The following is a 72,089-nucleotide window of genomic DNA, read 5'->3' as shown; positions in this document are numbered from 1 at the left end:
TGGCCTCCTCATTCTGCTGCCAACTCACAACTGTGTCTCTGAGCCACTCTGTGGCCTCCTCATGCTCCTGCCACCTCCACACTATGTCACCTTGCCACTCTGTGGTCTCTTCATGCTGCTGCCAACTTACAACTCTGTCTCTTGACCACTCTGTGGTCTCCTCATTCTGCTGCTGCCACCTCCACACTATGTCAACTTGCCAGTCTGTGGCCTCCTCATGCTGCTGCCAACTCACAACTCTGTCTCTGGGCCAGTATGTAGTCTCCTCATGCTGCTGCTGCTGCCACCTTCACACTATGTCACCTTGCCACTCTGTGGTCTCCTCATGCTGCTGCTGCCACCTCCATGCTATGTCACCTTGCCAGTCTGTGGCATCCTCATGCTGCTGCCAACTTACAATTCCGTCTCTGGGCCACTCTGTGGTCTCTTCATGCTGCTGCTGCCACCTCCACACTATGTCACCTTGCCACTCTGTTGCCTCCTCATGCCGCTGCCTACTCACAACTGTGTCTCTGGGCCACTCTGTGGCCTTTTCATGCTGCTGCTGCCACCTCCATGCTATGTCACCTTGCAACTCTGTGGCCTACTCATTCTGCTGCCAACTCACAACTGTGTCTCTGAGCCACTCTGTGGCCTCCTCATGCTCCTGCCACCTCCACACTATGTCACCTTGCCACTCTGTGGTCTCTTCATGCTGCTGCCAACTTACAACTCTGTCTCTTGACCACTCTGTGGTCTCCTCATTCTGCTGCTGCCACCTCCACACTATGTCAACTTGCCAGTCTGTGGCCTCCTGTCACTACCAGAGCTTTGGGACGTTCTCACAGCTCTGTTTCTCCACCCCTGTGATGATGTCACTACTAGAGCTGGGAGGCGTTCTCACTACTCTGTTTACTTCTGGTTTCTTTCACCACAGCTGTCCTTCATGTGTTTGATTTCCTTCTCTTTATATCACCCCTCCTCCTATGATAGGATGTGGATTATAGTTCTCACTTCAGTTGTGGCTCTTGCTTTGGTTTCTTCACTTGTAGCTATCAGTCCACTGGACCTGTGTTCTGCTGCAGCTAGCACTCCGGATTTTGCCAGCCTGTCCTTGGATCCGTCTTCTCTGCGGCTACAACACCTTCAGCTAAGTCTGCAGACATTGTTGTATTCCTGTTTGTTTTCTGACTGGATCTGAGGTGGTCACGGTTCCCTCCATATACTGAGTAGGGCACTGGTGGCCGTGCCCCTTCCACTATTGTAGGGGTTACAGTGGTCATTAGTCTTAGGCGCGTGGGCATGCCTCGTTCCGCCTTTTGGATCCGGGCATGTGCTTTAGCAGAATAGGGAAAGCGTTGAGGGTCGGACAGGGGTCACCCTTTATCCTCCCTAGTTCTGGGTCCAGTCAGTTGCTCTGTACTGCGAATTACTATCGTTGCTCACATACACCCGTGACATTATAATCCACCAAAACCGTTTTTTTTTTACATGGATCCGCTTTCTGACCTGGTTGACCGCATGCAGGGTCTTTCTTTGGAAGTAGCGGATCTCCGTCAATCTATGACCCAGCTTCAAGCATTGGGCCCTGCTCCGGCTCATGGAGTCTGTTGCGAGCCAAAAGTCTCACTTCCGGAGACGTTCTCCGGGGGCAGTGAGAATTTTGTTCGTTTCAGAGAGGCATGCAAACTCCATTTTTGCTTGTGTCCTCACTCTTCTGGTAATCAAGAGCAGAGGGTGAGGATTGTCATCTCCCTGCTCAGGGGTAATGCTCAGACTTGGGCTTTTTCGCTGCCATCAGGGGATCCCTCCCTTCGATCCGTGGAGGGATTTTTTGTGGCCCTGGGGCAGATTTATGATGACCCGGATCGTGTTGCTCTGGCCGAATCTAACCTACGTGTTTTATGCCAGAACAAACGGTCTGCGGAGCTTTATTGTTCTGAATTTCGGAGATGGGCAGCTGATTCGGGTTGAAATGATGCTGCACTCCGGAGTCAGTTCTGTCATGGTCTCTCGGAGAGATTAAAAGATGCGTTTGCTTTCCATGAGAGACCAACGTCCTTAGAGTCTGCCATGTCATTGGCGGTACGCCTTGACAGGCGTCTAAGAGAAAGAAACGAGACCTCTCTGTCCAGCCATTGTCAGTCTAGGGGCAGTGGTGCGGACTCATTCAGTGTGCAGGGGCCTCATCCTGTCTCGCTCCCCTCTGAGGAGGAGCCCATGCAGCTAGCTCGACTTGCCCCTGATAAAAGAGGATTTAGTCCTCAGAGTATGGTATGTTTTTGTTGTGGGGGCATAGGTCATTTGGCTAATGTTTGTCCGTCTAGGAGATTCTTGAACCGTACTAAGAGCGATAATAAGAGAAAAATCTCAAAAGGTAAATCATCAAGTTCTGCTTCATCTGCTACTTTGGGCAAAGTTGATGTAGGATTTGATGCTTTTCCTCTGACCTGCAGTTCCCGTTTTCTCCTGTCTGCCAGGGTGGCGCTAGAGAACAAAGTCATTTCTTGCGAGATTTTTGTCGATAGTGGAGCGGCCGTCAATCTTATTGACACTCAATTTGTAGCCATGCATGGTTTTCAGGTTTGCACATTAGATAAAGATATACCTGTTTTTGCTATTGACTCTGCTCCACTCTCACAGAGATCTCTGAAGGGCATTGTTCACAATATCCGGCTAGCTGTAGGTGACACTCATGTGGAGGATATATCTTGTTTTGTCCTTAACGGATTGCCGTCTCCTCTAGTTTTGGGGTTACCCTGGCTTACTAGACATAACCCCACTATTGATTGGCAAGGAAGGCAAATAAATGAGTGGAGTGATTTTTGTAGAGAGAATTGTCTCACAGCGACTTTTGCAGAGGTGTCTACTAAAACGGTGCCATCATTTCTCTCTGATTTCTCGGACGTGTTTTCCGAGAGCGGTGTTCAGGAGCTACCTCCTCACCGGGAGTTTGACTGTCCCATTAACCTCATTCCCGGCGCCAAGCTGCCAAAAGCACACCTCTACAATCTCTCACAACCGGAAAGAATCGCAATGCGAACTTACATCTCCGAGAGTCTCGAAAAGGGGCATATTCGTCCCTCAAAGTCACCTGTGGCCGCGGGTTTTTTTTTTTGTTAAAAAGAAAGATGGCTCTCTGAGACCTTGCCTAGATTTTAGGGAGCTGAACCGTATCACGATTCGCGATCCCTATCCCCTTCCTCTGATCCCGGACCTCTTCAATCAAATTGTTGGGGCCAAGGTGTTTTCCAAATTGGATTTGAGAGGCGCGTACAACCTGGTCAGGGTCAGAGAGGGGGATGAATGGAAAACGGCCTTTAAAACCCCTGACGGGCATTTCGAGAATCTCGTTATGCCTTTCGGCCTGATGAATGCTCCGGCCGTCTTTCAGCATTTTGTTAATAGTATTTTCTATCATTTAATGGGGAAATTCGTATTGGTATATCTTGATGATATTTTGATTTTTTCCCCTGATGTTCAGACCCATCAGGATCATCTTTTTCAGGTTCTGCAGATTCTGCGGGAAAATAAATTGTACGCCAAGCTGGAGAAATGTCTTTTTATGGTATCGGAGATTCAATTTTTGGGTTTTCTCCTCTCTGCTTCTGGTTTTCGCATGGATCCCGAGAAGGTCCGTGCTGTACTTGAGTGGGAGCTTCCTGAGAATCAGAAGGCATTGATGCGCTTTCTGGGTTTTGCGAACTATTACAGAAAGTTCATTTTGAATTATTCCTCTGTTGTCAAACCCCTCACTGACATGACAAAAAAGAGGGCGGATTTTTCCTCTTGGTCGGAGGAGGCGCTTGCAGCCTTTTCTAAGATTAAAGAGAATTTTGCGTCTGCTCCCGTCTTGGTGCATCCCGATGTTTCCTTACCTTTTATTGTTGAGGTGGATGCTTCCGAGGTGGGTGCGGTTTTGTCCCAGGGCCCTTCCCCTGCCAAGTGGCGACCCTGTGCCTTTTTCTCTAAAAAACTCTCCCCGGCAGAGAGAAACTATGATGTGGGAGATAGGGAGTTGTTGGCCATCAAGTTGGCTTTCGAGGAATGGCGCCATTGGTTGGAGGGGGCCAGGCACCCTATCACCGTTTTTACCGACCATAAGAATCTGGCATACTTGGAGTCGGCCAGGCGTATGAATCCGAGACAGGCCAGATGGTCTCTGTTCTTCTCCAGATTCAATTTTGTTGTTACATTCCGACCTGGGATAAAAAATGTGAAGGCTTATGCTCTCTCTCGCTGTTTTCCGGGAGGAGGAAACTCCGAGGACCCGGGTCCCATTTTGGCGGAGGGGGTAGTTGTTTCTGCTCTATATTCCGATTTGGAGGCCGAGGTCCAGGCTGCCCAGACTGAGACACCTGCCCGTTGTCCTTCTGGGAAGTTGTTCGTGCCTCCTGAGCTACGTCACAAACTCTTTAAGGAGCATCATGATACGGTTCTTGCTGGTCACCCCGGGAGTAGAGCCACGGTGGATCTCATTGCTCGGAGATTTTGGTGGCCGGCTCTTCGTAAGTCGGTGGAGGGTTTTGTGGCTGCTTGTGAGACGTGCTCTCGCGCTAAGGTCCCTCGTTCACGGCCTTCAGGTTCCCTTCTCCCGTTACCCATTCCTTCCCGTCCTTGGACACACCTGTCCATGGACTTTATCACGGATCTTCCTCGTTCCTCGGGGAAGTCGGTGATCCTGGTGGTGGTGGACCGTTTTAGCAAGATGGCTCATTTCGTACCTTTCCCTGGTTTACCCAATGCTAAAACGTTGGCGCAAGCTTTTGTCGACCATATTGTTAAATTGCACGGCATTCCCTCTGATATTGTTTCCGATAGAGGCACGCAGTTTGTGTCCAGGTTCTGGAAGGCTTTCTGTTCTCGCCTGGGGGTTCGGCTGTCCTTCTCTTCTGCTTTTCACCCGCAGTCGAATGGTCAGACTGAGCGCCTCAATCAGAATCTGGAGACATATTTGCGCTGTTTTGTTTCAGAGAACCAGGAGGATTGGTGTTCATTTCTCCCTCTTGCTGAGTTTGCTCTGAACAACCGTCGTCAGGAATCTTCTGGTGAGTCACCATTCTTTGGTGCATATGGGTTCCATCCGCAGTTTGGTACATTCTCGGGAGGGGCTCTTTCTGGTTTACCTGAGGAGGAGAGATTTTCCTCGTCTTTGTCTACCATTTGGCAAAAGATTCAGAGTAATCTTAAAAAGATGAGTGAGAGGTATAAGCGTGTGGCTGATAAGAGACGTGTGCCTGGTCCGGACCTGAATGTGGGTGATCTGGTGTGGTTGTCTACTAGAAACATTAAGTTGAAGGTTCCCTCCTGGAAATTGGGTCCCAAGTTTATTGGGCCTTATAAAATCTTGTCAGTCATCAATCCTGTTGCCTTCCGTCTTGATCTTCCACGGGTTTGGAAGATACATAATGTATTTCACAGATCTCTCTTAAAACCATATGTCCAGCCCACGGTACCCTCCTCTTTGCCTCCTCCTCCGATTTTGGTTGATGGCAATCTGGAGTTTGAGGTTTCCAGAATTGTGGACTCTCGCATGGTCCGCGGTTCTCTTCAGTACCTCGTTCATTGGAAGGGTTATGGTCCTGAGGAGAGGATGTGGGTTCCGGTGTCGGACATTAAAGCCACTCGCCTCATCAGGGCATTTCATAGGGCTCATCCTGAGAAGGTGGGTCCTGGGTGTCCGGAGTCCACCCGTAGAGGGGGGGGTACTGTCACTACCAGAGCTTTGGGACGTTCTCACAGCTCTGTTTCTCCACCCCTGTGATGATGTCACTACTAGAGCTGGGAGGCGTTCTCACTACTCTGTTTACTTCTGGTTTCTTTCACCACAGCTGTCCTTCATGTGTTTGATTTCCTTCTCTTTATATCACCCCTCCTCCTATGATAGGATGTGGATTATAGTTCTCACTTCAGTTGTGGCTCTTGCTTTGGTTTCTTCACTTGTAGCTATCAGTCCACTGGACCTGTGTTCTGCTGCAGCTAGCACTCCGGATTTTGCCAGCCTGTCCTTGGATCCGTCTTCTCTGCGGCTACAACACCTTCAGCTAAGTCTGCAGACATTGTTGTATTCCTGTTTGTTTTCTGACTGGATCTGAGGTGGCCACGGTTCCCTCCATATACTGAGTAGGGCACTGGTGGCCGTGCCCCTTCCACTATTGTAGGGGTTACAGTGGTCATTAGTCTTAGGCACGTGGGCATGCCTCGTTCCGCCTTTTGGATCCGGGCATGTGCTTTAGCAGAATAGGGAAAGCGTTGAGGGTCGGACAGGGGTCACCCTTTATCCTCCCTAGTTCTGGGTCCAGTCAGTTGCTCTGTACTGTGAATTACTATCGTTGCTCACATACACCCGTGACACCTCCTCATGCTGCTGCCAACTCACAACTCTGTCTCTGGGCCAGTATGTAGTCTCCTCATGCTGCTGCTGCTGCCACCTTCACACTATGTCACCTTGCCACTCTGTGGTCTCCTCATGCTGCTGCTGCCACCTCCATGCTATGTCACCTTGCCAGTCTGTGGCATCCTCATGCTGCTGCCAACTTACAATTCCGTCTCTGGGCCACTCTGTGGTCTTCTCAAGCTGCTTCTTCCACCTCCACACTCTGTTATTGTGCCACTCTGTGGCCTCCTCATGCTGCTGCCACCTCTACACTATGTCACCTTGCCACTCTGTGACCTCCTCATGCTGCTGCTAACTCCAAACTGTGTCTCTTGGCCACTCTTTGGAGTTATTTTGCCCTTCCTCTGACGGATCAGAGGCAGGGCAAAATAATCAGTGACGTCAACAGAAACTTACTGCTAAAACCTTCTCCACTCTGTCGTGGGGCTCTACATGTATAAGCATTTAATAGAACAGGTTCTGTAGACATCTATGTGGAATCAACTGATGATGGTGTAAATGGAGTGCGCTCTTTCACACTATAGTAGGATCTTGGGCCTCTGCACGGTTCTTTATACCTGGCACTAACATTGTCCTGTAAGGCTGAGTTCACACTTGAGTTATCTGATCTGTTTTGGCCCCTTGACTGCCCAAATAAGTGAAGTGTGCAGTGATTCTAACAGCGATGCCTGTCATGTGCGTGTCATACTGACTCACAGTATTGTTTCACTACCACAGAAGACTCCCTATGCGTGTTACTGCAAGGCACAGCATTTTACACCACTCTACAGGCTCTCTGCAGCCAGGAAATAGCTGTTTTTTAATGTGATTCACCACAAATAAATTCAGATCAAATATTTTCTGAATATTTGGAGAACAGGCCGAATCAAATTTTTTTAGTCACTATGTAAATTGGATATGAGCAACAACAATTGTGTCAGCAGTACTTTGAAAAATCAATCCACCACATGCATTGTATATCCTCTGTACAAATTACTGATGATCAGCTCACGGATGAGCCAATAATTATGAATAGTAATTCACTGCCTATATTTGGACGGTATAAAAGACGACCATACTAGTGCCGGAGATGCTGAACGTCACATGTGCAGCTCGATATCATGCGTCCTTATTCTTTTCTCTTTTTCTCTTATGAGTTACCGCATGTCCTAGCTTCTGATCAGGTATCCGCAAAAGGGACATATGGAACACGTAGAGTAGAATTGGCCTCTTTATGTTAGTTGCGGTATCTTTCAGCCTCCACGTGTACTGTTTATTTTAGGATATATACAATGTATCAACATCCTGTTATATGATACTAAGATTGAGCGGACAGGAGTTCTCCACAAAGTATCCGATGCTATTCAAGCATTCAGAGCTCAGGCTAGATGCAGATATATGAGCTCATGACTATAATATTATGTGGCTATAAGCATTGAGGTACTCTGATGCTAGACAGTGTCATAATCATCCAAGTATTGAAAAGCAGACACTGCTAGACTTACGTACAACTCTGTTTTAGGGATTAGGTCTAACAGTTTTTTCTCTGGAAAGCCAGTGTAGATGGGCTCTCCAGATAATGCACCAATATCCATAGTGTGCATTATAATAGACCCCTGTAGTCCTACACTACATCAAGAGTGCCTGAGTATGCCACTTAGGGGATATCTTATGTGAGGATACAGATCCCATTTGCCTGCCTCTGTCTATTTCATAGGATGTAGCAATCCTTTTTAGCATACTTAATAATCATAAATATTTTATACCATCCAAATATAGGCAGCAAATAATTACTGATCGTCATTTCTCCAGAGGTATTATAATTTAGTTAGCAGAACCATGTTTTCAAACGTCTCTAGTCTTCCACCTCCAATCGTCCAGTGTAAATATCTTTCCAAAACTGATCGAGGGGGTGGTGCTCTGGTAGCGCTATATACAGATGTAGTAGAGTTAACACAGATGCTTTATGAGACGTGGTATCTAAACTAAATGCGTTAAGCAAACACCTTCAATTGCTTTTCAATGGCTTTTGATTCAAGATATCACGATGAGTTAAGAAATTTGATTTAAGAGCTTGAGTGCTAACCCCGCTATATCTGTAGATGATATTGTGATCTGCAACTGATCAGGAAATGAACGGATTCACTTTACAGAGGTATGAACTCAATTACCATTTTTCTCTCCACATCATTCTGTAGAATTTTGGGACTTATTAGTATCGGTGTAAGAAACTAAATTCATTTTCGACATCTAAGGCAAAGTGCTAAGTGAGAACAGATTTATTTTACATAAAAGTTACCATCTGCCCAATTGGTCAGAGGCTGAAAAGAAGTTGCACGCTGGTGTTCATATTCAAAGAAGAGGCTATGGTATTGACAGGTGAGTTTCTGGATACTAAATATCTTAAGGCTGTCCTGAATTTGGTACAATCTAAGCAATGGATGGACTACAGTAAATGAAGGGGGAAAAGCATACAGCACAAATGGTATTACCAATTTATAGAAAGCAGGTAAGAAAATAATCAAGAGCCAACCACTGGCACTTCATCTGCAAAGATTAATAATTAGGACCAGTTAATCTAACAATTAATACTGGAGATCTCAATCTAGGTCTAAGGGTTGAATCATCAGTCAAGAAACCAAGTAACTTCCCAATTACATCTGAGAAGCTGAAAAGCTTTTACAGATGTGGGTTTTGTTCTCATCCTAAAATAATTTATTCGTCAGAGAAAAGTACAGTTGGTATTGTCAACAATGAATGAATCTGAGCGGAAGATCAATGAGCCACTCACGTATAATGAGCTATATAATAGATATATAAAAGGATGTTCCAGAATTATTGCATGCAGAATAAAATTATTAATAAAGCAAACTTGCCAGGAGTGGTGACAGGACAGTTGCTACTTTTAGGCTTCCTTCACACTGCTTTTAGCCATTTGTTTTTCATGTCAAAATATCAGTTTTCTAGCATTTTTGAAGGTTTTAATATGATTTTTAACTTGTAACACTTTAAACAGGCTTTTTAGTTCTATATTTCCTTACAGGGGTCTGGGCTTCGCTGCAGGGCAACTACCAGGCCGCTACCTTCTGTCATAGTCTCTGTGTTATTAACACTGACCCAAGAGTGGGTCAGAGTCACTGATGAGAGGCACCTAAGGGTCCGGCAAAATTGTAGTCAGGGACAGGCTGTGGTCACAATTGGCACAGTATGTGCTATAGGGTAAATGGTCTCAGATCAAGGCAGGTAGTGAAAGATCAATACCGAGGTCAGGCAGAGGTCGGGTCTTGAAAGTGGAGGGTTAGAATCCAGTAAACAGGCTGAATTTTGTACATGGGCAGACAAACAAATAACGCATACCTTTGTAGGAACTATCAAGCTAGGAACTTTTCGGGGCTGAAGGGACCTCACACACTACAAGGTAAGTAGAACAGCCTGTTTGTGCGTGTAACATGCCTAGCTGTGTTTTTTTTTTCCATTGGGTTGGAAATGTAAATGAAAGTGCTGGATATAGCATGTTGTATTCAGAAAAGAAGACTCAAAATCAGCATCTCCTAGAAATTGTGTCATTTTTTCATAATATTTTAAAATTCTGGTTCACTATAGAGTAACATCTGGATGCAGCCCCATTGTAAATTTTCACACATTTCTAAAGACTGTAAAACCTGCACGTCTGTGAGGTCATTGATTTTGAATTCTGTCTGACAGTCTGCAAAGCTGTGTGTTATGTGTCACTTCACCTCCTGATACTAATTAGATTTAAAGTCTTCCCACAATAGTTTATTACCATGAGCACATCTCTGAAATCGTTGTCAAATATATCATTCTCAACAAATGCAGCAAAGCGAACGTAAAAGGTTATATGCTGCAAGAGCAAACAGCTTCAAACTTCTGAGGGAGTCAGAACTGAAACTATTAAAAATATGTTACCAAATTATATGTACAATGTCATTAACCTTTATAATAGAGAATTGGAATGAATAAAATGTAGGGTGCCCTTTGAGAGAAGGTCCTCACAAATGAGAGCTGATTTCAGTAATATGGTCGTTATAGGTGAAAGTGTCCAGTTTTGACTCCTGAAAGATGTAGTGATCACTGATTTGTTGATCAGGAAATATCGCAGCTAAATCAGCTCTCTACTGTGAGGAATCCTTGGAAATTCCCCTCAAATCCAATCTTATATCCAATCTTGAATTAAGATGTATGTTATCCAGCTGAATTATTATATAGAAATTATCATTACCTACAAAACTACTTATTAGAGTTTTTACCAATTTAATGGGGTTATCCAATTTCACAAACAGCCCCCCATATGCCGGGCCCCTCAAAGGCAATATACTTATCCCCCTCCCTACTCCGCTCCTGGTCTCCGCACCGCCGCTGCTGTTTCCCCCTGTACATGGATGAAAACATCCATGTCCCCGTCCCCGCCTGCCATTGACTGCTCCTCCCACCAGATATTCTAGCAAATATAGCACTTTGATATCGGTATTGTATGTGTGCTAGATCCACTGCGGATCTGTTGGACTTTGAGAAATTGGTATCTATTAGACATACAATCCACTTATAAGATTGCTCAAAAGTGTGCCATGTACAATATACCTACAAAAGTGTACCACATTCAATTATAATATCACACTTTGGGCTGTCTGTGTATTGGATCCTCCTCGGATGGCCACTGAGGAAGGAGTTAGGTTGACTCCGAAAAGCATCTCACAGGCATGTTTACAGAATCAAGGACCCACTTACAAAAGTAATGAAGAGACTATCTTTTTAAAGTACACACTTACATATTGTGAAAACCCGGGCAGATTGAAACTAGCTCGCTTAATCACATGGGACGCCAAGACTGTGCGACCTATACCGTGAGACAGGTAACATCACCTGCTCTAAACACAGATATACGCGGTGAGTCTGACAACTACCACGTGGGACGCCACGGTCAACGAATAATAGCTACTAACAGTGAGTATTTGATACCAATCACTGCTAGATCTACACCGCTAGACTATAACCAGTGCAAAAATAAACAAAAGGAAAGAGCAAAGTAATGATAGTATGGTCTAACGGCAGACATTATATACTTACCTTTTGAATGCACTAAACTACAATTACTACTTGATTGCACAAACAAAATGTTGGAATTATAAATAGGAGAAGTGTGGACTATTTATATGGCAAATAGAAGTTTTATCAACTAAGGATAATCAAGCAAGATATCACTAACGATAGTGATACAGTTGTGATACATATTATGAAATCTATTGTGGGCTGTATATGTAACAGACACCAATTATATAAGTAACTGATGCTTGTTACATATAACTTCATAATCAGCAACAAGTGGATCCAATACACAGACAGCCCAAAGTGTGATATTATAATTGAATGTGATACACGTTTGTGGGTATATTGTACATGGTACATATTTGAGCAATCTTACAAGTGTATTGTATGTGTATTAGATAACAATTTTTCAAGGTCCAACAGATCCACAATGGATGTAGCACACATACAATACCGATATCAAAGTGCTATATTTGCTAGAATTATGAATTTTATTATTTGGGGGGATAATATATTTCCTTTTTTCAAGCATGTAAACTGTTGAAATTACTGTGTAATAAATATTTGTATAAAGGATACACTCTCTTTGGATGGTTTCAATTGAGGAGTGCCTGTCTTAGCTATATTTAATTCTTTACTTTGATGGGGTGAGTCAATTTGACAGAGCACCATATCCATAGCAACAAGGAGATGAGCAGCTGCAATAAATTTTAAATGTCTAAAAAAAAGTTTAAAAAATCTTTTAAAAAATATTTCATTTTAGCGGCTCACCTTCTTTTTTGCTATGGGTAAGGTGCTCTGACTATATGACTGCCAATTTTGGAAGTTATACAGAGTCCAGAACCCACCAAAATAACCCCCTTATATATGGAAAGTCCATCTCTCAAGAATAAAGATTTACGAAGTGTGGAGCACTCCATATACAACACGTGAAAGACAGTGTGAAAGTCCGGACAGCTCAGGTATAGCATGTCTTACCACTTGGGATGCCTCCATCACGTGGTATACCGGGATTTAGCCGCTGAAATATGGGTTTGACGGCCTGTGCGAGAGCTAGCAAGAGATCTTGAGGGGAGCACTGCCACCACTTGGGACGCCACTAACAGTAACAATCCATTATCTCCAAACAGTGAGTAGTGACTTCCAGCGCATTATAAATAAGTGATATAATCACTAACTATTACAGAACACCTTCGAAACTATATGTTGATACACTAACCAGCGCATCATAAATGAGTGATATAACTACAAACTAAAACAGAACACTCTTTGGAACTGTATGTTGATACATCAATCAGTGCACGGGGAATACGAATGAACTCCATAGCTATATCTAGCGTCCATTGGGACAGTTTGCCTGATTTTACTTTTTATCTTATTTTACTTTTTTGGAAAGAATATGACTTGTATTATTAATATTCTTGGTATGAATTTAATGTCAAATTGGACCCAACTAAAGGAAATATATGGTGGTTAGAAGTTATATGTGGAGTCCCCCATTGGTGGCTGTGTAGGAGGTCAAGGCAAACTGTTCACTACATACACAGCGGACTGAGGAGCATGTGTATATTTTATTATAGTATATTTTAATGCTTGATAGGAAATCGCTTTTTCTATAGTTCTACTTTTAACCTTTTTTATGTTTGTTTACATTTTGGATCAATAAATTAATATGTGAAAGGCATTAACTTGATATTTCTAGGTTAAAAATGAAGTGTGCTCAAATGAACTACATTTTTTAAAATATGTAAATTCAAACCACCTCCTCTTTTTCCATGCTTAAAAAATAAAAATAAACATCGCCATGTCCCACAATATCCATACTGTTAAAATATAAATGTATTTATCCTGTGCGGTGAACATGGTAATGGAAAGAAAATCAAAATGGCTTATGCACTGTTTTTTGTCACTTTACCTATCCCCCCCTCCCCCCCAAAAAAATTAATAAACAAACTCCAAAATGCCCCTGCGTCTTATGGGGCGAATGCTTGCAGTTTTACATCGCAAGCTGCGATGTACGAGCGAGCGGGGACTCGGAGAGGGACTGAGAGGAGGAGCTGGGGGCCGGCAATAGCGGCGGGGTGGTGCAGTCAGTGTAGTATAGCCCCGCCGGTATACTAATATAAGATGTCTTATTCAATTAATAGTTATTAAACATGCCCCCTCACTCCTAATAGTACCTTACATCCTAACAGCTTCTGTAGAATGCAGGCAGGCCGGGCGGGCAGCAGCTGCCGGCATTGTACAGAAGCTGTTAGGATGTAAGGTACTATTAGGAGTTGGGGGGCATGTTTAATAACTATTAATTGAATGAGACATCTTATATTAGTATACCGGAGTGGCGGGGGGGGGGGGGGGGGGTGTCACAGATGGGGGACATCTGTGGATGGCACAGTTATGGGCTGGGGGGGTCTGTGGATGGCACAGTTATGGGGTGGGGGGTCTGTGGGTGGCACATATATAACAGTGCCACCCACAGATCCCCCACTGTAACAGTGCCATCCACAGATCACCCCTGTAACAGTGCCATCCACAGATCCCCCTGTAACAGTGCAAGCCACAGATCCCCCCCATAACAGTGTTCGTCATCCACAGATCCCCCATAATAGTGTCCGTCATCCACAGATCCCCCAATAACCGTGTCATTCATCCACAGATCCCCCCATAACAGTGTCAGTCATCCACAGATCCCCCCATAACAGTGTCCGTCATCCACAGATCCCCTCATAACAGTGTCCGTCATCCACAGATCTCCAGTAATAGTGCCATCCACAGACCACCATTAGATCCAAACCCACCAAACAGACAGCACACCTTTTGGTTAAATTTTTTTTTTTCGTATTTTCCTCCCCAAAAACCTAGGTGCGTCTTATGGGCCGGTGCGTCTTATAGGGCGAAAAATACGGTATATACTTTTCTACATTTTCTATTATTTGAACTTCACTAAATATAAGATGCTAAGAGTAATTCTAGTCATTTGTAACAGCTTATTAAAATAATTCCAGAACTGTATATAAAACGTCCTTTACAGTTTCACAGAGAGAGCTTTTGAAGACAGATAACACTGTATTTCATAACAACTCAGTTTTTATTTCTTTTAACTTTTGCTTTTCATATTGTTTCTTGCCTATACTGTATAAATTTAGCAGTCACTGAGGAGGTCAGTGACCATATAAAAGCTTATGACTTCAGGCAACTGATTTAATGGAACTGAAGACTCTTTTAGTATACTTTAATTTCACAGAAGCCTCTGAGATACCCCATTGTATTGCATTATATGAGTAGACTATTACCAGAAGTTGCATGTTAGCTAGGTAGTTAAAGAGATCAATATTTTTGTCGAAAAGCACTGTTCCTACCCTGGAAGGAGATGGTGGTTAAAAATGAATAATAACTCTATCCAAACTTTGTGAACAGAATTTGTTATTGTGTCTACAACTGTTTCCATATGTCAATTATAATGAAACAGCATTTTAGGGTCTGTATTATGCCTGCAACACAATGCCCCCATTTTATCCAAAGATGGTACTTCTTAATGTGTGATTCTCACCTGCAGTAAAGGTGTTTACAATTTCATGTTTCATTTGATGACATAAAATCTGTTATTAAGTTTTGATAAGTGTGATCAGAAGTTGCAAAAACATTACTTTGTACAGTTGATGCATTTTAGTGGAATAGTCAGTTGAGCAACTCTCATACAACTGTAAAGTCTACTTACTGTCATGCTATCATATGTGTCACTGAAGCCTGAACAAAAGAGATATTTGGCTAGTGAGTGAAATTTCAGGATTAGCATAAAATGCAGTATAGCCTTCACAGGTGGGGTTTTCCCATCACATACAATGGGGGCATATCGCTAGGATATGCCCCTATTGTCTGATAGGTGTGGGTCCTACCTCTGGGACCTGCACCTACAACGAGAACGGAGCAGGAAAATAAATGGAGGGCGGGTGCGGCGGCGAGCGCTGGCTCGGCTATTTCCGTCTGCCCCATAGAAATGAATGGGAGCAGGGGCCGCATGTGCGTGATGCGCTCACATTCACTTGTATGGGAGCAGCAGGGAGCAGCGCTTGGTGGTTGACGGACCCCGGGAAACCTAGGGTCCTTGACCCAGAGCTCTCTCCGCTCCATTCTCCTTTTAGATGTGGGTCCCAGAGGTGGGACCCATACCTATCAGACAATGGGGGCATATCCAAGCAATATCCCCATTGTATGTGATGGGAAAACCCCTTTAATGTGACCTTTTCTAAACTTTTGAATGCACATGTCCAACTGTTCAATGTTTCAGTCCTTTTTTTGCACAACTTGCTGTTCTCTATTAAGGAGCTTAATGGCAAAATTTGCAACAGGTTTTTGATCCTTGGATTGCCAAATAAATTTCCTGGTTCAATTAGAATTAGTATTTAAACAGTCCTTCTCATCATTCTGTTCACATTTTGACATCATGAGACCAAGAGAACACCAAACAATTGATCAACAGTACCTCGCCATTGTGAGGCTTTAAGCAGGATGCTCTCAGAAAGAAGTGGTCACTGAGCTTAGAATGTCACAGAGTGTCATCAGCAGGTTGCAACAGAGATACAGAGAGATGGAAAGAATCACAAAAAAGCATAGGAGTGGACGTCCTTTGGCAACATCCCACACTGATAACTGCTTAATTCTGAACAGTGTCCTGTGGAACCGGATGATGAATGCCACACAATAGACACATTTAAGGGAGGTGAGAGAAACCCAAGTGTAACATCATATTATTTGAAACCGTTTACATCAATGTGGTCTGTGTGTTAGATGACCTGCAAGGGTACCTAACCAAACTACCAGGAACAGGTGTCAATGTCTTGCATGGGCCATGGAGCATCTATGCTGGATGAGGGACCAGTGTGCCAGTTCATTGATGAAAGTCAATTCACATTGATCAGAAATGATGGCAACGTCAAGGAGAGCGCTATGCATCAGCCACTGGTGTCACTAGACGAGCCTTTGGTGATGACAGTATTTTAGTGTGTGCTGGTGTGTCTAGTCAATACACAACTTCCCTACACTTTGTGCATGGTACAGTGGCAAGCCCATACTAGTTGAATAACATCTTTAATACAGTCATTGTGCCTCTGCATGAACAACACAGACCTAATTTAATCTTCACGGATGACAATGTGCCAGCTCATCGAGTTCACATCATTAAGGAATGGCTGGGCCACCTCAAATGGAGTGGCCTGCACTTTCTCCAGACCTTAATCCTATTGAAAACCTATGGGGTTAGTTGAGTCGCTGTGTAGAGGCTCTAACTCTGTACCCCAAAACCTTAACCCTCCTCTTATGTTAGCTTTCTGTTACTATCCATGATGTTAACGGGTCGGTTTTGACCTGTGTCTTAAATCAGCCATAAAATACCCTCTGAACAATTATTTATCATCCAATTTGTTTCTTACCTCTTGGTTACCTTGTTAGGCTTCTTTATCCTTGAAAAGATTGGTTTTAATATTTTTGGTGTGACCCCTTAGACCTTTCTTTTGAAAGCATACCTCTCATTTTCAAATTAAAAAAATGGTAAACTAAACCTCAATAGAATATTTACTTTATTTAGAGAAGCAGACAAGCAGGCACAGAGATAGGCCCCTTCCTAACTACAGCTCACAGGGTTGAGAGGTGATTGGCTGTCAGTGTTACTAAGCAGAAAGAGTGTTTATGATTTCAGTTTTGGCACTTATTAGTGTCCTATAATCCTATATTATAACTGGGTCAGAATTGACCCTAACACCATAAACGTCTTAATTTTCACCACAGTATTTTATAATTTAGTGAAAAGGATTCTTTTTCTATTACATTGTTTAAATAGAGGTTCCTGACAAAGTAAAAAAATCTTGATGCAATAAACAAATTTATGTGATACTTATAGACATTCAAAACCTGAAAACGGGTTGGTTCTGACCCTAACATAAGAGGAGGGTTAAGGACCTGCTGTTCAAGAAGAGTTGGATGCCAAGCCTCAGCAGACAAAAAGTTGACTTGTAAACAGCATGAGGTGTCATTGTCAAGGTATAATTGATGTTCAAGGCCACATGACAAGTTATTGAGACATTGACTTTTTTGTGGGGGTATACCTACTACTGTTGTTGGTCTTTGTTTCAATACATGTTTTGAGATGAGGAAACCCCCATTGCATGTTTCTACTTAAATACCCTACTTTAATGATATAATATCACTGTAGCGTGAACTTTTTATGTTTTACATAAATTTCACCCAAAAGCCAAATTTCCCTAACTTTTTGTAAGTAGTGTAAGTATTTAGACCCTTTACTCAGTACATGGTTGAAGGACCTGCAGTGATTTCATCCTCCAGTCTTCTTGGGTATGATGGCAAAAAGTTTTACACCTGGATCTGGGGATGTTCTGCCATTCTTCTTTGCAGATCCTCTCAAGGCCTGTCGAGTTGGATGGGGACCATCAATAGACAGTCATTTTCAGGTCTCTTCAGAGATGTTTGATTGGGTTGAAGTTAGGGCTCTGGCTGGGCCACTCAAGGACATTCATAGAGTTGTCCCTAATAGTGTTGAGCGCGAATATTCGAATTGCGAATTTTTTTCTCGAATATCGCAATTTCGAGATTTCGCGAATATTTAGAATATCGTTCTATATATTCGCGAAATAGAATATTCGTTTTTTTTTCTTTTTTTTTTTATTATATTTTTTTCTTTCCCACTTCCCTAAAGTTGTTCTTACCTGTCCTTTGGATTCCTGGCTTCCTGGCTGCTCCAGTCAGTGGCGCTTTCAACTTACTGCTATATTCCATATTAGCTAAATTACAATCTAATCTATATGTGTATTTTACGAAATTTCGCAATAGTCGCAATTGCGATGCGAGTAATATAACACGAAATATTCGCATGAAGATTTCAACTTAGCACTGCTATACTCCATATTCTATCCCAATATGGAATATAGCTGTGCTAAGTTAGCACTGCTATATTCCATATTAGGCTAGAATATGGAGTATAGCTGTGCTAAGTTGAAATCTTCATGCGAATATTTCGTGTTATATTAGTCGCATCGCAATTTAATAGAACGCATCGAGTAATATAACACAAAATATTCGCATGAAGATTTCAACTTAGCACTGCTATACTCCATATTCTAGCCTAATATGGAATATAGCTGTGCTAACTTAGCACAGCTATATTCCATATTAGGCTAGAATATGGAGTATAGCAGTGCTAAGTTGAAATCTTCATGCGAATATTTCGTGTTATATTAGTCGCATCGCAATTTAATAGAACGCATCGAGTAATATAACACGAAATATTCGCATGAGGATTTCAACTTAGCACTGCTATACTCCATATTCTAGCCTAATATGGAATATAGCTGTGCTAAGTTAGCACTGCTATATTCCATATTAGGCTAGAATATGGAGTATAGCTGTGCTAAGTTGAAATCTTCATGCGAATATTTCGTGTTATATTAGTCGCATCGCAATTTCGACTTTTTCAAATGTTCTTAATATTGCTCTAACTTCGTCTTTTAGAAATTTCGTAATATTCTAAGAGATGAAGTTAGAGCAATATTACGAAATTTCGTAAAATACACATATAGATTGTAATTTAGCTAATATAGTGCTATAATCCCTTTTTTTTCCTGTAATTTTTTTTGCCTCTTCTGAACTTAAGTTTTGTAAAATATGTACACTATTAAAAATTATTACTATAGCAGTATATTAGCTTAAATACAATCTATGTGTATTTTACGAAATTTCGTAATATTGCTCTAACTTCATCTTTTAGAATATTACGAATATTCTAAAAGACGAAGTTAGAGCAATATTAAGAATATTTGCAAAAGTCGAAATTGCGATGCGAGTAATATAACACGAAATAGTCGCATGAAGATTTCAATTTAGCACAGCTATATTCCATATTCTAGCCTAATATGGAATATAGCAGTGCTAACTTAACACAGCTATATTCCATATTAGGCTAGAATATGGAATATAGCAGTGCTAAGTTTAAATCTTCATGCGACTATTTCGTGTTATATTACTCGCATCGCAATTTCGACTTTTGCAAATGTTCTTAATATTGCTCTAACTTCGTCTTTTAGAATATTCGTAATATTCTAAGAGACGAAGTTAGAGCAATATTACAAAATTTCGTAATATACACATATTAGCCTAGCCATAGTCATTAGCTTAGCATAGGAACGTTGCCTTATACTATCAAGATAAATTTTCGCAATATGCGAAAAATAATTTCGCGATAATTGGAATAATTGCGAATATTCGATTTCGACGAATATAACACGAATATTCATGCGAATATTCGCGAAATATCGCGAAACCGAATATGGCACCTCCCGCTCATCACTATAATTTAATAGTGATGAGCGGGAGGTGCCATATTCGGTTTCGCGATATTTCGTGAATATTCGCATGAATATTCGTGTTATATTCGTCGAAATCGAATATTCGCAATTATTCCAATTATCGCGAAATTATTTTTCGCATATTGCGAAAATTTATCTTGATAGTATAAGGCAACGTTCCTATGCTAAGCTAATGACTATGGCTAGGCTAATATGTGTATATTACGAAATTTTGTAATATTGCTCTAACTTCGTCTCTTAGAATATTACGAATATTCTAAAAGACGAAGTTAGAGCAATATTAAGAACATTTGCAAAAGTCGAAATTGCGATGCGAGTAATATAACACGAAATAGTCGCATGAAGATTTAAACTTAGCACTGCTATATTCCATATTCTAGCCTAATATGGAATATAGCTGTGTTAAGTTAGCACTGCTATATTCCATATTAGGCTAGAATATGGAATATAGCTGTGCTAAATTGAAATCTTCATGCGACTATTTCGTGTTATATTACTCGCATCGCAATTTCGACTTTTGCAAATATTCTTAATATTGCTCTAACTTCGTCTTTTAGAATATTCGTAATATTCTAAAAGATGAAGTTAGAGCAATATTACGAAATTTCGTAAAATACACATAGATTGTATTTAAGCTAATATACTGCTATAGTAATAATTTTTAATAGTGTACATATTTTACAAAACTTAAGTTCAGAAGAGGCAAAAAAAATTACAGGAAAAAAAAGGGATTATAGCACTATATTAGCTAAATTACAATCTATATGTGTATTTTACGAAATTTCTAAAAGACGAAGTTAGAGCAATATTAAGAACATTTGAAAAAGTCGAAATTGCGATGCGACTAATATAACACGAAATATTCGCATGAAGATTTCAACTTAGCACAGCTATACTCCATATTCTAGCCTAATATGGAATATAGCAGTGCTAACTTAGCACAGCTATATTCCATATTAGGCTAGAATATGGAGTATAGCAGTGCTAAGTTGAAATCTTCATGCGAATATTTCGTGTTATATTACTCGATGCGTTCTATTAAATTGCGATGCGACTAATATAACACGAAATATTCGCATGAAGATTTCAACTTAGCACTGCTATACTCCATATTCTAGCCTAATATGGAATATAGCTGTGCTAAGTTAGCACAGCTATATTCCATATTAGGCTAGAATATGGAGTATAGCAGTGCTAAGTTGAAATCTTCATGCGAATATTTCGTGTTATATTACTCGATGCGTTCTATTAAATTGCGATGCGACTAATATAACACGAAATATTCGCATGAAGATTTCAACTTAGCACAGCTATACTCCATATTCTAGCCTAATATGGAATATAGCAGTGCTAACTTAGCACAGCTATATTCCATATTGGGATAGAATATGGAGTATAGCAGTGCTAAGTTGAAATCTTCATGCGAATATTTCGTGTTATATTACTCGCATCGCAATTGCGACTATTGCGAAATTTCGTAAAATACACATATAGATTAGATTGTAATTTAGCTAATATGGAATATAGCAGTAAGTTGAAAGCGCCACTGACTGGAGCAGCCAGGAAGCCAGGAATCCAAAGGACAGGTAAGAACAACTTTAGGGAAGTGGGAAAGAAAAAAATATAATAAAAAAAAAAAGAAAAAAAACGAATATTCTATTTCGCGAATATATAGAACGATATTCTAAATATTCGCGAAATCTCGAAATTGCGATATTCGAGAAAAAAATTCGCAATTCGAATATTCGCGCTCAACACTATAATTTAATAGTTTCTCCTACGTAATGTACGTTTACTATACCATGTATGGTGTGAAGATGGCCTTTCCCAGCATGCAAACCCCTAAATAACATTTGTGTAGATACTGAGCCAGCAGGAAATTCCAAGCACTTCCATTTCAGCTAACTATAGAAATATGAATGCCACTCTAGAATAATATACAGGTTGCACCAGTTATATGGAGGCACAAGTTCCATAAGGTATCCTGTGGCACTTTTGCCCACAGATGTTATTGCTAGGCCTGTAGATCCTGCATATTTATAGGTTGCTGAAGATTGCTTCCCTGTTTGTTCAGAGAGAAATCTGGTGACCAGGTATGCCGAGGAAGTGTTGCAATCTGGTGAAGAAATTATTGAGAAGCCCTGCCATTAGAGGCAACACATATGGCTGCTGGATGTCCTGCACATATCGCTGAGCTGTTAGTGTCCTTTGTCTCACTACTAGGAGTGACCGACTGTCATGTGATGCCTCCCCAGATCATTACACTAGCAGTTGGGGCAGTGTGTCTCTCCGCAGCAAAGGATTAAAGCACTCACCATCAGGCCTCCACTGAAACTCGACTGTCATGGGATCTCAAACTGAACCTTGATTTATCACTACAGGTATTTTGTTTACGAGACTACTGCAAACAAAGGCGACGGTGGCTGTCTGTCAATTTATCATTTAAGGGTAGGTTCACACTAGCGTTAGGGATTCCGTTATGGCTTTCGGTTATAACATGGTTATAACGCAAAATAATTGAATGCCCAGACAGAATGCAAAACGGAGGCCTTTAAAAGACATTCCGTTTGCTTTCCATCCTAATAGAAGTCTATTTGAAAGCATGATGGATCCGTATGGGTCCCATTATGCAAGATGGAAAACAAAGTCCTGTCGACAGGACTTTGATTTCCGTCTTGCATAACTCGGACCCAGACGGATCCATTTTGATTCCCATAGACTTTTATTAGGACGGAGAGCAAACAGAATGCCTTTTAAAGGCTTCCGTTTTGCATTCCGTCATAATACAAGTCTATGGGTAGAAGAGCAGATCCGTCCTTCCGTCTTATGGATTAAGTTATTTTCCGTTATAACCATGTTATAACGGAAAGCCATAACGGAGTCCCTAAGCTAGTGTGAACCCACCCTAAGGTTGTTTTATGTCAGTTTGAAGAACGGCTTTGCTTTGTGTGCCTGCTCCAAGTTTATGAACTGGTGTGCCTAAATAATATATGTGGCATGAATGTAATGTGGTTTAAACCTTTAGTAGACCAGGGGGTTGCCTGGCGTGGGTTGTGACTTTTTTGAGACTTTTTCAAAAGTTGAACATAGTAAATGAGCCATAATCCAGGTCTAATAACTTTTAGCTCTTAAATATAGACCACTGTAAAAAGTGGCGAGGATCACAAACTGTCACAAAAATGTTGAATTTGCCATGGAAATGTTGCAATTTTAAAATTTTCTTTTGATAATCACCTAGAAATGATTCAGACAAAGAGAGGGGTGTGTAATGAAGGTGTCATAATGGGAGCTGCTCATATATGTTGGAGGCTTAAATGACCCTCTCTACAGTTTGTTTGTCTAGGACATCCAGAGCCTTTTAGCTGTGTGCATATACCCTCTTGTAACCACTGCTACCAACACATCCTAACAGATAGATTAGAACAGCCTAGCTGGTGGGCAATTTGTTATTTGTGCCTATGTGGGCAATGCTCCTGTTATTTGCCCACTGGCTCCTGGTATTGCCCACATAGGCAGAGGTAGGTGAGTGTTAGGTCCCGAGCTACTTGAGAAACCTTGGCGTGGTGCTCGGGCTCAGACATGTCCTACACCGTAGGACATGTTGGCTAATCTCTCAATTTAAAAATCAGTTTGAGGGTTTAGTAAGACCGCAGAGTGCACCTGTCTTTGCTATTATTTTGTTATATTGTTATATTGATTATCACATCCACATAATTTCTATCTTGTGTAGGATGTCTATTGTGGTACTTGTGGTTCGCTGCGGTCATCCTCCACTGTATGCATTTTTGCTGGGGATCGTCATTAGCAATGGACCACAAGTGCAGGATGTTTTCCCCTGTATATATATGCACAACTGCACGTGGGTTTGAGCACTTCCTGCTTGTTTAATACCACGCCATTCTTTTCAGTTTGTATATATAGAGATGCCTGGAGGTGTATAAACTCCAATTTAAATGTGCCTGCTTTCCATCCACAGGCTACATTTAAGTGCACCTGTGAGGCCTGGGCCTTATCAGCCAGTTTTGAGTGAGACTCGCAGACTCCTCCCTCCTCCCATTGCTAGCATGGTTACATGCTGGAGGTAACTAGTGAGTTGTTTGTGAGTCGGCCTCATGCCCCTGTAATTTGCCCACTGGCTCCTGGTATTGCCCACATAGGCACAGGTAGGTGAGTGTTAGGTCCCGAGCTACTTGAGAAACCTTGGCGCGGTGCTCGGGCTCAGACATGTCCTACATCGTAGGACATGTTGGCTAATCTCTCAATTTAAAAATCTGTTTGAGGATTTAGTAAGACCGCAGAGTGCACCTGTCTTTGCTATTATTTTGTTATATTGTTCCTCAGCCTTCCCCCCCACAAGTCATGCAGAGAGGGTTGTATTATCCATCTGTGACTACAGCAGCAGCCTCACCTGCGATCACCTCCGGCAAAAGACAATACATGTAGTGGAAGGGTACGGACTGGCAGATCCCACTACCAAACCTATCCCCCAGTCCACATGAAATCCAGCCCAGAACAACATCTAGACAAAACTGTCTCAGCAAACTGCACTTTACTGAAACCACTGCAGCTTTCTGGATTTCAGTTACCTCACCCAGTTGAGGTATCTGGGTGGGATATACACGCCTTCTATCACTTATACTGTACACATCACCACTATATACACTCACCTAAAGAATTATTAGGAACACCATACTAATACGGTGTTGGACCCCCTTTTGCCTTCAGAACTGCCTTAATTCTACGTGGCATTGATTCAACAAGGTGCTGATAGCATTCTTTAGAAATGTTGGCCCATATTGATAGGATAGCATCTTGCAGTTGATGGAGATTTGAGGGATGCACATCCAGGGCACGAAGCTCCCGTTCCACCACATCCCAAAGATGCTCTATTGGGTTGAGATCTGGTGACTGTGGGGCCATTTTAGTACAGTGAACTTATTGTCCTGTTCAAGAAACCAATTTGAAATGATTTGAGCTTTGTGACATGGTGCATTATCCTGCTGGAAGTAGCCATCAGAGGACGGATACATGTTCTCATTCTGTTTACGCCAAATTCGGACTCTACCATTTGAATGTCTCAACAGAAATCGAGACTCATCAGACCAGGCAACATTTTTCAACAGTCCAATTTTGGTGAGCTCGTGCAAATTGTAGCCTCTTTTTCCTATTTGCAGTGGAGATGAGTGGTACCCGGTGGGGTCTTCTGCTGTTGTAGCCCATCCGCCTCAAGGTTGTGCGTGTTGTGGCTTCACAAATGCTTTGCTGCATACCTCGGTTGTAACGAGTGGTTATTTCAGTCAACGTTGCTCTTCTATCAGCTTGAATCAGTCGGCCCATTCTCCTCTGACCTCTAGCATCCACAAGGCATTTTTGACCACAGGACTGCCGCATACTGGATGTTTTTCCCTTTTCACACCATTCTTTGTAAACCCTAGAAATGGTTGTGCGGGAAAATCGCAGTAACTGAGCAGATTGTGAAATACTCAGACCAGCCCGTCTGGCACCAACAACCATGCCACGCTCAAAATTGCTTAAATCACCTTTCTTTCCCATTCTGACATTCAGTTTGGAGTTCAGGAGATTGTCTTGACCAGGACCACACCCCTAAATGCATTGAAGCAACTGCCATGTGATTGGTTGACTAGATAATTGCATTCATGAGAAATAGAACAGGTGTTCCTAATAATTCTTTAGGTGAGTGTATATATATATATATATATATATATATATATAGTGACACAGTGAGAGGTTTGGTCTGGTAAAAAAGGTATTTTCCTCCCAGCATGTGCTGCTGGGCTGATTTACAGCCAGGTAAGGTCAAATACCGGACCGTATTTTAAATGCCGGTCCTGGTTTTGGCAGCACCTGGCTGTCATTAAATAAGCAGCTGGGCTCAGAAGCCAGGTCTCTGTGTTGTGATCTGGGAGCCTTGTGTCTGGATGAAGGCTTGGAGCCTGTATGGCGTGAAAACAGGTTGGTGCTGCTATTAGCAAGGACTTTTTGAGGCAGAATTGCTGCATGGTGTGAATTACCACCAACACCACAAGATGACTTTTTGCTTGATTATGACTGCTTGTTATGTCACTTGAATAAAGTGTGAATAAAACACTGAACTGTTTGATCCAAAGAACTTATTGTTGCCTCTATACTGCCTCCGCTAATCCTGTCTACCAGAGCAAAACCCCACAATATATCCAGTGATGAACAGAAGTATTTGGACACCCTGCAATTTATGCAAGTTCTCCTACTTAGAAATCATGGAGGGGTCTGAAATTCACATTGTAGGTACATTCCCACTCTGAGAGACAGAATAAAAAAAATAAAAAATCAGGAAATCACATTGTATGTTTTTCACAGAATTTATTTGTCTTGCACTGCTGAACATAAGTATTTGAACACCTGAGAAACAGCAAGAATTCTATCTCTCAAAGACCTGTTACTGTGCCTTTAAAAAGTCTACCTCTACTCCACTCACTAATCTAACTTAGTAGAACCTGTCTGAGCTCTTTAAAGACACCTGTCCACCCTACAGTCAGTCAGTCACCTCGTGGGGTATCACTGATGTGGAGAAATGTGAGGAATCAACCCAGAACTAGAAAGGGAGGAGCTGGTCAATGACATGAAGAGAGCTGGGACCACATTTTCAAAGGTTACTGTTGGTAGAACACTACGCCGTCATGGTTTCAAATCATGCATTGCACGGAAGGTTCCCCTGCTCAAGTCATCACATGTCCAGGCCCGTCTGAAGTTTGCCAATGACCATCTGGATGATCCAGAGAAGGCGGTGGAATCATCATGCTTTGGGGTGCTTTTCTGCGAAGGGGACAGGACGACTGCACTATATTGAGTAGAGGATGAATGGGGCCATTTATTGTGAGATTTTGAGCAACAAACATGACAACGACTGGAAGCACACAGCCAGGATAACCAAGGAGTGGATCTGTAAGAAGCATATCAAGGTTCTGGAATGGCCTAGCCAGTCTCCAGACCTAAATCCAATAAAACATCTTTGAAGGGAGCTGAAACTCCGTGTTGCTCAGCGACAGCCCCGAAACCTGACAGATCTAGAGAAGATCTCTGTGGAGGAGTGGGCCAAAATCCCTGTTGCAGTGTGTGCAAACTTGGTCAAGAACTACAGGAAACATATGACCTCTGTAATTGCAAACAAAGGCTTCTGTACCAAATATTAACACAGATTTTCTCAGGTGTTCAAATACTTATGTTCAGCAGTGCAAGACAAATAAATTATTTAAAAATCATAAAACGTGATTTCCTTTTTTTATTTTTTTTTTATTTTGTCTCTTAGAGTGGGAATGCACCTACAATGTGAATTTCAGACCCGTCCATGATTTTTAAGTGGGAGAACTTGCTAAATCGCAGGGTGTTCAAATACTTCTGTTCCTCATTGTATATATATATATATATATATATATATACAGTTGCAAGAAAAAGTATGTGAACCCTTTGGAATGATATGGATTTCTGCACAAATCGGTCATAGAATTTGATCTGATCTTCATCTAAGTCACAACAATAGACAATCACAGTCTGTTTAAACTAATAACACACAAAGAATTAAATGTTACCATGTTTTTATTGAACACACCATGTAAACATTCACAGTGCAGGTGGAAAAAGTATGTGAACCCTTGGATTTAATAACTGGTTGAACCTCCTTTGGCAGCAATAACTTCAACCAAACGTTTCCTGTAGTTGCAGATCAGACGTGCACAATGGTCAGGAGTAATTCTTGACCATTCCTCTTTACAGAACTGTTTCAGTTCAGCAATATTCTTGGGATGTCTGGTGTGAATTGCTTTCTTGAGGTCATGCCACAGCATCTCAATCTGGTTGAGGTCAGGACTCTGACTGGGCCACTCCAGAAGGCGTATTTTCTTCTGTTTAAGCCATTCTGTTGTTGATTTACTTCTATGCTTTGGGTCGTTGTCCTATTGCAACACCCATCTTCTGTTGAGTATCAGCTGGTGGACAGATGGCCTTAAGTTCTCCTGCAAAATGTCTTGATAAACCTGGAAATTCATTTTTCCTTCGATGATAGCAATCCGTCCAGGCCCTGATGCAGCAAAGCAGTCCCAAACCATGATGCCCCCACCACCATACTTCACAGTTGGGATGAGGTTTTCATGTTGGTGTGCTATGCCTCTTTTTCTCCACACATAGTGTTGTGTGTTTCTTCCAAACAACTCAACTTTGGTTTCATCTGTCCACAGAATATTTTGCCAGTACTGCTGTGGAACATCCAGGTACTCTTGTGCAAACTGTAAACGTGCAGCAATGGTTTTTTTGGACAGCAGTGGTTTCCTCTGTGGTATCCTCCCATGAAATCCATTCCTGTTTAGTGTTTTACGTATCGTAAATTCGCTAACAGGGATGTTAGCATATGCCAGAGACTTTTGCAAGTCTTTAGCTGACACTCTAGGATTCTTTTTCACCTCATAGAGCAGTCTGCGCTGTGCTCTTGCAGTCATCTTTACAGGACGTCCACTCCTAGGGAGAGTAGCAGCAGTGCTGAACTTTCTCCATTTATAGACAATTTGTCTTACCGTGGACTGATGAACAGCAAGGCTTTTGGAGATACTTTTATAACCTTTTCCAGCTTTATGCAAGTCAACAATTCTTAATCATAGGTCTTCTGAGAGCTCTTTTGTGCGAGGCATCATTCTTCTTGTGAAAAGCAACCCTAGAACTGGTGTGTGTTTTTATAGGGCAGGGCAGCTGTAACCAATACCTCCAATCTCATCTCATTGATTGGACTCCAGTTAGCTGACACTTCACTCCAATTAGCTCTTGGAGATGTCATTAGTCTAGGGGTTCACATACTTTTTCCACCTGCACTGTGAATGTTTACATGGTGTGTTCAATAAAAACATGATAACATTTAATTCTTTGTGTGTTATTAGTTTAAGCAGACTGTGATTGTCTATTGTTGTGACTTAGATAAAGATCAGATCACATTTTATGACCAATTTGTGCAAAAATCCATATCATTCCAAAGGGTTCACATACTTTTTCTTGCAACTGTATATATATACACTCACCTAAAGAATTATTAGGAACACCTGTTCTATTTCTAATTAATGCGATTATCTAGTCAACCAATCACATGGCAGTTGCTTCAATGCATGTGGGGTTGTGGTCCTGGTCAAGACAATCTCCTGGGGGGGGCGGAGCTAGCGCCGGACGGAGATGGCTGCGTAGTTCACTGCTCTCCTAAGAGGATCGTGTGTAACACAAGCTATTATTAGCACTACAGGGTGAGAATGGTCAAAATCGGTAACCCGAAGCAAGGGGATCACTCCAGCACCTCCAAAGGCCAAGTTCCTCCTGGTGACATGGAGAAATTTCTTAAAAAGGCAGCAGCAACGGTAGCTCAGAGAGAAACCAAGATGGCGCCGACACCGCAGACTAAAGCACAGAAGCGCGCTCCAGTCCTATCGGAGGGGGAAAGCGAAGATGAGGACTCACAGGTCAGTTCAGACCTCCCTCTAACCAGGAAATATTTGGACCGGGCCCTGAGCAGGGTTATGTAACCTATCCTCTCAGAAATCACGGCGTTCAGACAGGAGGTGAGACAAATCGGGGACCGGGTGGAGGCCTTAGAGGTACATCAGACAGCGTCCCTAAATCACCATACCGCAGTATCAGACGCCTTACGTAGATGTTCTACTTACCTGAATGGGCTCCATAACACGATCGAGGATCAGGAAAACAGAGGGCGCCGCAACAACTTGAGGTTCCGTGGGATCCCTGAGACGGTCTTACCGGGGGACATACCAGCGGCCATTACAGCTATATGTGGCTCATTGCTGGGGCCCGACTTCCCTCAAGAAGTAATTATCGAACGGGCACACAGGGCCCTACGACCGAAACCCAAACCATCTGATCCACCCAGGGATGTTATCTGCAAATTCCTGAACTTCCCGGTCAAGTTTGCAATTCTAGAAGCAGCTCGCAACAGCACAGATTTATCCTACGAGGACTCTAAACTTGAGATTTATCAAGATTTGGCCCCTTCTACTCTGAAGAAACGAAGAGCTCTGAAGCCCCTGACCGACTGGCTTCGTTCCAACAAAATCATATATCGCTGGTCCTATTCTTTTGAACTCTCGTTCTCCTGTGCAGGGAAAAAAGTCTTTATTTCTTCCTTTACTGATCTGCAAGCTACTTACAGCATCCTGAACATCGACCCCTTGCCAATTGAAAATTGGGAGCTATACCAGGATCTGAGTGACCTTCCTGATCTTCCTAAAATAATCCCATTTGAGGCTCCACGTACTCCGAAATCATCCAGATCCAGGAAGAGAGGGCTGCAGTTCACTCCTAGAAGCCTTTCCCGGGATCACCAGTCTAATGTGTAGTATCCTTCTCAACATGAATGAGACTATTGTGTTACCGTTTTCCTTTTTTTTATGAGCAGAGATATACACGCCTTTTCTAATAACCTTCTGCTAATGATTATACTGCCAATGTATATATTTCTGCTTTGTAGTTTATGCAGATCCACTCTCCCTGACACTTTATAAGATCTCTGAGTCCTCTCTTTTGGTCACAAGACCACACTTCCCCCTTAAGTGTGTAGCAACTGCTACTATGCTTAGTTCTTTCTTGTCCTTTTTACTATGTTCTGTTTTATTTCTTTACCCTGTTCTTTCCCCAAGGTACGAGACACTCCTATATGCAACAAGCAATCTTTGCTGCTCCATGATCCTGCTCTCACAGTTAGAGAAGAGATCACAAGATACCCTATTGCCCTCCTGGAGGAGACACCATCGGTTTAGAGGTAACTTCACTTACAACACAATACATGGCTGATTTACATATTGCTTCTTACAACGTCAAGGGCTTTCACTCCCCTTCCAAAAGGAGTCAGGTCTTTGCCATTCTAAGAAAAGCCAAGGCCGAGGTAGTGTTCCTCCAGGAGACGCACTTTCGCTTCAATCGTTACCCTAATATGCAGTTCTCCTATTACTCAAATTGGTATCATTGTGGGGGTAATTCCTCGTCATCAAGTGGGGTTAGCATAGGGTTCCACAAAAAAATCCCATTTAAGCTTACTGACCAAGTTTTAGACCCTGAGGGAAGGTACTTGCTGATTAAAGGTTCCATAGGCCAAAAAATTTACTCCTTTATTAATATCTACGGTCCCAACTCTAACCAGTCCAAATGGATAGCAAGTTTAGCCCGATTATCAATCCTTTTAAAGAGGGGATTGTGATAATGGGAGGAGACTTGAATGTAGCCCTGTCCCCAGAACTCGACGTATCTTCACACAAATCATCCCACTCCTACAAATCTCTTAAATTGGTTAGGAAAACCCTCTGGGATCTCCACTTGATTGATTCCTGGCGCTCTCTCCACCCCAACACCCTGGACTACACTTTCTACTCTCCAGCACACGGCACATATCACCGTCTGGACTACTTTTTTCTTTCTAAGGAACATCTCCATCTATGTGGCGCAGCTTCAATAGGGTCTATCCACTTGTCTGATCACTCCCCTATATTTATTAAGATACTAGCACCTGCAAAAAATACCTCTTGTTTTAATTGGCGATTAAATGAGACCTTACTAGGTTCCCCAGATTTAGTAGACCAGATCTCCAAGCATCTTGCAGACTACTTTTCTTTGAATGAAGACACTGATATCTCCATTAACACCCTCTGGGACGCCCATAAACCGGTTATTAGGGGCCACTTTATTAATATTGGGTCCTATAGAAAAAAATTACAAGAGAAAGACATAGATGAAACCCTTAAAAAAATACAGATTCTTGAGTCTGGCCACAAATCTTCCCCTACAGATTCCCAGTTAAAAGAACTCTCTGAATACAGAGCAAAACTCAAATCCCTCCTTTCTTCTGAAACAGCCAAATACTTCATGAGTATGCAACATAAGTTTTTTGCCCACGGGGATAAGGCCACTAAATTTCTAATGAGTAGAATCAAGGGTAGGAGGTCCTCTAATTATGTACACCAGCTATCTTCTCCGGATGGTAAACCAATCTTTTCAACTGCCCTGATAGCTGGTCAATTCCGGGAATTTTATAAAAATTTATATAATCTTTCCCCCCCCAGATCCTACTGACGAGAGAAAGTCCGCTATAGGGAGCTTCTTAACATCATCTAAAGTTCCTCACCTTTCCCTGGACCAGAAAACAAAATTAGAATCCCCTTTTACCATCTTGGAACTTAAGAACGCTATGTTACAAATGCCTGCAGGAAAAAGTCCAGGTCCAGACGGGCTTCCACTCTCATATTATAAATCTTTTCAGAACCTCCTCCTTCCTCACCTTTTAAGGGTCTGCAATCAATCTTTACTGGGCTCTCCACTATCTAGGGACATGACGGAAGCACATATCTCCCTTATACCAAAAGAAGGGAAAGACACTAAACAATGCTCCAGCTACAGGCCCATATCCCTCCTAAACATAGACCTAAAGTTCCTTGCCAAGATGTTAGCCAATAGATTAGCCGTCCTTCTCCCCCTCCTTATACATGGAGATCAGGTTGGCTTCATTCGAGCCAGAGAAGGCAAAGATAACACATCCAGAGTGATCAATGTCATCAGCCATGCCAAAAGACTTTCTTCTCCTTTGCTTCTTCTTAGCACCGACGCGGAGAAAGCATTCGATAGAGTAAATTGGCATTATCTAAAATGCACTCTGCTTAGGTTTGGCCTTCCTGATCCCTTCCTACGGGCAACTTTTGCCATGTATGAACAAGCGTCAGCTAGAGTTCAAATAAATGGAAGCTTGTCTGCCCCATTTTCGATAAGTAATGGAACAAGACAAGGTTGCCCCCTCTCCCCTCTCCTATTCATCTTGGCATTAGAACCACTCCTTGCTAACATTAGGCAAGATGAAGGGATTTCGGGTCTATGTTTGGGAGGCAGGGAACAAAAAGTTGCAGCATTCGCGGACGACGTGCTTATGATGACAACCAACCCTAAAACTTCCCTTCCACGAATTCAAATTCACCTAAATAATTTTAGCTTGGCTTCGGATTTCAAGATTAATGCTGGCAAATCCTTGGTCCTATGCATGGGAATTCCTCAATCCGCAAAGAACCATTTGATGTTAGACTCACCATTTAACTGGTCTTCACCTACTATTACATATTTAGGGGTTAAACTCAGTCCCAACATTCACGACCTTTTTTCCCATAACTATATCCCCCTTAGAAAATCCATATTTGAAGCCATTGATAAATTAGCTCAATCCAATCCAACTCTCTCTTGGTTCGGTCGTAAGAACCTCCTTGCATCACTAATCCTCCCTCGACTTACTTACCTACAACAGGTATTACCAATCTCAATCCCCAAACAATACTATGAACAAATTACCAAAAAGTTTAGATCCTTTATTTGGAACAGCAAAAAGGCGAGACTGTCGTATTCCTTACTCACCAGGCCTAGACATGAAGGAGGGATTGGAATGCCAAACCCTGAAACTTATGGTAGGGCTATCCTTCTTACTCGAGTGGTGGCCTGGTTAAGACCCTCCCCTCATTCCCTGACAGCGGAAATTGAAATAGATATTTTAAAGAAATCTCCTAGGGCCCTACTCCTCGGCTCTCAAGAGGTTTTTCCAGGGCAATATTCCCACTATCCAATAATAAAAGCCACACTAGAGGCCTGGAAATGGTTCTCGTCCTCGCACTGCTCCGTCCCTTTTCCCTCTCCCCTCCTGACAGTTAGGGACATTGTTGATACAGCTCCTTCCCCCATAAGATTAGCGACCTCTCAGGGGCTTAGGTCTTCCTCACTTCATATTAATACATTGGCACTCCCCTCTGGAGAGTGGATGGATCATCAAGCAACAAACGCCCTTTTAAACCCCCATCCGTGTGATATTTTTACTATCATATATCTTAGAACCTACTTGAAACAACACGTAAATATTGGAGATCTATATCGCCCCATTGTGTGGTACGAGTCGATTATCTGTCACCAATCCGCTCCCAGGAAACTCATATCGCAAATTTATAGCAAACTCCGCTCACCTCCAATGCTAGCTAAACCATCATTTATTGGTGGTTGGGAAAGAGACCTTAATATTGTGATCCCTTTCAATAATCTACCTAAACTTCTGGGTTCTCCCCATTGCGCCTCCCGCTGCGTACGAATACAAGAAAATAGCTGCAAGATTCTCACCAGATGGTACAACACCCCAGACAAAACATCACTGTATTCGGAATCAGCCTCAGACGTTTGCTGGAGGTGCCTTGGGGAGAAGGGAACTTTTTTCCATATATGGTGGACCTGTCCTTCCATTCATAGATGGTGGACAGAGATTTTTGCTCTCGCTAATGAGATCTGTGGGACCTCTTTTCCAGCCTCCCCGCAACTAGCACTCCTATCCATCCCTCCTACTGATCTCGCGGTAAAACCACCATATTTATTTGCCCAAATGCTAATAGCTGCGCGTCTTTTGCTTCCTAAACACTGGCTACAGCCCCATGTTCCAACCATGGAAGACTGGACCCAAAAAATGGACCAAATACATAGGTTCGAGGAGCTTTCTTCATGGGAGATGCGTTCTCATGGAACCTTCCTCAAAAAGTGGCTCCCTTGGTTAGTTTTTAGAAAACTACATGAGTAAACTGACCTCGCACCCAAGGATTTCAGCTTATCGACACAAGGATTCATCCTCCGTCTTAGCTAGTCATCTCCCAGACAGTATCTTAATTTTACAGTCTTTAGACTAGATGCATATATAGTGGGAATGTAGTACATTACATAAAGAATATACCCTCCCACCTCCTGATGATACTACTTCTCTAGAGATAGTTACCGTCCTATGCCTGCATGATTGTCCTATCCCGCTCTTTAATGTATTGTTATAATCTATAACATGCTCTTCTCCCTTTCATAACTCTTTTTACCTGACTTTGTAATGTTCAAAGTGTATAGAATATGCAATTTGTCCAAATGTAGTATCTCTTGTCAAAATACTATACTAACTTTAGTATCTTGATGGGCCTGCGTGTCTCTATCTTGGTACCTTGTTACCCCTTGTTTTCTGTTGAAAAATCAATAAAAATATAAAAAAAAAAAAAGAAAAGACAATCTCCTATACTCCAAACTGAATGTCAGAATGGGAAAGAAAGGTGATTTAAGCAATTTTGAGCGTGGCATGGTTGTTGGTGCCAGACGGGCCGGTCTGAGTATTTCACAATCTGCTCAGTTACTGGTATTTTCACGCACAACCATTTCTAGGGTTTACAAAGAATGGTGTGTAAAGGGAAAAACATGCAGTATGCGGCAGTCCTGTGGGCGAAAATGCCTTTTGGATGCTAGAGGTCAGAGGAGAATGGGCCTACTGATTCAAGCTGATAGAAGAGCAACGTTGACTGAAATAACCACTCGTTACAACCGAGGTATGCAGCAAAGCATTTGTGAAGCCACAACACGCACAACCTTGAGGCGGAGGGGCTACAACAGCAGAAGACCCCACCGGGTACCACTCATCTCCACTACAAATAGGAAAAAGAGGCTACAATTTGCACGAGCTCACCAAAATTGGACCTTTGAAGACTGGAAAAATGTTGCCTGGTCTGATGAGGCAGCACCACCGGATTTGATAGTATAGTAAAAAAGGAAAAACGGGTGCAAAGTCCAAGTATGGTAACTGGTGCTTACCCACTTATAGACAGCAAGAAAATTGGACTGCACTCCAAACCGTTCTTCAGTAAAACAGTGTAAGTTTTATTCACCCATGTGGTGGCAAAAGCGACGTTTCGGCTCTTACATGAGCCTTTCTCAAGCATTGATAAAAAGTGCACAACATACATATATAAGTGTACCAATCAGACCAATAAATACATCAGCATAATTGGAACTTTACAGAAATCCGTGAAAAAATATCCAAATATTCATAAAAAGACCGTAGTCATGATGATTAATAAAGTGACAAGTGCTACAAAAGTGTCAAGTGCAAAATACAATAGAATATCATATAATATTACAGCAGATACATAATTATACACAGCTGTTCCATGTGGATCAATGATTAGTGCTAAAACTTTAATCATAAACATGTGTATAGGGAATAAGCTAATGAGTTAGTACCTGGTGGAATGATGGTGCCCACATATACTATCGTGCTGTTCAGCGCGTCCCTGGGATGTTACAGCACATGTAAGTCTGGACATGCGCTGTAACATCCCAGGGACGCGCTGAACAGCGCGATAGTATATGTGGGCACCATCATTCCACCAGGTACTAACTCATTAGCTTATTCCCTATACACATGTTTATGATTAAAGTTTTAGCACTAATCATGGATCCACATGGAACAGCTGTGTATAATTATGTATCTGCTGTAATATTATATGATATTCTATTGTATTTTGCACTTGACACTTTTGTAGCACTTGTCACTTTATTTTATGAATATTTGGATATTTTTTCACGGATTTCTGTAAAGTTCCAATTATGCTGATGTATTGATTGGTCTGATTGGTACACTTATATATGTATGTTGTGCACTTTTTATCAATGCTTGAGAAAGGCTCATGTAAGAGCCGAAACGTCGCTTTTGCCACCACATGGGTGAATAAAACTTACACCGTTTTACTGAAGAACCGTTTGGAGTGCAGTCCAATTTTCTTGCTGTATATATATATATATATATATATATATATATATATAAACTACAATTACATTCATTAGAGAATATCTAAAAATTATGAACAGGGGCACAGCAATACCTGAACTGAGTTCCTTAAGAACTCTTGGGTGTAATCCATCTGGACCCAGAGCTTGAACCATATCTACAGTTAGCCAGTTTAGTACATTACTCAATGTATTAAAACAACATTGGCAACACATACATCAGCTGTTTCTTTTATAGAGAGAGAGAGCTAAAAAGAAAACACTTAGTAGATTTGCCTTTTCCTGATCTCCAGTGATATCTCCCCTTTTAGCATTTTTTAGGGGACCTACCTGCTTTTACCTTTTTTGATCATTTATATATTCAGAGACTAACCAAGATAACTCAGAAGCAGCAGAATAGAATGTTTAAGGGGTTGTCTAATTTACAGATGCAACCAGTGTTATTTTGACAACAGCTATGACTAGAGATGAGTGAAGTATTAAAAAATACGATAAAGCTGCTTTACTAAAAAAAAATTAAATTAGCTTCGTGACAAATTACTTTGTCACAAAGCGCATTTCTTTGTAAGTAGTGGGCGCAATGACAGGGATTGTCATTGTACTCCTCATATGCAGCCTTCATAGCTGATTGTGGCATCAGTGTAAAAGTCCTCCCCTGCCTAACGGAAATGGGATGGATCCGTTATGCAGCCCATAGACTTCTATTATGACGGAATGAATAACGGAATGCCTCTAAAGGCATTCTGTTATGCATTCAGTCATAGAATTGCGTTATGGTCTGTGGTAACGGAATCCATAAAGCAATTCAACTACCAGTAAACAAATCGCAAACAAATTTCATAACTGGAAATTTGCTCATCTCTACTTCCCAATTTAGGTAATCAATATCAGATCATTAGGCGTCCAATCAGCGTACGTTGATCCATCTCCTTGTATGTCATTCATACAGTATAGTGGCACAGATGCAGGGTATGTAGCTTCATCCAATTCAAGTAAATGGGATGAAGCTGCAATACCGTGCTCCACCACTGCTAAATTGATGGCTTGTGGGTAGATGGGTTGAGATAAAAATATAAGGATAATGATCAATATGCTGACCTTGAAAAACTCTTCCAACCAGATGCTCTTAGGAACTTTAGATGTGTCTATTTGATGTCGATGCTGAACTACAGCTATCTAGTCTATCTTATTTTCCAGAATGACTCTGATCTGTCTTCCATCTAAAAAATAGTAAGTGACGGAACAAATCAAATAATTTAGCACTGACTACAAACTTATCACTAGGTGGAAGAATGTGGATAACGTTGCTGATTTTTTTACCCGAGAGGTCCATCTATCTTTGCTTCCATAAATAGAATGAGTTGATGCACTTGGGATCCAAAGCCTGTTTGACTCAACCTCTTGCCCATTTGTGTGTGAAATTAGTATTAAGCATGAATGCATTGATTGTTAACCATGATTTAATGAGTTTTTCATAGATGTCACGCTGTATTTATTGTTCAGCATTAATTCTGAATCCTTTTTTCACCTTCTATGAGATGTTCACCTTACATATGTTATTTTTTTTCCAAGAACTCCGTTGTTTCTGCTCGGCTCTAAAAATAATCTGGAAGGAAAACGCGCAGAATAGAAAACTAACTCTCAATGACATATCAATCAGTGCAAAACTAGTGCACAACACATTCATATTATAAATAGGCCTTAGCCAAGCGTTGCCTTCATTAAAAATCACACTGCATACCTTCTCTTTGCTCAACTTAATTCAGCATGGATTAGATGGATCTGTGCATTTTATATACTTGAATATTTTATTCAAAATCAAAGATCAAATGTATCAAGATAAACCCTCCATCCTTTACATTCGGATCATTAGACCACACATTGCAGTAACATAGTACATTTAATGAAGAAAAGTTAAAGTATATATGATTGCAATGTCCTTTAATGTCACTGCAAAATGAAAGGATGTGAATGTCATCAATCAACCGTTTGATGAAGTATTGCTTATTACATACAGCCTCTAAAACCAATCATTACACTATTCTGCAAGCTGCACAAAGGAATATTTAAAATGAAAGGGGATTTTATTTTTTATAATTTGCCATTTTCTTGCGATTTTCTTCCTTGGCATAAACATAGGTTGGTGAACACATCCTGAAATTAGAGCTACTGGTTTTACCATTTAAGAGAAATAAATTTTTATAAATACAAACATTTATAACCCACTTTATTCAAATTATATGTTGGAAAAAGGTGCTTCATAAGTATTGTACTCATTCTGAATTCTCATTCCCAGTGCATAGGAACAATGGAAGCTGAAAAAATTCACCTTACCTTATCCATTTGAGAGCGAAGAGGCTGCCTTGCCCACCTTGCTTGAAAATCCAGCGCAAAATTTTGTGCGGTGCATGATAATGTCATCAAGAAAATACTGCATTTTCATGCAGCTGCCACTAGGGGAGCGAAGTACAAAGATACTTCGCTCCCCTAGTGGCAGCTGCATGAAAATGCAGTATTTTCTTGATGACATTATCATGCACCGCACAAAATTTTGCGCTGGATTTTCAAGCAAGGTGGGCAAGGCAGCCTCTTCGCTCTCAAATGGATAAGGTAAGGTGAATATTTTTTTTTTACTGATCAATCCCTAAAAGGCCTTAATATTCATCTCAGATGCCATGATCAGTGATGAACGCGCATTTGGAGTGGGCGGCGCAATCACCGTTCCCCGTCACTACACATACTATGTACAAATAAATGCGCCATGTTTCATCATGAAGTTAATATATTTTTTTTAATTCACTCAACTCTAAGTATAGGCCAAATTTTATGTTCCTTTATTAATTGTTTTGTTCAGTATATTTTATGAATGAGCTTTTCCATGTACCTACAGTATGTACTGATTTATTCATTGATACTATATGTTAATTGAAATTATTAGTTTCATTAGTCTTGTAGTATACCTGTGTATGTCACATGATTTTCTTTATAAGATTATGATTGGCCATATCATCAATATCTGATCGTTGGGGGTCTGACACCCGGCACCTCACCGATCAGCTGTTTGAAGAGGAGGCGACTCTCCATCTGAGCTCCCTCTTTATTACACTGCCTGTTATCTCAGAAACGCAGTGTTATTAGAAGTATTTACTCTATACGCTTGAAAGGAGCAAATACTTGTAATTACATTATGCCGCCGTTAAAAGGGAGACAACGAGTAGTGTAATGAAGAAAAATAAATGCTCACATGGAGTGCTGCCTCCTTTTCAAACAGCAATTTGGCAGGGTTGTTGGGTGTCAGACCCCCACAGATAAGATAGTGATGGCCTAAGGATGGACTGAGGATAGGTCATCAATATAAACTGCCTACCCAACTTCTCTAAGTATAGTTGCTTATCTGCATAGCCTGAAATGCATAAGTGGCCAATCTATTGATAATATACAGTAATGGATTTTAATGGAAATTATAAAAAAAAAATCCTTCAGTATCGCGGATGCTGGAATCTTTTTAGTTTTTACAATTTACTGCATCTAAGTAAGGCTACTTTCACACTAGTGTTTTTTGCGGATCCGTCATGGATCCGCAAAAATACTTCCGTTACTATAATACAACCGCATGCATCCGTCATGAACGGATCAGGTTGTATTATATCTTCTACAGCCATGACGGATTCGTCTTGAACACCATTGAAAGTCAATGGGACACCGATCTATTTTCTATTGTGCCAGATTGTGTCAGAGAAAGCCGATCTGTCCCCATTGACTTACATTGTGTGCCAGGACCGTTTGGCTCAGCTTCGTCAGGCAGCGTTTTGGAGTCCGCCTCCAGAGCAGAATGGTGACTGAACGGAGGCAAACCGATGCATTCTGAGCGGATCCTTTTCCTTTCAGAATGCATTAGGGCAAAATTGATCCATTTTGGACAGCGTGTGAGAGCCCTGAATGGATCTCACAAACGGAAAGCCAAAACGCTAGTGTGAAAGCAGCCTCAGAGAAAAGTGAATTTCTTATAAAATCAATTTGGGTATGATCCATCCAAATCAGCCACGTGGTTCAATTTGGTTCTGAATAGAGTCTACTCTTATCAAAAATGTTTAGATTGCCTGCAAGATTCTCACTCTCACACTACCTTTGAATTTCCCAAATCTATCACAATCACTTAAAATTCGGATTTGGTAGCATCAGTTTTTTTTTTTACTCAGGTCAAATTTCTAATTTTTCAAATCAATTCACTCATATATAAACTACATACTAGTAGTCTGGTGATCTGGTTTGTTTTTTCTATCAATAGGGGTAATCTGATCCACCAAAATTAGTCTGGTGGGCTATTTAGGCAGGCATCCTATATTGTCTAACCTCTATTCTGAGTTTTTTACCTATTTGGTGATATCTCCACGTAGGCAATAGTAATTCCTGAAATTGTATTTTCAACACCTATTGCTAATGTACTACATACATGGGTCTGCTAGACCATCATTTATTGGCTTTATTGATTATGCTTATGTCGCACCCTGGTGCCATATATCAGTTTCTTCCTAATTCCCACTGCTAACTATAAGACTGTCTGACTATGATTAAAGATGATCGAATTTCTTGAAAATTCGATTTGGCTGATTCGATTTGAAAAAAAAAGCGCTTTGTGATGAATTTCTTTACCACGAAGCGCATTTTTTTGTAAGTAGTGGGTGCAATGACAAGGAGTTGTGATAGCACCTCCCCCGTCATTGTACCCCACAGATGCCGGGTTCATACATGATCGCGGTATCTGAGTGTACAAACAGTGGGAAATTAACAAAAAATGACATCAAACTTACCGTGTCCATTTGCGCGCGACGGGCCAGCCAACGCCACCTTGCTTGAAGATCTCGGCCGAAATCCCGTACGGCGCGAGATTACGTCATCACTCTGGCCGGCGTGGTGACGTAATATCATGCCGCACGGTATTTCGGCCGAGATCTTCAAGCAAGAAGGAGGCTGGCGGCCATTCGCGTGCAAATGGAGGCGGTAAGTTTGAATTTCAGGATTAATCGATTCGATGACACGAAGCACGAGGAAATTCGGCTTCCAGGCGAATCAAATAATTCCTGAAATTCGGATCAAATTCCACTTCCTGGGATTCGATTCGCTCATCTCTAACTATGATTCTAGTCCATTCTCTCTTTGATATAATTCATGGCACATTTGGAAATTCCAACTTCTCTCATTTGGTCTACAAGTGAACATTATGCAGGAAATCAACCATTGGACCTATTAGAAGTACCAAAGTTCTTAGTCCAGTTATGTCTTAGACCCAATCTAAAATAATGTGAGATGAGGGTGTTAGTTACATTTGTAAATTTGTTGTTAGTTCTTTCCCTGATATCACAGAAATTAGACTGTTAAAGAAGATTGTCACTCGAGGTGAGAATTTGCTATCTGAATTTCTTACCTCATCTTATGAAAGGTGAACCCCTGATGGAAATGCAACCAATCAACACAACTCACACATTTAAAAATCAGTGCAGCTTTTGTAACATCAGAACAGATATGTATGAACGTGAATACTGAGTAACATTATTGGTATTCATGAGAGTTGCCCTATTTTATCCTATATAAAACCTAATCTTGCCTGGGATCCAACCTTTGCCACCATTGATCAACTAGTGTCACAGCTTACAACCTGTAGACATAAGAAATTAAAGGCTTAGACATTAAGAAATCCCAGAAGAATATGGAGAATACTTATTATAAAATTCAATTGAGGGATTACATTCAGAGCCCAGTCAGCAACATTTTACTTTAATCCAACCCCAGTGTGAACACACTACAATTAAATTGGATTGTGCATCAATGGTATACATCGTATCTACATGTATATGACTCGTGTCATTGAGTAAATACATTTTAAACACACGTAGGGCAGTCTAGAGAATGGGCATTATATGGTTTCCCAATATGTAATGCCAATCCATAGTTTGGCATGGAAACTTACTCTCTACTCTGTCTACTCAGTAAACCAATCAGATTGTCATTTCATGTTGGTGGATATTTTAAAGCTTCATTAGATAGGATTGCTATGCTCCTTGTCTGAAAGCAAGAGGAAAGTCATGGATTGTGTGTGCCACTCAACAGCCTGATCCACTGAACATTGTGCAACCCCATAATCTGGGGTAAGTATCCCCTGATAAGGAAACCTTTCAGATAGCAAGGATTTACAATTTCACCTTTAACCCCTTGCTGATGGAATGATATTCCATTTTTGCGCTTTTGTTTTTTACTCCCTGCCTTCTTGGAGCCATAGCTTTTTTGTTTTTTCATTCATATAGTTGTGTGAGGACTTGTTTTTTGAAGTTGTAATTTCCAATGGCACCATTAAATTATTGCATATGATGTAGTGAGAAGCTGAAGAAAAATCCAAATGGTGGAATTGGACAATAAAAGCAATTCCGCCATAGTTTTATGGGCTTTGTTTCTGCGGCCTACACTATATGGTAAAACTGACTTGTGCTCTTCATTCTCCGGGTCATTACAATTACAACAATATCACATTTGTACATTTTTCTTGTGTTTCCATACTGAAAAAAATAAAAACCTTGAAAAATGATTTTCTTTTCATTGCCATATTTTGACCCCTATAACTTTATTTTAGTTATGTGTATGGAGCTGTTTAAGGGTTGATTTTTGCAGGGCGATCTTTATTTTTAATTAATAACATTTTGGGGTGTGCACAACTTTTTGATCACTTTTCAATATTTTATTTTTTGGGAGGTGAAGCAACCTAAAAAGGTGAATTGACCATTTTGACTTATTTTCTTCCATTTTGCCATATGGGATAAAGCATTTTATACACTGTATTTTAATAATAAGGGGGTGTTTTCACATGTGGAGATAAACAATAAAAAATAAACATCATGGGTATTTATTTTTATTTTGGGCAAAGGAGGGATTTGATTTTGATTTTTGATTTCCTTTTTTTTGGTCTCCAATTGGACCCCAGCTTGCAATTATTAGATTTCAATTTGTATAAAGTAATAGCATTATAACCATTACCATATACATAGACTGCTATATTACAATTCAGTGCTGCCACCTGCTGGCCTGAATTGTAATATACAAGCTATAAGCCTGCAACGGAATGCCTTCTCTGATCTCCACTCGGGGAGGCATTCCTGCCTGGGAAGCCCGCACTTCCGGATTTTCAGCCTCTCAGATGCCATGGTCACATTTGATCACGGCATCTGAGGAGTTGAATGTCCGCAATCCGAATTATTACCAATTGCAAACATTATGCCAGGTGTCTGCTCTGTTGGGCGCCATTTCTAAAGACCCAATGTGATGTAACAGTATGTCACATGTCGTGAAGACGTTAAAGAGACACTTCCTTAGGCCTCTTTCAGACGGGCGTTGCGGGAAAATGTGCGGGTGCGTTACGGGAACGCCCGCGATTTTTCCGCACGAGTGCAAAACATTGTAATGCGTTTTGCACTCGCGTGAGAAAAATCGCGCGTGTTTGGTACCCAAACCTGAACTTCTTCACAGAAGTTCAGGCTTGGGATCGGTGTTCTGTAGATTGTATTATTTTCCCTTATAACATGGTTATAAGGGAAAATAATAGCATTCTGAATACAGAATGCATAGTAAAACATCGCTGGAGGGGTTAAAAAATAAAATAAAAAAATTATTCAACTCACCTTAGTCCACTTGATCGCGTAGCCCGGCATCTCCTTCTGTCTTCATCTGATCTCTGTGCAGGAACAGGACCTTTGGTGACGTCATTCCGGTCATCACATGATCCATTACCATGGTAAAAGATCATGTGATGGATCATGTGATGACCGGAGTGACGTCACCACAGGTCCTATTGCTGCACAGAGATCAGATGAAGACAAAAGGAGATGCCGGGCTACGCGATCAAGTGGACTAAGGTGAGTTAAATTATTATTATTATTATTTTAACCCCTCCAGCGATGTTTTACTATGCATTCTGTATTCAGAATGCTATTATTTTCCCTTATAACCATGTTATAAGGGAAAATAATAATGATCGGGTCTCCATCCCGATCGTCTCCTAGCAACCGTGCGTGAAAATCGCACCGCATCCGCACTTGCTTGCGGATGCTTGCGATTTTCACGCAACCCCATTCATTTCTATGGGGCCTGCGTTACGTGAAAAACGCACAAAGAGGAGCATGCTGCGATTTTCACGCAACGCACAAGTGATGCGTGAAAATCACCGCTCATGTGAACAGCCCCATAGAAATGAATGGGTCGGTATTCAGTGCGGGTGCAATGCGTTCACCTCCCGCATCGCATCCGCGCGGAATACTCGCCCGTGTGAAAGGGGCCTTATAAAATTTGTTTTATTCCAGATAAAATCCAATACATTAATAATTCACCGTGCAACAATGATTTTGCTACTGAGAGAAAAACATGTGATTTATACTAAAATTTTGCTTTACACGTCTAGATTTTAAGTTATACATGCAAAGCCTATTCAGTTATAATATTAATGCATTATATTGGAAATATTCCAATAGACATGTCCAGACCTGTCCAGACACACTCAGGCTGATGTCAGCAGTAAGTAAATAAGGCAAGCTGGACAGATTTTGATAAAGTGATCTGTTATAGTGCTATCAGTTTTGAAAACTTAAGATGGATAAACGCTCCAGACAATTTCTGATACATATGTGGCAAATACACTACTTATGATCAGCGCAAGAATCTGACAAAACGAGTGTGTCTCTGTCATGCCCCACTCTGACGATGTGCGGAGGTCAGCCAGGATTGCAGCACGAGTCTAGTATTTGTTTTGATGCTGTGCTGGATCCCATCCAGGTTCTGTGCGAGCAGACTGCTCCTTTCTCCTCACTTCACCATCTCAGGGAGTTCAGGGTTCTGTTAGTATAGGCTGGAGGACACAGCAAATCTACCTTCAAGGTTTGTCTGTGGGCTGAGCATTGCAGGGAAAGAGGTCAGGGATAAACTAGGAGGTGACCTTTCCCCTGTCTCTCGTCCAGAGCCTGGTTGGTGTGTTATCTGTTAAACTGTGCACGTCCACCGTGACAGTCTCGCTCACAAGTATTACTTTGACTGTAAAATTGGAGATCAAGATAACAGCTGGGCACCTCATGTTTGTTGCACTGTGTGTTACTCTGTGCTAATGCAGTGGTCGAATGATAAAAAGAAAGGAATGGCTTTTGCAGTGCCTATGGTTTGGCATGAGCAGAAAAATCACCATTCAGACTGTTACTTTTGCATGACTAAAATTTCCGGATATTCAAATAGAAATTGTGTATCCTGACTGTGAGTCTGCTCTTAAACCAGTACCACACGATGTAGAGAATCCAGTGCCTGCCACTCCCACAGCAGGAGCGGCAATTGAAACAGACGGTTCTGACCCTGAAATAGAAGAAGATGGTGATTGTCACAATGTATTTCCTGATCCAGAACAACTGAAGGGTCAGCCGCACTTGCTGACTTGAAAGTGGTAGCACTGCTGCTTGGCCTACAGTTAGGGTACACAAAGCATATGTGTTTCTTGTGCCTATGGAACAGTCGTGATGACAACAATTATTACAAAATGAGACAGTGGCCTCTCTAGCACACAGTTGGTCAGTACAATGTACAACACAAATCACTGGTCAATCCACTTCAAGTTTATCTTCCACCACTTCACATTAAACTTGGTTTAATGAAAAATTTTGTAATTGCACTTGATCGTGATGTAAATGGTTTCCAGAATTTGAAGCAGTTGAAAACTGATGCTAAAATAAAGGCCAGAATTTTTATTGGCCCTAAAATCAACAAACTAATGTGTGATGACACATTCAGAACAAAACTCAACCCTCTGAAACTTGCAGCTTGTGATGCATTTGTGCTAGTAGTGCAGAACTTCCTTGGGAACAGACAAGCTGCAAACTATGCTGAATTTGTAGACATGTTTAAACTTGGCCGCCAAATGTCATTGAAAGTGCATTTCTTACATTCCCATCTTGACTTTTTCCTACCCAATTTTGGACACTTAAGTGGTGAACATGGAGAGCGGTTCCATTAAGATATTTATACAATGGAGAACAGGAATCGCTACATGATGGGGGACTACTTCTGGTTTTTGAAACTGAAAAATATGACCGTTCACAAACGCAAAAGCAGATGCCTGAAGCACTTTTAACAGTACTGGGCCTTGCTCAAGTAAGACTTTTAAACTGAAAAACAAGACTTTTTGAAATGTTGTTATTTTATTTAATTTTCATACACTGTTTACTACGCAAATTTTGATGTACTGTAGATCAGGTAATTGTTGGAGTAAAACTCGTTCTGTTCAAAATTATTCAATGCTTTCCAAGTGCTTAACTCATTCAGGCATACTTATGCATAGCAAAATTTCATGACGTGTTACAACAATTCTGACTTCGGATTTGTAATCCGCACATTCGATTTAGTATACAGATGTAGTAGAGTTTACACACATGCTTTATGAGACATGTTATCTAAACTAAATGCATTAAGCAAACACCTTCAATTGCTTTCCAATGGCATTTGTTTCAAGATAATGTAATGAGTTAAGAAATTTGAATTGAGTTTGTGTGTTAACCCTGCTACATCTGTAGGATAAAGGTTTTTTGCCCAGTAGCAGACGAAATTTTTTATTTTTTTTTGTTGCGTGGTGTATTTTTTAATACAAATGGGTGGATGGTTTTCTGAAAATAATTTTAAGGCAATCAATGTATTTATTTTTTTGCCCTGGTTCTTTAATTTTCTCTTTGTTTGCACTTTCAGAGTGATATACAGTCTTGCTTAACTTCTTCAGTCAGAACATTCACTTCAGCCAGAAAAGGATCAGGGTATAAGGGCAATGTTACTTAGGACTCTCAAAAGAACAATAGAGATATAATATTGTTATCCCAACTATACATCTACCACTAAAACAAGGAATACCATCCAGATAACATCTTCCCCTCACAGCTGCAGTAAAATGTCAACTCTGTTTACTGCTATTGATAGACAATATTTTGTATTTAATCTTCAAAGTTGTACTACTGCTGAATATTAAAGGGCCATTTCCATCTTGATGATCATAGTTTAGCTAGGCCCTAATGTAAAATTAAAAACTTTTGCAATCACCTTTTATTTTAAAAAAATTCTGAATCGCTTGCCAGATATTCCTCTTCTTTTCTCTTCTATGTTTATCTTCTGTTTCCATTAGTTATGGCCACCACTGTATAGTGGTGGCTGGGCACTGATGAGGGACAATCACTCCGAAAAAGCTGTCTGCAGATGAGATTCTGGCTTATTTAATATCCACGTCCTGTCTGAAGGCCTATTTAGAGGGTTTAACATTGACTTATAGCATAGCTGTCTTAAATCTGGTGGCAGTAGAGGTGGAGCTTGTTAAGAGCTCATTTGCATCACCTACTTCCCAAAATTCCAGAGGAGCATGTATGGACTATAACTCTCTTCATGCCGATTAAGGCACTCTCTCCCCAAGGAGAGATAGTAACCCCCAAATCCTCCTAACCACACACACAAAGCCCCTGTTTTCATAACCCTTATCATGGTTTACAAGGGGCAGCATCTCGTACAGTTTTGCCATTACAAGTTTCTATAGCAGCATCGGGAACGTGCACATGTCATTTGATGAAAGTGGAAGATTACCGCCCACATTGCTTCAGAGCCTGGGGAACAATGAAGGGCAAAAGTAGACAGAAGGAGATTAAAGTGGTGAGATGGGAATACTTCTATAAGTTTAAAAACATACCATGTTCTGATAGAAGTGTCCTTTTAAGATTTGAAGAATCTACAGTGATAAACAAACCAATGTGCATGACGTTTTTGCAACTTTTTTCAACATGTTACAGAACTCTAAGTAAATATAGTCTTTTAAAAAAAATCAAATTAAAATAATAGGTGGAATTTTTTTAAGTCAGCTTTGCTTTGAGTCTGTCTTGTAGTGATTTGTAACACATTTATTAAACATCCCCCAATGTTTGATAAATTTAGCCCATCTTTCAATATAACACTTTTGTGTAAAGATGGTACTCAACTTTTTGTATGCTACGCCCACTAGACTACTAATACACCCTTTTTTGTGACTTTAAAAACTTTTAGTCGATAGCTAACCACATCAAGTGGTGGAAAACATATAAAAGGTTACAAAATTTTTGAGAAAACACAAAGTGTGTCAATGACTGTGACTTTTTTATTCTAATTTTCTCATGCAAATGGAATGATACATTCCCCCTATGTGTTTCTCAGCTAAATGTGGTTTCCAGGATTTAGTTTTTTTTATGTTGTTCTCACCATACAAGGGTTGATTGCAAAGGATGGCATCTCATACCTTAATTCCCTTGTGGTGGCACTGGAGGAAAATTGATCATTTGTCTCCAGGTTCTTATGCAGTTCACCTGTGACCGTCTTATTTTAAGGATCCTTTACTAACAAAAAACAGATAGTAAAAGTTCACATTCCTCTAACAATGGGAGTTATATTGGATAAAAAGCATTTTAAACACCTGACAGTTTAAGACTTGCCATCTGAGATCTTGAGGATCCTAGATCATAGATGTTTTTATATTTGTTTGCATATCCATACAGTTCTGCTGACGGACATACTGTGTATATTGAAAGTGTAATGTCCCACTACGTAAGGGTGGTCACTACTCAAGGGTCAATTGGGTTACGTTGTTCTCCACCTCCTGTGGAATATGGTCATGGAATTTTATATTGCATTGTAATGTATACTTTCATGTTTTTTTCCTGTGTACCAGGCCTGCTAGGGGTGTAGTTTCTCCTCCCAAGCTGTAGAGGAAGCTAGGGAACCCCCTAGTATATATAGTCAGGTCCAGTCCAGGGAGAGGGAGTGTGGTCAGAAGCCAAGTGAGCACTTTAACCATAGGTTAGCTGAAGAGCAGCTTCTGACATGCAGCTAGATAGCCCAGGCTCCTAGCTTGCACCCAGGAGAAGAAGTTGCCTCCTGAAGATATCTAGCACCTTGAAAAGTACAGTGCAGAGCCACTTTTATCCAACCAAATAGAAAGCTGAAGGTCAGAAGGATATTTACAGCAAGAGGATTTACACCAGAGGAAGGTTTCCCTACTCAAGGATAAAGCCAGCTGTAGGGCATACAGGCCTTAAAGAAAGCCAGACAGGATCTGAGGAAAATACAGCCTGATCTGTAAGTGTTATTCCCTCTGAGTATCTTGCAAAGACTTTGCCTGCCACTTATGTGAAGCTTGCCTGTGACCAACATTGTACATGTGGAACTAACTGAAACCTGTAAATAGTTGAACTGATTAGTAAAAAGAAGTTCTGGTTCACTGCAACTTTGTGTACCTCAATTATTCCTACAACAAATCGGTGCGCCACCGTTACTGGCACTGGCGTCACAAACTATAAGGGATCTTGCCACCGGAACACTAAACTTCCAACACCCAGGGCACCTCACCTACCACCCGGCCTGGTCCCTATATACAGAGAGTGCCCCAGAGGATCCATGTGCCAACCTCTCCATCACTGCTGTACACCTGCCCAGGGTCTTCGTACCAAGAGTAACCCTCGGTCTGCTAACTGACCCCCGTGACCTCACATTCGCTCACCCTGCAGGACTGGCGTACTGCAAAAGCTAGAAGACAGCATGTCCTTATGGATAAGTTTGGCAATTTTTGTTATTTTTTTTTATCTTTTCCTTTAACATTAATGAAAAATTATGATAAAAAATCAAGCTAAATTTTGCCACAGATAAAAGCATGAGCAAAACCTAAACATACCCACACATGCATACAGATCTTGAAAATTTTTAGTGGTTGAAACAAGTATTGAAGAGTCCCTTTCAGCATTTATCTCTATTTCTGTTTTTATAATTAGACATTATACAGTGATAAACATTATATCATAGTTGTTCAGCAGTTTTATATTCTGAATTATATTGTATTAAAACTTTTACAAAGGCATAAGAAATTGGATATAATATTTTGCTGCATTATCTATGAGCATTTGCATGTGCACATGTTTATGACTTCTTCAGCAAAGAGAATTATTACGGCTATAATACAGACATTATGCTGAGAACATTACTTGACTAGCAAATATGAACTGGCAGGCCAAGAAAATTACATCAATCAATCATAATACCCATAGTATTAAAATGTATATTTTTATCTACAATCCTAATAGATTGTATGTGAGTAGGAATATGCCAGAAATCATAAGTCAGATTTCTTTTTTCCTGATGAAACTATTTCTCTCTTTGACAACTGTCAAAGACATCTCAGTGCTATGAATATTAAAGCACTCTTGACTTCCACATTTGGCATTTTGAAGCTAGGTAAATAGAACTCATGAAATATGAAAGAAATGTTCCATGTTTCAATGTAAAAAATTAGCCATTAAGTAGATTTACAGGGAATGGCTCACCTACACCTACACCTATTGCACGCTTTTTAATATTTTAAAACAAATTTTAGTTCTTTTACAATGGTTTTTCATCAATGATGGTTTAGCACCCACATAGGCAATACATAATATTTAATTTAACCCTATGTGACCTGACCCATAGGTCACAAAATCTCAGTACTAGTCTATTAAAACCTAGGCCTAGAAAAGTATAGAAAATCTACACCCAGACATGGAACAATGAACCTATCCAGCATGACCTGACAGCTGGACATGATCTTAATACCATTCAATAATAGAAACCCTGGCTTATGATTATTATACGCTTATATTGCTTTGTACCATAAACCTACATGTGCATACAGTACTGTAGGACACGTCCAAAATGACATGAGCTGGAATGATTATAAAAGATTCGATTTTCTTCAACTATACAATATCTATTTTAACAACTGACTGTTGGCTAGATTTATAAGTCTCATGTCTTTCAATGCTCCTCAATAGTCGCCTTCATTTCCTAACTCACAGAATATCATTGTTCTATCCACACAGCCCAGGACTCATAGATTTAACCTACAAAACGTTTTCATTTAGCAAATAAAGGTGAGTGAATTGATTCCAGGGTGAATTAATTTAAAATTAATTGGATGCAACCTGAATTTAGTAAAAAAAATTAAATGGGTTGCATTAGAATCTGAATGTTTGGTGATTTGGGAGATTTTGTTGTTTTTTTATTTTTATTTTTTTCGATGGGGGTGCAGAAAATTATACAGGGAGTGCAGAATTATTAGGCAAGTTGTATTTTTGAGGATTAATTTTATTATTGAACAAGAACCATGTTCTCAATGAACCCAAAAAACTCATTAATATCAAAGCTGAATATTTATGGAAGTAGTTTTTAGTTTGTTTTTAGTTTTAGCTATTTTAGGGGGATATCTGTGTGTGCAGGTGACTATTACTGTGCATAATTATTACGCAACTTAACAAAAAACAAATATATACCCATTTCAATTATTTATTTTTACCAGTGAAACCAATATAACATCTCAACATTCACAAATATACATTTCTGACATTCAAAAACAAAACAAAAACAAATCAGTGACCAATATAGCCACCTTTCTTTGCAAGGACACTCAAAAGCCTGCCATCCATGGATTCTGTCAGTGTTTTGATCTGTTCACCATCAACATTGCGTGCAGCAGCAACCACAGCCTCCCAGACACTGTTCAGAGAGGTGTACTGTTTTCCCTCCTTGTAAATCTCACATTTGATGATGGACCACAGGTTCTCAATGGGGTTCAGATCAGGTGAACAAGGAGGCCATGTCATTAGATTTTCTTCTTTTATACCCTTTCTTGCCAGCCACGCTGTGGAGTACTTGGACGCGTGTGATGGAGCATTGTCCTGCATGAAAATCATGTTTTTCTTGAAGGATGCAGACTTCTTCCTGTACCACTGCTTGAAGAAGGTGTCTTCCAGAAACTGGCAGTAGGACTGGGAGTTGAGCTTGACTCCATCCTCAACCCGAAAAGGCCCCACAAGCTCATCTTTGATGATACCAGCCCAAACCAGTACTCCACCTCCACCTTGCTGGCGTCTGAGTCGGACTGGAGCTCTCTGCCCTTTACCAATCCAGCCATGGGCCCATCAAGACTCACTCTTATTTCATCAGTCCATAAAACCTTAGAAAAATCAGTCTTGAGATATTTCTTGGCCCAGTCTTGACGTTTCAGCTTGTGTGTCTTGTTCAGTGGTGGTCATCTTTCAGCCTTTCTTACCTTGGCCATGTCTCTGAGTATTGCACACCTTGTGCTTTTGGGCACTCCAGTGATGTTGCAGCTCTGAAATATGGCCAAACTGGTGGCAAGTGGCATCTTGGCAGCTGCACGCTTGACTTTTCTCAGTTCATGGGCAGTTATTTTGCGCCTTGGTTTTTCCACACGCTTCTTGCGACCCTGTTGACTATTTTGAATGAAACGCTTAATTGTTCGATGATCACGCTTCAGAAGCTTTGCAATTTTAAGAGTGCTGCATCCCTCTGCAAGATATCTCACTATTTTTGACTTTTCTGAGCCTGTCAAGTCCTTCTTTTGACCCATTTTGCCAAAGGAAAGGAAGTTGCCTAATAATTATGTACACCTCATATAGGGTGTTGATGTCATTAGACCACACCCCTTCTCATTACAGAGATGCACATCACCTAATATGCTTAATTGGTAGTAGGCTTTCGAGCCTATACAGCTTGGAGTAAGACAACATGCATAAAGAGGATGATGTGGTCAAAATACTCATTTGCCTAATAATTCTGTACAGGGTGTATATATATAAAAAAAAAAATTATAGACTATGGAGGAAAAAATATGAGACCTCAAGGTGTCATACACAAATTTTCAGGCCAACTGGAGCATTGTTGATTTGAGTAGATCAACTCAGACCAAAGCTGAATCAACCAATTCCACCAAGTTGAACCCAAATTTAATTTTGAGTGATTTTCTCATCTTTAATATCAAACATAACAAAATGCATCATGCCTTACTATCCTGGCTTCCTTTCAACCCATCAACCTGCTACATATATTTTACAGTAGTCTACAGTCCTTGTCCCATATGTAGGCTGCTATAATTACTGGGCTATAGTTGGTATATAGGAACTAAGGACAGTTATGGTAATTTGAATGACCTAAGTTTTTACTGGCATCATTACAGATGGATAATAAACTAGGGAATTACTCATACTGGAATCCGTTAATATTTTAGCTAAACTACTGCCTAAGGTTTTTATAGCAGCGGCCTTCTCTCCTTTATTCATTCAGATCACTTGCACACTTGGCCGAGCTGAGTGGGCAAGTATTTAGTGTGGGAGTTGGAGGGAATAGTTGTGAGTAGAGTTGAGCGGACACCTGGATGTTCGGGTTCGGCAGGTTCGGCCGAACTTGAATAAAAAGTTTGGGTTCGGGACCCGAACTTGACCCGAACTTGAGCGCGAACCCGAACTACATTGAAGTCCATGGGGACCCGAATTTTTGGCCACTAAAATGGCTCTAAAATAGTCCTGGAAAGGGCTAGAGGGCTGCAAAAGGCATCAAAATGTGCTTAAGAGCATGGCAACTGTTCTGCAAACAAATGTGGATAGGGAAATGACTTAAAATAACATAAAATACAGAAAAATTAAAAATAACAATCTGGATCTAGGAGTAGGAGGTTGAGGAGGCGGTGGATGGGTGGATGTGGCGGTGTAGGTTGACGTGGCGGTGTAGGTGGAAGCGGCGGTGAAGGAGGAATAGGTAGCAAACACTGATTTGTGTTATTTTTTATTTTTAAATTGGGACATATAACATAATAAAACAAAGAATAAGTGCACTTGAGTACAAGAATGGATGGTTGAGGCAGGTATAAATGTCTATTCTGCATAAGGTACGGACAAGTCCTGTAAGATCTATGCCTGGTTCATTTTAATAAATGTAAGCACAGGCACAGCAGGGGTTCATTCACGGTAAAAGGGGGTTCATGTCACCCAGCAATAGAACAGAGAATTTTGAGAGATTTAGGCCCCTGTCACCCAAGCACAGCAGGGGTTCATTCATGGCAAAAGGGGTTTCATGTGACCCAGCAATAGAACAGACGATTTTGAGAGATTTAGGCCCCTGTCACCCAGGCACAGCAGGGGTTCATTCACGGCAAAAGGGGGTTCTTGTCACCCAGCAATAGAACAGAGGATTTTGAGAGATTTAGGCCCCTGTCACCCAGGCACAGCAGAGGTTTGTATTTGCCAAAAATGGTAAAATGGCACCCGACTATTGAAAATAAGAATTTGTTCAATTTAGGGCACTAAAATTGGCACTTTTTTTTCATAAAAATGGCTCTAAAATAGTCCTTAAAAAGGCTAGAGGGATATAAAAGGCAATAAAATGTGCTTAAGAGCATGGCAACTGCTCTGCAAACAAATGTGGATAGGGAAATAACTTAAAATGAAATAAAATAACAAAAAATTTAAAATTATTAACCTGCAACTCAGAGAAGGAGGTGGATATGGAGTCGGAGGTTGAGGAGGCTGTGAATGTGGTGTTGTAGGTGGAGGCAGCAATTGAGGAGGAGGTAGCCAACAATGTTTTTTTAATTTTTTTATTGGGGTAGGTAGCCCCCAAAATATTGGGACAAATAAAAAAAAAGAAAACAAAGAATCATTGCACTTGACTTGAGTGCAAGAATGTATGTTTGATGGTGGTATAAATGTCTATTCTGCACAAGGTACAGATAAGTCTTGTGGGATCCAAGCCTTGTTCATTTTAATGAACGTGAGCTTGTCCACGTTGGCTGTGGACAGGCGGCTGCGTCTGTCTGTAATGACGCCTCCTGCCATGCTAAATACACGTTCAGAGAGTACACTGGCTGCAGGGCAGGTCAGAACCTCCAAGGCATACAGGGCAAGCTCTGGCCATGTGGAAAATTTGGAGACCCAGAAGTTGAATGGGGCAGAACCATCAGTCAGTACGTGTAGGCGCGTGCACAGGTACTGTTCCCCCATGTTGTTCAAATGCTGCCTCCTGCTAACACGCTCCATATCAGCAGTTAGGGCCGGTTGTTGCGGCGAGGTGACAAAGCTTTACCACATGTCGGCCATACTAACCCTGCCTTCTGAGGTGCTGGCGCTGACACAGCTGTGTTGGCGACCTCTTCCTCCTCCCCTGCCTTCGCCTTGTGCTTCCACTTGTCCCCCGGCGTCAGTCGGGAATGCTCTCAGGACCGTGTCTACCAGTGTGCGCCTGTAGTCGCGCATCTTCCGATCACGCTCCAGTGAGGGAATTAAGGACGGCACATTGTCTTTGTAACGGGGATCCAGCAGGGTGGCCACCGATTAGTCAGCACACGTTAAAATGTGGGCATCTCTGCTGTCGTTGCGCAGGCACTGCAGCATGTAGTCGCTCATGTGTGCCAGGATGCCCAGAGGTAAGGACAAGCTGTCCTCTGTGGGAGGCGTATCGTCTGCGTCCTCCGTATCCCCCCAGCCTCGCATCAGTGATGGGCCTGAGCTGCGTTGGATACCACCCCGCTGTGAACATGCTTCATCCGCATCCTCCTCATCATCCTCGTCCTCCAGTAGTGGGCCCTGGCTGGCCAAATTTTTACCTGGCCTCTGCTGTAGCAAAATCCTCTTTCTGAGCCACTTCTAAAAGACTGGCCTGAAAGTCTTAGAGATGACCCCTCTTCCTCCTCCTCATCCTGGGCCACATCCTCTTCCATCATCGCCCTAAGGCCTCTTTCACACTGGCGTTGCGGGAAAATGTGCGGGTGTGTTGCGGGAACACCCGCGATTTTTCCGCACGAGTGCAAAACATTGTATTGCGTTTTTCACTTGCGTGAGAAAAATCGCGCGTGTTTGGTACGCAAACCCGAACTTCTTCACAGAAGTTCGGGCTTGGGATCGGTGTTCTGTAGATTGTATTATTTTCCCTTATAACATGGTTATAAGGGAAAATAATAGCATTCTGAATACAGAATGCATAATAAAACATCGCTGGATTGGTTAAAAAAAATAAAAAAATAATTTAACTCACCTTAGTCCACTTGATCGCGTAGCCCGGCATCTCCTTCTGTCTTCATCTGATCTCTGTGCAGCAACAGGACCTTTGGTGATGTCATTCCGGTCATCACATGATCCATCACCATGGTAAAAGATCATGTGATGGATCATGTGATGATCGGCGTGACGTCACCAAAGGTCCTTTACCTGTAAAATGCTCACCACAGGTCCTGTTCAGCAAAGGAGACAGAAGGAGATGCCGGGCCGCGATCAAGAGGACTAAGGTGAGTTAAATTATTATAATTTTTTTTTTAAACCCTCCAGCGATGTTTTACTATGCATTCTGTATTCAGAATGCTATTATTTTCCCTTATAACCATATTATGAGGGAAAATAATAATGATCGGGTCTCCATCCCGCTTGCGGAAGCTTGCGATTTTCACGCAACCCTATTCATTTCTATGGGGCCTGCGTTACGTGAAAAACGCACAAAGAGGAGCATGCTGCGATTTTCATGCAACGCACAAGTGATGCGTGAAAATAACCGCTCATGTGAACAGCCCCATAGAAATGAATGGGTCGGTATTCAGTGCGGGTGCAATGCGTTCACCTCCCGCATCGCATCCGTGCGGAATACTCGCTCGTGTGAAAGGGGCCTAACTGTTTTCTCAATGAGACATAGAAGTGGTATTGTATCGCTGATAACGGCGTCATCGCGACTGGCCATGTTGGTGGAGTACTGGAAACAGTGCAACAGGGCACACAGGTCTCGCATGGAGGCCCAGTCATTGGTGGTGAAGTGGTGCTGTTCCACAGTGCAACTGACCCGTGCGTGCTGCAGCTGAAACTCTACTATGGCCTGCTGCTGCTTGCACAGTCTCTCCAGCATTTGCAAGGTGGAGTTCCACCTGGTGGGCACGTCGCATATGAGGCGGTGAGCGGGAAGGCCGAAGTTACGCTGTAGAGCAGACCGCCGAGCGGCGGCAGGATGAGAACGCCAGAAGCGCGCACAGACAGCCCGCACTTTATGCAGCAGCTCTGACATGTCGGGGTAGTTGTGAATGAATTTCTGCACCACCAAATTTAGCACATGCGCCAGGCAAGGGATGTGTGTAAAACCGGCTAGTCCCAGAGCTGCAACGAGATTTCGCCAATTATCGCACCCCACAAGGCCGTGCTTGAGGCCCACTGGCAGCAACCACTCGTCGGTCTGTTGTTCTATACCCCGCCACAACTCCTGCTCGGTGTGGGGCCTGTCCCCCAAACACATCAGTTTCAGAACGGCCTGCTGACGTTTACCCCTGGCAGTGCTGAAGTTGGTGGTGAAGGTCTGTCGCTGACCGGATGAGGAGGTGATAGAAGAGGAGGAGGAAGCCAAGTAGGAAGAGGAGGCAACAGAAGGCAAAGAATGATGCCCTGCGATCCTTGGCGGCGGAAGGACGCGCGCCAAACAGCTGTCCGCCTGGGGCCCAGCCGCAACTACATTTACACAGTGTGCAGTTAGGGAGATATAGCGTCCCTGGCCGTGCTTACTGGTCCACATATCTGTGGTTAGGTGGACCTTGCCACAGATGGTGTTGCGCAGTGCACACTTGATATTATCCGATACTCGGTTGTGCAGGGAGGGCACGGCTCTCCTGGAGAAGTAGTGGCGGCTGGGAACGACGTACTGTGGGACAGCAAGCAAAATGAGCTGTTTGAAGCTGTCCGTCTCCGCCAGCCTGAATAACAGCATTTCAAAGGCCAGCAGTTTAGAAATGCTGGCATTCAGGGCCAGGGATCGAGGGTGGCTAGGTGGGAATTTACGCTTTCTCTCAAAGGTTTGTGAGATGGAGAGCTGAACGCTTCCGTGTGACATGGTGGAGATGCTTGGTGACGGAGGTGGTGTTGTTGGTGGCACATCCTCTGTTTGCTGGGTGGCAGGTGCCAACGTTTCTCCAGAGGCAGAGGAAGAGGCCGAGGCAGAAGAGGGGCCTGAACCCTTTCTTGGTTTTTAAGGTTCTTACTCCACTGCAGCCCGTGTCTCGCATGTAGATGCCTGGTCATGCAGGTTGTGCTAGGGTTCAGAACGTTAATGCCTCGCTTCAGGCTCTGATGGCACAGCGTGCAAACCACTCGGGTCTTGTCGTCAGCACATTGTGTGAAGAAGTGCCATGCCAGGGAACTCCTTGAAGCTGCCTTTGGTGTGCTCGGTCCCTGTTGACGGTGGCCAGTAGCAGGCGAACTGTTTTGGCGACGGCTGCTCTGCTTTTGCACCCTGCTTCCGCTTTTGCTACGCTGTTGGCTCGGTCTCACCACTGCCTCTTCCTCCGAACTCTGAAAGTCAGTGGCACGACCTTCATTCCATGTGGGGTCTAGTACCTCATCGTCCCCTGCATCGTCTTCCACCCAGTCTTCCTCCCTGACCTCATTTTCGGTCTGCACACTGCAGAAAGACGCAGCAGTTGGCACCTGTGTTTCGTCATCATCAGAGACGTGCTGAGGTGGTATTCCCATGTCCTTATCAGGAAACATAAGTGGTTGTGCGTCAGTGCATTCTTTGTCTTCCACCCCTGGGGAAGGGCTAGGTGGATGCCCTTGGGAAACCCTGCCAGCAGAGTCTTCAAACAGCATAAGAGACTGCTGCATGACTTGAGGCTCAGACAGGTTCCCCGATATGCATGGGGGTTATGTGACAGACTGATGGGCATGGGTTTCAGGCGCCACCTGTGCGCTTTCTGCAGAAGACTGGGTGGGAGATAATGTGAACATGCTGGATCCACTGTCGGACACCCAATTGACTAGCACCTGTACTTATTCGCATTATGCACAAGGATAGTACTGTTCTATTAGGGGCCAGATGTTCCATTTCCGCAAAATATGGAATGCACACGGACAACATACGTATTTTTTGCAGAGCTGTTTTTTGCGGACTGCAAAATACATATGGTCGTGTCTATGAGGCCTAATTTGAGTAAACTGGAATACCCTTTTAACTCCATATTTCATATATCCATGTTACGCTAAGAGTTTTTCAACTTAAATCTGTACCACAGACACTTCATTTTAGCAATCACTAGTGCCTTATCTCAATTACCTTCAAGAATTATATATCTTGACTTGTCTCAATGCAAAGTTGTATATCTAAAGGTGTACATACACATTCAAAGGTTGTCCTATGAAAAAGGTTCAAATATTTGCAGTTTTCAAGCCAGCACCTGGATCTGATTACTTTTGTAATTGCATATAATTAAAAATTTTGCATAGCCACTATGATTTTCAATATTTTTTTTTTTTGCCAGCTCACTGAGATGGCCACACCTGCGCAGTTTTATCCTTCAACTGCCTCCTAAGCTGTGATAGGGAGAGAGCTTCAGCAGAAAGGACACACCTCCTGAGCTGCAGCAGAAAAGACACTCACCTTGAGCTTCCAGCTTGATATATATCTAGCAGAACAATGAATGTGGAGATCACTGGATCCACGTGAGGTACAGGCTGACTCTTGCATTGTTAGAAAGAGATTGTCATTAGAGATTAGCTAAATTCTCTAAAATTAAATTTAGCTACTTCCCCATGCACGAGATTTCGAGAGGGATCTTCAAGCCATCTTGGCCATGCGGCCTCTTAATGCTCAAATGGATGAGGTAAGTATGTTTTTTTTTTTTTTTTTACTGCTATTTCAGAGAAAATCGATTTGTTACCATGAAGCACAAGGAAATTCAGTTTTGCGCCAAATTTACACCTAATGAACTTCGACTCGCTTAACACTAATTGACATGTACTATATAATGTCTTATTTTTTATTTTTACATTAGTCATGGGATATCCCATTTTATTCTCCAATATACATATGTTATATTTAGTGTTGAGCAAAGCATTTGAAGCGAATGGTAGAAACGAATTTGGTAGAAACGAATCCGGTATTTCTAAAATGATGGATGCACATGTTACAAAGAGAAACTAACTGTAGAGGAGACAAGCTCAGGAAGGCAAGATCACCCATAATGATGTGCAGCCAGACAATCTGCAGATCGCCATCCGCTGTGATGTCACAGCCTTATAAAAACCTCATCCCCTTTGGTCTCCACTATTGTCCTGTGAGCTGAGCATAGGAAGAGATGTGGCAAGCACTCATGCGCTAGGGACAGTGTTTCTGAAAACGATTAATAGGGGGAGTGCAGGGAGACTTATTCTGCGTCAGTTTTATTTATTTATTCCTACATCAGCTGTAAACTAATATGTAATTCAATACCAATAAGATGGAAGCCTTTATTATTCCACTGCCAGCATACCAGCCAATACCATCCGATCTACACCCCTTAGGGTGGCCAGGTCTTAATGATGACCATCCTCATGTTTTGCTAGCTTTACTTCTTCCGAATCCTCCTTCAAAGTCTCCATGTCCTAGAAAAGTCAGCAAGATGCAGAGAGATAGGAGTTGCTGGATGTTCCTGATGACATAGATGATGTGAAAAAGGAGGAAAATCAGATGGCAGAAGAAGGGTTCCCACATGAAGGGCAGGAGAGCTCTGGGGTTAGAGAAGTGAGTAATATTCTGTGTTTACTGTCAAATAACCTGCAGGAGATTGCAGGCAAGAACAGCAATAATATGCATATTGTGCACCCACCTAACCAGTCAAACCCCATACCAGCAACCGCTCCTGTTTAAAGGTGCCACATGGCCATTAACAATAAAGACTGGCTATACGGTGCGGTCTTCATTATTAAATGAAAGGCAGCTGTGGACTAATTGGCTGCAACCCATTGACAGCACGGCCACTCTGGTATGGACCCTAAGGCAGAGTGGCCTGAGTACACCTGATTTATAGCAATATGTGATGAATTAATTTGTAATGAATAGTGTTGAACGTGAATATTCGAAAAACTATTTTTTATCGCGAATATCGTCACTTTGAGAATTCACGAATACTTAGAATATAGTGCTATATATTCCTAATGACAAATATTCATTTTTTTGTTTGTTTTTTAACACAGTACACATCAGGTGATCATCCCTCCCTTCTTCTAGCTTGTGGGCCAATGAGAAGGCTTTGTCACAGCTTAGCAACATCCCTAGAAACCAATAGAAAAGTTGCCTGCCCATTACTATACAAGTTGCACGGATTGTGAAAAAATATGCGCATCATTAATTGCCAAAAATTTGCAAGCGCAAATATATTGGAGCACTCTATCTGCATATAAAGCTATTCTAATGTTCTGCCATGTCAACCATTTTCTCCAGTCTCAGGAAACCTATACCAGCTTGAAAAATGTAGCATAAGTGACCCACGCTGGTATTTTGCGCGCATTACGCGAATAATACATTGCCGATTTTGGCAATCAAGAATATAATCTCGAATATATGACGAATTCAAATATTGCCCCTGCCGCTCATCACTAGTAATGAACTGAATTTCTTGTGGTAATTCTGAGAAACTGCCTAATCGAACATTTCAAAATTTTGCTTATCTCTAGATATATTGTAGTATAGTCCCTGAAATATTATGCACAAATTGATGATGGGTATGCTAAAAGAGCATTTTGTTTTGTGCAGACTGCTAACTACGCCCCTAAAAGGTTAGTTGAAGCATGACAGTCGCTTTCTTCCCGTAGAATTTTAAAGTAGCTAAAATATATGGTAGATTTTTTACAAGTGATCTATGATACTGGTGGAGAATAATAGGACCGTTTTCTAGAAGTCATATATCTACAACCAATTTTGAATAAACAAACACAATGGAAATTTACTGTGTGGCTCCAAGGACAAAATAAGGTAAATCTACTTTATCCCTTCTCTGTAGGAATAAACAACAAAAACATTAGTAGAGGAATAAAACACTTGACATGTTATAGCGTTATTCAAATGTAGGCATGCCAAGGTGCACGGTCTAACAATACATTGTATTATTACAGGCTAGAAGATTGAAGCATGTCTAATTTCCAAGACTGCTCTAGAAATTCATGTCATGAGTTGCTGTCACGTCTGTACTTTATCCCAAGATTTTCCTAAAGGCTATTCCTGGTCAAGCGGTGATATTTCTACTTTCCAGATTTCTAGGCAGGGAAGAATTTAATTTCCTTGAAATATTGCTTATACTGTATTTCAAGGAAATGAGATTCTGTTCAAGCTGGATGAAACCTTAATTCTCTTCTTTTCAAACTAATAATTTATATGTAAAGAGTCTTTCATAGATGTTTAGATTGGATATAATAACTTGCTGAATGGTTTGATTCAAAGACGGAGTTCTAAGCAGTGAGGAAAAAAATCTCATAAAGGCAGCTTACACTTTCTTATATAGAAGGATCTTTTACTACAAAACATTACACCATCTATTATACCCACAAAGCTAAGGCCAAAGACATAAATATTGGAAATGCAGCTATGAACTCAGCTTTCATTTGTTGTTGTGTCGTTTTTTTTATATTAACTCTCATATCAAATGGATAAAAGGAAATATTGTAAATGGAAAGACTGAAAATATTTTGTTTATTTTGTAAAGAATGGGGAAAAGTGCAAAGTGTTATTTGTTATACAATTTTTTGTAAGTTCTGTTCATAATAATAAAATAGTAAGAACTTATCATGCAGCATGTAGATTTAATGTTAGGGTACTTTATAAAACATTACAAAAATAGAGTATCAACAGCCTTATCCCATTCATTTGTATTACATATGGTTTTTGCCACTGACTTCACACTATGCATTGCAAACAATGAAATCCATTGTGAAAATTTGCAAGATTTCTGCATGCTACAGATTTCATATTTCAACATGGTTGGTTTTCATTGCACATGGATGGGGTTTTCAAGTGCCACTTATTTGTGGTCTAGAAATAATTGTTTGTGGCAGTTTTATTAATGGCATTGCCACTGACGATGGAGTTTCCACTGCTGGAGAATTGTCTGCGTTTTAAAGTGAGGAAGAACCAAAGCATTGGAGTTTACTGAATTATTTTGTGTTTAGCAAAGTAACAGGCAATGGTTGGGTTTGAACAGTTAGTTACCTGTATGATGTGGAGTAGTCAAAGGAAAAGCGATGGGTGCCCCCTTCCTGCAATAATGGACTGGACCACCCCAATTTATGGAGATTATTCCATACAAGTGGCCCAGTCATAGTGTATATGACATACCCCCCAGACTACCCTGTTTAGGAGTCTGTTATTTCTTATTTAAAGGCTATTTTCAGACGTAGGTGTGCCCCTCTTATTTATCAATTCATTTTTACTCTAAAAGATTGGGGTCATCTTTTTAGGGGGAGCACCCATTCCGTGTTCGTTGGAGGGTGAGCCATCCCAAATCATCTCAGCTATGAACATCCTACCTGTGCTGTGTATGTAAGTCCTTCAGTTAAAGCTCTGATCATGTTTCTAACAGCTCTCTGCTCATCCATCCCTTCTTTCAAGTGTTAGAGATAGCAACAAGGATGGGAAGGAGGTTGATCACAGATAATCAAAGTGTGGGCAAGGTGAGCGCATATAAGGAGGGCAGATCACACAGGCTGTAGATGGGGAGAAAATCACACACAAGGCAGACTGCATGGGATAAATATCCCATGCCAGTGGTGGCGAACCATTTGGCACGGTGCCAGAGGTGGCACTAAGAGCCCTTTCTGTGGGCACCCATGCCCTAAAAAATGGCTATGGTGTACCAATATGCCTTAGAATTTTCCTGCCACTCATGAGCGCAGGGCACGCTATGACAGCATAGGCAGCGCACTGAATGCAGGCAGGCTATTATAGCTAAATGATAAAGTACATGGAAGATATACTATATTGGTATTCAGGTTAAATTGCCATTTTGGCACTTTGTGATAAATAAGTGGGTTTTGGGGTGCTATTTGGGCACTTGGCCGCTAAAAGGTTCGTCATCACTGTCATAGGTTAGGTACAATGCAGATAGAAAGCAGAGCATCCATGGAAAAATTTTTAAGGCGGAGTGAGATCACACACTCTACAGCAGGCATGCTCAACCTGCGACCCTCCAGCTGTTGTAAAACTACAACTCCCACAATGCCCTGCTGTAGGCTGATAGCTGTAGGCTGTTCGGGCATGCTGGGAGTTGTAGTTTTGCAACAGCTGGAGGGCCGCAGGTTGAGCATGCCTGCTCTACAGCATCAGTGACAGTCATTGCAAGAGATAGAAGATCCCAATTGAGCCAATGAGGTTTAAACAAGTGGAAGAAAAATATGACTATATTAATAATGATTGACAACGCCAGTGCCAAGTGACTGGATTAAGTGGGAGACTCTCATCCAAATAAATGTGCAGAAAAGAAGAGTTAAAAAGAATTCTTCAAATAAAACTATTTTGTCAGAAAAAGTGAAATGCAAAACAGTTATTTAAAGCATCATTGTATCCATAAACTTACCCAAATGGGCATGGAACATAGGATATGACTGCCCTCAAAAAACCAAGAGATACTGAAGTGGACCTAGGCTATAAAGTAATAATGGGTCCAGCAGAAAACAGCCCCATTTCAACATGGCTTTGCAGGTACTCTCTTGCCACTAGTATCTATTTATTACAATCTGATTCACATTTATCATATCAGACCTTATTGAAGATATGTTTTGTGAGTACAGTGGTAACAGCAAAGGTTACAATATACTGTAATTATTAATGGTTTCATGTTCTGTATAGATAAAGGATGAACCTCAGAATAATTGTCAAATTGTATTTTAAATGTAAAATTTCCTGTTGCTTTTTGATATAAAGGAAAGCTGCCTCACGGTTGGAGTAGACCTGGACTTTGTGGTATCTTGAAAATTGTTTTACAGTTTTCCCTTCATTTGATGAAAAAGATGAAGAGTGTCTTTCAAAAGCTTCAAGTAAGGCTGACAATCATAAGCCTGGAACTTTTTCTAAGTCAAAGGTTGCTCTTCTCATACATGAAGGACCCTTGGATGTTTAATTCAACCAGGTCAGGAGAAAAAATAATTTGTATGCCTCTCATGAGAAGGACAATAATGATATGGGGAATATTATAATTCAACATCTACATTGCTACATTAGCAAACCATTTCATTTCAGGACTTTGGCAAACACCAGGAATATATACTCCTATGGCCAGGTACAATGGAATGTAGAACAAGTAGTCGTTTGACTATTACCATCCCAAAGATCAGGGTTGTAATGACTTTCAAGTTGGATAAGCCTTCTATTTATTTGCATTTAGGCCTCACTTGTCCTAGTTCCCTTATTTATTTAAGTCACAGATCAATACATTGCTTTAGGAATAATGATTTAATTAAGATAAACTCTCTCGCTAAATGTTTGTCTCTACCACAAGGGAAAGCCAATATCAGGTAAGGGGTTTTCAGCAGAGTCGCATGCTTTGTCATAAATAACAAAATTAATGTTTTCTACTGACACTTCATTTTCATTTCAGCAAATATAATGTTCAACCAACTTCATTATAATACACAAAAGCCACTTTACACAAGTACTTTGTAAAATGATATGCTAATATTTATGTTGTCCTGAGGAATATATAGAAGATATTTTGTATACAAGATTGTAAAAGAGCTCAGTTTGATTATTTTTAGGATATGAATACAAGGGAAAAATATGTGCTGCAGATATCCTCCTGTGGAATTGCTGGTAGAAAATCTGCAGCATTTTACAAATAGCAGCAAAGTGAATGAGACTTTACAAATTTCATCGACATGGTGTGTAAAAAAAATCCATTTGGGATCGATGAGGACATTCATATGCAGTGTGGGTTTTAAATCTGCAGCTTGTCAATTAATGCTATTATTTTGCATAGCGGAATTCACCCTTTACTGTGCATAGGGTAAAATCCGCAGCAAAATATCTGACAAAACCCACATGTAAATCATCTAGATTTTCCCTACAGATTTGAAAGCTGCTTTTTAAGTCCTACATGAATATACATTTAAGCAGGTTCTGTCATGACCTTTGACTGTCTACCTTGTTCTGCCACTCTTTAGCAATGGAAGAAGATGGTTGCAAATTATCCTCTTAAATCCAGCACATAAAGAGACAAGATGCTCCCAAAAAACTAGGTAAAACTCCACTTATTTATGTAAACTAATAAAAAAGGGGGAACACTTAAAGCAGCACTGGACATTCAACAAACCTTGCATTAATCAATAGTACAGTGTGTGTACATGAGAACAAACACCATTTCTGGCCATGATATCATTTGCATCTGTCATTTTTTATAGTAGCTTTCCTCTGTCCTTGCTGAATACCTGGTTTGCAGTTCTCTCAGATGAGTGGGTGGAGACTACCTGTCATCCACTGCACACAGAATGTAGAGGAGAATCTTTTTCCTGTCTCACAGTCACTTAGAAGCAGCTCCAGGATAATGGAGGGCATTACAGAGAAGTACTGATCTATATTTTAGTGAATGAAGCATTTGTGATGAGCCATACGGTTCCTATGTTCAGTAGCCAGGCAGTCTGCTTGTTTGCTTGTCTCCTAAACACCCTCCCTCTCCATATACTTGCATCAACATGTGTTATATGATCCTCAGGCAGAGATCATCCGTCCTGGATGGGAAAAAGGTGTTTTTCAAAGTAAAAAGCAATTAGCAGGGAAGGATAGGGGGAGGCTTGTAAATGGATGATAACAGGAAAACAAGACATTTCTCACTGAAAAAACATATTACAAAGTTTCTTGGGGTAAATTGTACTATTGATTTATGCAAAATTATGTGAAAAGTTAGTGACCATTTAAGCATCACAGTATAACTCCAAGTCATTTCAAGAGAATCTGTCACCTGTTTTAAGTCCTATGTCCAAACAGCTATGAATGTCAATGAGTCCTCATATTCATTCGAGTGGAGCTCTTCCTACAACCTTGATGCTGATCGACAGTTATTTCCAGCTGAAATTAGGAACAGGTAGGTGGAGAAAGCTAGGAGCTCATGAATATCAGTACTTATTGAAATGTTTTTAACAAAACAGCTGGTGCAATTAAGGAAAATGACTTTTGATGATCAAGCATGCTCGGCCGAACACAAGTTGTGCTCGAGCATCTCGATGCTCAGCAAATGGCGGTATTCGGCTGAATACCGCATGTGCTCGAGCGCAATGTTCAAGTTTCCGCCCTGCAAGTTTCTTGGCTGCCAATAAATGTGCAGGTAAGTACTACCCTCACTGTAATGCTGTAGCATGTTGGCTGCTGGCATTACAGTGATTGGCTGGCCAGAACGCGTCATCGGGTGCTATATAGCACCCAATGATGCATGTTCGGCTCATTCTTAGTTAGGGAGAGCTGTGATGAGGAAAGGACAGGCAGTGTAGGGAGTGATTTAAGAATATTATTACCACCAAAACTTTTCAGAGACCCAAAAGTCCTTTTAACCCCTTAGGGACCCAGGGCGTACCGGTACGTCCTAACTTTAAAACGCGATTAATGGCGCAGCGGGGGTTAATCGGAACAGGATCTCCGCTGAAATCATTCAGCAGGCATCCTGTCACAATGCTGGGGGGGTCCCGTGACACCCCCATGTCGGCGATCGCCGCAAACCGCAGGTCAATTCAGACCTGCGGTTTGTGGCTTTTACCTGGTGCGGCAGCGGCGGGCGGCGGTGCCATCGGGTCCCCATGCGGCTGTGGGGGGGACCCGATGGCATGGAAGGCAGTGCAATGTCTAAGGAAGGCATTGCGCTGTCTTCCTGTGACAAGCCTGTGAGATCCAGCCCCCTGGATCTCACAGGCCGGAAGCTGTATGAGTAATACACACAGTATTACTCATACAGCCAATGCATTCCAATACAGAAGTATTGGAATGCATTGTAAAGGGGATTAGACCCCCAAAAGTGGGACAAAAAATAAAGTGAAAAAAAAGTTGAAAAAATAAAGTTTTCCCCCCAAAAAAATAAAAGTTTTAAGTAAAAATAAACAAAAACGTCATTTTCCCCAAATAAAGTAAAAAAAAAATTGGTAAAAATTAGGGGGGAAAAAAAAGTATACATATTAGGTATCGCCATGTCCGTATCGACCGGCTCTATAAAGATATCACATGACCTAACCCCTCAGATGAACACCGTAAAAAATAAAAAATTAAAAACTGTGCTAAATAAACTATCTTTTGGTCACCTTACATCACAAAAAGTACAACAGCAAGCGATCAAAAAGGTGTTTGTCACCAAAATAGTACCAATTTAACCGTCACCTCATCCTGCAAAAAATGAGCCCCTACCTGAGACAATCGCCCAAAAAAAAAAACTATGGCTCAGAATATGGAGACACTAAAACATCATTTTTTTTGTTTTAAAATAGCTGTTATTGTGTAAAACTTACATAAATAAATAGATATCGGCACGTCGTATCGACCGGCTCTATAAAAATATCACATGACCTAACCCCTGAGATGAACACCGTAAAAAATAAAAAATAAAAACTGTGCTAAATAAACCATTTTTTGTCACCTTACATCACAAAAAGTGTAATAGCAAGCGATCAAAAAGTCATATGCACTCCCAAAATAGTGTCAATCAAACCGTCATCTCATCCTGCAAAAAATGAGACCCTACCTAAAATAATCCCCCTTAAACTGAAAAAATTATGGTTTTCAGATTATGGAAACACTAAAACATGATTTTTTTTGCTTCAAAAATGAAATCATTGTGTGAAACTTACATAAACAAAAAGAAAGTATATATATATTAGGTATTGCAGCGTCCGTAATAACTTGCTCTATAAAAATATCACATGACCTAACCCCTCAGATGAATACCGTAAAAAAATTGAAATAAAAACGGTGTAAAAAAAGCTATTTTTTGTCACCTTACATCGCAAAAAGAGTAATAGCAAGCGATCAGAAAGTCACACGCACCCCAAAATAGTGCCAATAAAACCGTCATCTCATCCTGCAAAAATCTAAAATATGAAACACTAAAACATGATTTTTTTTGCTTCAAAAATGAAATCATTGTGTAAAACTTTTCTAAATAAAAAAAAAGTATACATATTAGGTATCGCAGCATCCGTGACAACCTGGTCTATAAAAATATCACATTATCTAACCTGTCAGACAAATGTTGTAAATAACATAAAATAAAAACGGTGCCAAAACAGCTATTTCTTGTTACCTTGCCTCACAAAAAGTGTAACATAGAGCAACTAAAAATAATATGTACCCTAAACTAGTATCAACAATACTGCCACCCTATCCCGTAGTTTCTAAAATGGGGTCACGTTTTTGGAGTTTCTACTCTAGGGGTGCATCAGGGGGGCTTCAAATGGGACATGGTGTCAAAAAAACCAGTCCAGCAAAACCTGCCTTCCAAAAACCGTATGGCATTTCTTTCCTTCTGCGCCCTGCCGAGTGCCCGTACAGCGGTTTACGACCACATATGGGGTGTTTCTGTAAACTACAGAATCAGGGTCATAAATATTGAGATTAGTTTGGCTGTTAATCCTTGCTTTGTAACTGGAAAAAAATTATTAAAATGCAAAATCTGCCAAAAAAGTGAAATTTTGAAATTGTATCTCTATTTTCCATTAATTCTTGTGGAACACCTAAAGGGTTAACGACATTTGTAAAATCTGTTTTGAATACCTTGAGGGGTGTAGTTTCTTAGATGGGGTCACTTTTATAGAGTTTCTATTCTAGGGGTGCATCAGGGGTAGAGTTGAGCGGACACTTGGATGTTCGGGTTCGGCAGGTTCGGCCGAACTTGAAAAAAAAGTTCGGGTTGGGGACCCGAACTTGACCCGAACCTGACCCCGAACCCGAACTCCATTGAAGTTAATGGGGACCCAAACTTTTGGCCACTAAAATGGCTCTAAAATAGTCCTGGAAAGGGCTAGAGGGCTGCAAAAGGCATCAAAATGTGCTTAAGAGCATGGCAACTGTTCTGCAAACAAATGTGGATAGGGAAATGACTTAAAATAACATAAAATACAGAAAAATTAAAAGTTTAAATCTGGAATTAGGAGTAGGAGGTTGAGGAGGCGGTGGATGGGTGGATGTGGCGGTATAGGTTGACGTGGCGGTGTAGGTGGAAGCGGCGGTGAAGGAGGAATAGGGAGCCAACACTGATTTGTGTTATTTTTTTTTTTTAAATTGGGGTATCCCCCAAAATATTGGGACATACAGTACAGACCAAAAGTTTGGACACACCTTCTCATTCAAAGAGTTTTCTTTATTTTCAAGACTATGAAAATTGTAGATTCACACTGAAGGCATCAAAACTATGAATTAACACATGTGGAATTATATACATAACAAATAAATGTGAAACAACTGAAAATATGTCATATTCTAGGTTCTTCAAAGTAGCCACCTTTTGCTTTGATTACTGCTTTGCACACTCTTGGCATTCTCTGGATGAGCTTCAAGAGGTAGTCCCCTAAAATGGTTTTCACTTCACCGGTGTGCCCTGTCAGGTTTAACCGCCTCCGGACCGCCTAACGCAGGATCGCGTTCTGGAGGCGGCAGCGCTGCGCACAGTCACGCATATACGCGTCATCTCGCGAGACGCGAGATTTCGGCAAAAGTTAAAGAACAATTTCGTCACCAGCCTGCCAGCAACGATCATTGGCTGGCAGGCTGGCGATTTTCAAAAAATCCAATCACAAGCCATATAACAGACATATTAGTAAATATGATCTGTTATATGGCTTGTCTGCTCCTCTGCTGGTCCTTCGGTTGGATCCAGCAGAGGAGCAGACTTCACTGTGAGTACCCACCAAACACTACCCTTAGCCCCAGATCACCTTCCATCACCCCATCATCCAAATTAACCCCTTGATCGCCCCCTGTCAATCACTTAGTGAAAGACAAAAAGTGATCAGTGTAAACTGACACTTTTTTTTTTCACTAGTATTGGCTGTTAGGTTTTAGGATAGTTTAGGCCCCTTGGTTAGGTAGTTAGCGATCGGTTAGCGCCCAGCCCAACGCACCGCAGTCACTGATTCGCTGATTAGCGTATCGCTAATCAGCATTTGTACTTTTATAGTATCTGTAAGTGATCAAAACTGATCACGGTCAGATCTATAATTGTATTAGTGTCACCTTAGCTCACTCTCCACCCAAAACGCAGTGTTTGCCCGATCAGGCCTGATCGGTCGCCCACACGTGCGTTCACCCACGCCCGCCCCGCCGCAGTGACAAAAAATATATATTTTTTGATCACTGCACATTCATTTTACACGCACTGCGGCGATAAAAAAATCAGTTTTGATATTTTTTATCAACCGCAGCGGCCTCCGGTACTTCGCTAGCCTCCCCTTTGTAAGACAGGATTGCTTTTTTTCTTGGGTAGTCTCAGGGAATACCCCTAAATTTAGTAGTCCAAATGTCAAACAAGGGGTATTCTTCTGAAGAGGCCTACAGGATTCTGACCCAGTCGGATGAGGAATGGGAACCCTCATCTGACAAATCTAGCGGGTCAGAATATGAACCTGTAGAAAGCAGTGGCTCTCTGACCCAAAGTTCGGACGAGGAGGTGGAGGTCCCTGATAGCACCAGGCGTACCCGGCCCCGTGTCGCTAGACCACAGGTTGCGAAGGATCCGCTTCAAGAGCAGCAGAGTGGGGCCGTCGCTGCCGGATCACGTGGTGAGGCATACACCAGCAGCGCAGCCCTCCCTGGACCTAGTACCAGCACTGCCGTACAACATGGTGACGTGGCGAGCACCAGAAGGGCAGTTGAAGCTGGTACGGTGGCACGTGCAGTAGTTACCCCGTCGCAGCCACCGCACAGACAGGCCCGTAGAGCCCCTAGAATCCCTGAGGTGCTGACAAACCCTGATTGGCAGTCACCAACTTCAGCCGCACCATTACTTCCCCCTTTCACCGCCCAGTCTGGAGTTC

Source organism: Bufo bufo, chromosome 2, assembly GCF_905171765.1.
Source record: "Bufo bufo chromosome 2, aBufBuf1.1, whole genome shotgun sequence".
Lineage (NCBI taxonomy): Eukaryota > Metazoa > Chordata > Amphibia > Anura > Bufonidae > Bufo > Bufo bufo.
Note: the sequence above shows the minus strand (reverse complement) of the source record.